The sequence below is a fragment of the Pipistrellus hanaki genome, assembly GCF_964339955.1.
Source record: "Pipistrellus hanaki genome assembly, chromosome: 6".
Taxonomy (NCBI): domain Eukaryota; kingdom Metazoa; phylum Chordata; class Mammalia; order Chiroptera; family Vespertilionidae; genus Pipistrellus; species Pipistrellus hanaki.
The window spans coordinates 45,599,830-45,671,918 of NC_140508.1; the positions used below are offsets into that span (position 1 = coordinate 45,599,830).

Sequence of the window (72,089 nt, forward strand, 5' to 3'; positions counted from 1 at the left end):
CGTCTTGGAAAATGATGGGGAGGTGATTTGTCTACTATAGGACCTATTGAAACTAGAGTGGCATGGGCCGTCAAATGGGATGTCCACTACTAACGGGCTAGATTTGGTAATCCCAAGGTTGGGGGAGAAGTCAAGGCTGGAGATAGAGTGGTAGGAACCATTCTTGTCTTTTTTATTTCTTCCTTCCCAGTCACTCATACATCATATTTCCATTTCCTTATTCTTGCTTATACATTCTATGACTAATTAACAGGGGAATAAATGAGCGATAATCTTTTCTCCCTCCTCCTCATTTTTATACCAGCCTAAATAAGGCTGTCATGATTTGAAGACAATGCAAATTCTTTTGTCCAACCCTGTGATAGAATGCACCACGAGCTTACCATTCTAATTTTTTCTTTGACATTTCCTTCCTAGTATAAATCAAGGGATCCTCCCAGTCATTTTAAATGGGACCAATTCTGAAGTCTGTGTATGAATCATGTGTATATTTAGTAGTGAGTGTGGATTGGTCTCCGGTCTTTTATCTACTCTTAATGTCAAAACAACCACAACCCAGAAATCTTTAAAAGGGTAAAAAGAAGTAATTGGCATATAGATTTCGAATGTATTCTATGACTATGTGGTTTTATGTTCACCTTAGTATGTTTCATGAAAGTTAACATTAAAATGTGTTACTTTAATGCATCATACAGTATTGGCAGAGAATATACTAGAGAAGAGAGTGACTGAATTAAGACTTGTTAAATTCTACAATAATCCACTTATCCACACATAATCCAAGAATAATAGAAAGGTGGATGATGCTCCCATTGTGGTTACGAGTCCAATGTTATATCATTAGACTCAGGAAGGAAATGTGTCACTGGAAGCATTGAGTTTCACCTGGAGTGTATGAAGGGTGAATTCATGATTCACAATGCATTCTGAAGTTGTTCTGAAAATGTCATTTCTCTTTGCATGCTTTTGGCATGACAAGTTTTAGAATGGCAATTGGTTTTTTTCAAGTGCTGACTCACAGAACACTGGGTATTTGTTCCCACAGTCTACTGACTGTGGCATCTATGTTGGGGTTATCACTTGGCAACAAGATAAATATCTGAGGTGTTAACACTCCCTAGCAAAGCTTGTTTCATGTGCAAACTTTCTCACACTCATGGCTGGCCCACGGCAATAGCTGAAAGTAGGAGAGGTTTGTTTTCTGTTTCCCTGGATTCTGGGACTGACCCTCTCTGGGGTGCACTCTCATTTAGAGCCTTATTCTTTTGCTTATCCTCTTCTCACATGCTGCAACTGCTTCCTGGACCACTCTGCCTCCACTCCATCAAAATCCTCTCTGCAAGAACTTAAATACATGTGTCATTTTCCCAGTCATTAACATACCAAGCTAATTATAAAAGACTAGAGGCCTATTGCACGAATTTGTGCACCAGTGGGGTCCCTTGGCCTGGCCTGTAGAATTGGGCCAAACTGGCTCTCTGTCATCCCCTGAGGGGTCCTGGATTTCAAGATGGTGCTGGCCAGGCCAAGGGACCCCACCAGTACACGATAGGGGGTGGGGATGGACATGGGAGGTTGGCCAGTTGGGGAGAGACAGAAGGAGAGCTCCAGGGCGTGTCCTGCCCATCTCGCTCAGTCCTGATCAGCTGGACCCCAGCAGCAAGCTAACCTACCAGTCATCTAGAGCATCTACCCCCTGGTGGTCATTGCATGTTATAATGAATGGTTGGGAAGCCTAGGCGTATCATTAGTATATTATGTTTTGATTGTTGAATGGATTACCGGATAATTGACACTTAGTATATTAAGTTTTTATTATAAAGGATGTTTATACTCTGATAAAGATATTTTGAAAAGTATATTAGTATTATGGAGGCTGTCTTAGTCAAAGAGACCCAAAATTCACACAATTGAGGTGACTACCATCACATACATTTGGTTCTGCTCAAAGCAACAGCTACTTAAATTTGTAGAGCAAACCATGCTACTTCAATACTATGGCTAATTAGCATTAGTGATTTTTGTTATATAAATAGTGTTTTAATATATTTAACTGAAAGTCATAAGATTATATGAAATTTTATGTCAAAACAAAAATTCCTTTTAGACCTACAATTACTGGTATGTCATGCTTTAGATAATTTCAGTGGTGACATTACTGCTGATGTACAGTAATACATTTTAAAAATTTGCATATTTGACATCTACCAGTAAATAGTATGTAAAGGGTAATTATGGAAGTACCCATGGTTTCTCATTCAAAGTGGAGATAGTAGAAATACGTTGCAATATGCTGAACATAAGTAAGTCATTTAGCAAACATTTAGTGAGCACTCATCATGGACCAAGAGCCTGTCCCAGTTATTGGGAAAGACTATTGTGGTTGTGAAACTCATGGCAGTTACCATCCAGAAGTGAGATAGACACTGAATAGTGAATTGTACAGGCTATTCACTCATAGTTGGATAGGAGTTTCAGAGAAAATGCACAGTGTATGCCATTTCCAAATTAGAATATTAAAACTTTATTCATAAAGTTCTTTTTAAATTTGGGGTATTATTTCTTCTTTATGCATGATTTATTATAGTGCTCCTGGGAAGAGAATAAATACCTAAATATAGTACTTAGATAAGCAATGCCTATTTATTATGGAAAATGTGGGAAATTTTTTGAAGTATAAAGAAAATAATGGTAACTATCTATAAAGTTACCACCTAGCGATAACCACTATTTACATTTTGATGTATTTCCTTCAAGTCATATTTCTGCACATATTTTATTTATATAGTTGAGACATACTGCATATATAATTTTATATCCTATTTTCTGCTTAAAATTACATTTTCCTAGAGGATAAGAAAATGAGAAGGTGAAAGACATTTAAAATATTTTTTTATTGATTTCAGAGAAGAAGGGAGAGGGAGAGAGAGATACATCAATGGTGATAGAGGATCATTGATAGGCTGCTTCCTGCAAACCCCCTAGTGGGGACCAATCTGGCAACCCAGGCATGTGTCCTGACTGGGAATTGAACAGTAACCTCCTAGTTCATAGGTTGATGCCTAACTACTGAACTGCGCTAGCTGGGCAGGTGAAAGACATTTTATTTTACTATTTTCAACTTCTTTAGAAGTTTCCCTAAAACTGTAGCATATACTATTTTAGGTCATTTAAGAGACCTTTATCTAGGGACTCTACAATAACTGGACTCTTTCTTCTAGTTGATTACTGATGAGTTATTGCAGTGATCTCCTAAGAGGTGTCTCAACCTTTGTTCCTCCTCTCCCAGACTTTCCAGATTTTTCTTCTTAAAACACTGTTTATAAGTTACTTCCCTTCTCCAGAGTTTGCAGTAGGTGGGTTTTGGATTAGATCTAAATTCAGTCTGAAATCACAGTGCCCCTGTAAGATATTATCTGTTCCTTTTCCTCTCTCTCCCTTATAATACTGGTTCTCCTCAGACAGCCACTCAATGATCTTTCCTTCCCACTTCTATAATTTCAGGGTCTTCTCCTTTCAATATTCATTTTACTTCACTTATCTCAACCCTTTTTGAGGTCCTAACGCACATTTCTCAATCTTTTCCCCTCTTTTCTATGGCACACACCATTGGTGCCACTTATTTGGGCTCCTAATCAAATATTGTCTTTTACAACTTTCTCCAATTGATTGCTATGCAAGAATTTTTTTCTTCTGCTGAACTCATAAAATTCTCTAATGGATACAGGAAGACAACTTCTACCTTTGGTCAACAACCCTCCCTCTGTCATACCAGATAACACTAGGGAGTACTTAATGTATGAAAGATAATATGTTAAGTACTTAATAGACATTATCTCATCTATTCTTCACAAAAGTCTGTGTCATTTAAGAATAATTTGGCTGCAGATGATAGAGGACCTAAGGTGTCTAACAATGTCTAGACAATACAAACTTATTATTTCTTATCTCATGTAATGAGAACAAAAACTGGGGGTGGGTGGTTTCCATTTTGGCTTAGGAGTTCTCTGATGTCAGGGCTCTGGTTTGGCATCTCTTCAAATACCTCCCCCTTCCTCTATTGTTGCAATATGGCTGTAGCATCTCCCAACATCACAACTCAGACAACCATGCTCAAGGTCAGGTAGGAAGAGAAGGAAAGATTCTCTTTGCATGTATATCTCTTATAGGAAAGGAAAATTTCCCCAAACATTCCCCAGCAGACTTCATCCACATATCATTAACCATACCAGATTATAAAGTCATCCCCTAGAACAGAAACTAGGTCCTCTTTTCTCAGTATCAAGAAATCTCATAATAATATTTAGACAAAATCAGGAGGAAGGATAGCAAATATAGATTGTTTTTGTATAGTCAATGAATGGTATCAGTCATATAGTATTTTAGAAAATTAAAGCTCAGAAATGTAGAGAAATCAGTGCAGGATCATATAACTAAAAAGCTGGGGAAAGGGGAAGAGATTTCAAATAAAATTTTCTGAGTCTCTCAGAGTCCACATCTTTGCTCATCACAGTTTAGGGCCCTTCTAACAAGCTTTAACACCTTATTCAATTCATCAAAAAACATTTAGTAAGTACCCATTGATGCTCAGCACTCTTCTTTCTGCTGAAAGGTACAGTTCTATGTAGCAGGAGTTCACTGAGGATTGTAGAAGTGAGGCTGGATTTTATGAAAGTTATGAGGTGCAAGATTAGGATCAGCAGGCAGATGGAATAATGACATTCCCTTTGAGAAGAAGAGCTAGAGTGAAGGAAGAAGATAGAAAAAGTAGAGCATGAAAAGTGAGTGAAACCAAGTTCTAGGCACATTCACAAAGTGTGGTTAAGAAACAGTTGAATAGATAGATCATATATATATTGCCAGTGGGGGCCCTCCAGGGGACTGAGATTGGTAAGGGAGAGAAACCTAGACCACCAAGCAATAGCAGAGAACTGACTGAGGACCAAGAGATATTAAAATTTGTAGGCAGCCATTGATTGTTCCTTTGGTCTAATGAAGGAACTGAATTCTTGAAAGATCATTGTTGGGGGTGGACTTCCAGCTCCTTTTCTTTTTGAACCTGAGATCTTCCATCAATTAAACACTCAAATACAGTCATGCATCATATAATAAATAACATTTGGTCAATGATGGACAGCATACACAATGTTGGTCCCATAAGATTATAAATGGAGCTAAAAATTCCCGTTATCTAGGGACATTGTAGCCATTGTAAAATAATTTCTCACATGTTTTATTGATGATGGTGTAAACAAGCCTACTGTGCTGCCAGTCATATAAAAGTATAGCACACACAGTTATGTACAATATACCTGATAATTGTATTAAACCACTATGTTACTGGTTTATGTACTGATTATGTTACTAGAAGCCAGGTTCACAAAATTTGTGCATGGGGCGGGGGGTCCCTCAGCCCAGCCTCTGCAGTTTCTCTAATCTGGGACCCCTTGGGGGATGTCCAACTGCCGGTTTAAGCCCCATCTAGCGTGGTACCTAAACCAGCAGTCGGGCATCCCTCTTGCAATTCAGGACTACTGGCTCCTAACCACTTATCTGCCTACCAGCTTGATTACTGCCTAACCACTCCCCTGCTGGCCTGATTGCCCCTAACCACCTTTGCCTCGATCCCCAACACTGTGGCTTTGTCCAGAAAGAAGTCAGACAGTAGGAAGATGTCTGGTCTCCAGGTTTAATTAGCATATTACCCTTTTATTAGTATAGATATTTTTATTGTTATTTTAAACTTTTATTCTTTATACTTAAAAAAAATGAAGTTTGGAATAAAACAGTGTGTTCTATAACATCGCAGCAGCCTTATACATCCCATTGTTCTTAATTATATTATTTTCTCTTCAGCTTGATTTAATCCCATGTTGTTTTGCATAGGTTTGTAGCATAGAAGTAATAGGCTATACCATATAATTGAGGTAGTAGGCTATACCACTTAGGTTTGTGTAGTGTAGTTTATGATATTTGCACAATGATGAAATCGCCTAAAGATGCATTTCTCAGAACTTACCTCCATCATTAAGAGGCACATGATTGTAATTTGGCTTTTGTTTGCCAGACAAAGTTTCTGAAGAACACACCTATGCCATTGTCCCTCTGACGATAATGAGGAGTTTGGGTTAAATAACCCCAGTGATTTTTAAAATTTTTTTAAACTATTTATTTATTCACTAGAGGCCCAATGCACAAAATCCGTGCAAGAGTAGATCATCCTTCCCCTGGTTGCCAGCACTGGCTTCCCTCTGGCAACCAGGACCTGGGCTTTCGTCTGGCCCCGGCTTCTTCCGGAAAGACATCCGGAGTGATGTCCAGTCTAATTAGCATATTAACCTTTTATTATTATAGATATTTTGACTCTATCTTATTGTTGACAGTATTTACAGATGTCCCCCAATTTCCCTTTCTCCCAACCCCTGTCCTACTCTGGCTTTCACCACACTGTTTTCTGTATCCATTGGTTATGCATATATGTATATGAGTTCTTTGATTAATCTCTTCCCGTACCCCCTCCCCCCCACCCCGCCTTCCTGTCTGAGATATGTCAGTCTGTTCTCCATGCTTCCCACTCACTTTTGACTGGAAACTCACACTAGCAAGATGAGGTAAGGATAAATCTGGCTCTATGGACCACAGCCAAACTAAGGACTCACAACGGACTCAAACCCACAGTCTTGGTTTCCCTGACACCTCAGATTGTCCACCCAGCTCTCCCTGCACAGGCATGGAGCTTCCCACACGAACTGCGAAGAAGCATGATGCCTTTACTTCTCTTCATCCTACCTCTTTTGGGACTTCTTGAACATAAAAGTAAAGAGAATAGAAGTGAATCCATCTTTACAATGTGTTGCAAACACTTTTCAATAAGCTCTAACAGCATGAATATCTTTGAACTCAAATTATATTTTCATGCATATCTTTTATTTATTTTTGTTCCTCAAATTCATTTGGTTGGGTCTAAAAAAAATCTCCCAATTTTCTCAATCAAGTTTTTAACGTCACAATTTCTAATCAACATCCATTATTTACCTAGAGATAAAAGTCAATTAAATTATACCACAGATTGTCACTATTCAATAGATACAATCTATGTTCTAAAAAGGTCAAATGAAAAGAGCTTTGGGTGTGGCTGGTGACAGGAGATTAGAGTGGAACCCAGAATTATTTAGGAAATTATAGCTTGAGAAAAATTTAAGATTTTAAAATAGAGAATTTTTGAGAAAGATAGTAGTTTTCTTATTCTTCCCACGACCAAAAGACCCTTAAAGGATTGCTAGGAGCAAAATAAAGGATTCTATTGCCTTTATGTATTGCAAAGAGTCCACAGGACACACCTGTGGAAAGTTAGAAGGGATATTGTTGAGCTTAGTTCTATCCTTAAATTCAGGTATAGAGCAGGGCCCTTTAAACTGAGGCTGACAGGCTTTAGCTAATGTTAACAGGCCATGAGTAGATACTGCCAAATTCATAAGTCTCTGTATGACGTCATCCTCCCAACAAATTTCTGAAATGATGCCTTAGCAAACAAGCTCTTTCTGAGTAAAATGTTGAATCATTCAAAGGATACTGATTAGAAAGAGAGAGAGAAAAAAATTGCTCTGTGGGAGGGGCCATGCTTTATAAAACCAGTCATCACCATGTCTGAATTCTAACAACTCTTGGAGGACCGTTTCCTGTCAGACAGCACCTCAGAGAATAGCAAGGTATTTCCATGACCATCTCTATGAACTCTGGTTTCATTGTTTCTCTTCTCTCATTCTAGTGTTACTAATATAATGAAATTTAAAATGTGGGATGTTTTCAGAGGATGAGTAAAAATTTAGCGGTGCTTTCTTATTTAGTTGTTTAATTGAAAATATTTTAGTGCAAGATTTGAAATACATTTATAGCCATTCAGCACTCCCAATAATGAATTCAGCAACAGAAGCTCTTTTGTAGCATGGCTATGATAGTTGTGTGTGTGTGTGTGTGTGTGTGTGTGTGTGTGTGTGTCTTGATCTTGAATCTCAGAAGCCAGCAAATGCCTATGTGACATTTAGTAAACCAAAATATACACTTAAGTTGTGATGTTAATTTTGTTGAGTAGGTTAGAATATGTATATTCTTTAATAGCTAGTGTTTTGACACTGAATTTAATAAGAATAGCTGTTAATTAAAGTATATTCACTTAAGCAATTGAAAGTAATTTATCAATTGTACATACATATTTAAAAAATTAAAAGATGACTGAGTTTTTAATCTAAAATAACCAGAAATTAAGTAGCTTTCTGGGTTAGGTCAGATCAATACCAGAATATATCTATTGAATTTCGTTCCATATTTGGTCAATTTAGTGAAAGGGGAAAATCTGCCAAACTTGTTGTTGAATTCACTGAAGTAATAGTGCAATAAATAATTTTGTGCTCTGAAAACAGGCAATTATTCACTATGGAAGTCATCAAATACCAGAAACTGTTTTTTATTTTGTTTGTGTGTGTGGCGGGCGGCGGGGAGAGGGGGCATTTGGTTTTTTTGAACAGGAAATTTCCTTGGAATTATTATTTTCTTTGTCCTTGAGGATTTTTGTGGTCAATTTCAAACTATTTGCATTGTGTAGTCACAAAATTTTTTGTTTTAAATGCCACAGCAAGTTCAAATCTAATATCCAGTGCCAACATGAAGAGGTTCTGTGGTAGTGTGGCACCTCCCGAGTTCTTCATGACCTGTGCCAAGTTTCAGTGGCACATTTGTCAACTTGTGTAGCAGGAACTGCCACAAACATCATGGGGCCCCGCCCGGCATGTGCTTTCCATCTTCTTTTCAAGTATAATAGTAAACATGAATTACGAGCATAGCACTTAGGAGCTAATGAAGTTGTATAACTTACTCTTGTTAAGAAATTCACAACAGGTGCTACCTGTTCTGGGAGATGATGCTATTTGATGTCACTTTGTGACTTTAATTTATATTGTCTTAGGCAGATTCCCACTCATATGTAAAATATGGAGTTGTCTGAGGGTCACGGACACTGTATATGTATGCCTTCAGAGATTTCTAAAACAATAAGCTTCTCAAGCCTTATGTAGGAAAAGCCCCCATCTTGCAATCAGAAGGCTGTGATTTAATTGAGGCTTCGAAACTGACTGGCTGTGCAATCTACATCTTTATATTTTCATCTGTATAACAGGAATTACTATGCTTTGCTGGGGACAAAATTATGAAAATTAAAAAAAAATGAAGAAATTCGGTAACTGCAATGTAGATATTAGATATAATTTTCATGTTAAATGCAGTTAATTGTACATTATTTTAACAATAAAATTTTAATTTTTTAAAAAATAGGTAAATGCATTGGGGATCATTTAATTTTGTCCTTATCTCTCCCCCCCCCCCCCATCTAAAATCCTAACTTGGCATTAATAGCCCTCTCTGATAGTTTCTCTTGATATTTAAATTTTGTTAGTGTCCAGGTGACCACCTATGCAGGTTTTTATAAAAAATTGGCTACATTTACTTTTCTGGTTTTGACAACTTATTTGTTTTTCTTTTCACATGGGATAAAGAAATATTTTTTTTTATTAATTATCAGTTCATTTCCAAAATATTGAGATATTTTACAAAAAAAATCTACCTAGTAAGATTATAAAGATACTTTAAAATCAGAAAACGGAAGAGGAAACACATTTCTGAGCCATTCAGATTAATCTAATCTCAGTGATGAAGCAAGAGAAAAAATATAGTAACTACCTTTTACTTGAAAAGCCTTTTAGGAGCATTACAAACTTACAAACTTCCTCTTTTTATTTCCTCTTTCTAGCATTTCTCAAGTGTGAAACTTGCCTAAACTCTTTTTAAAAAATATATTTTTATTGATTTTAGAGAGGAAGGGAGAGGGATAGTACAGCCTCTGAGAGAGAATCATTGATCAGCTGCCTCCTGCATGCCCCTACTGGGGATTGAGCCCACAACCCAGGCATATGTCCTTGGCTGGAATCAAACCTGGGACCTTTCAGTCCACAGGCTGATGCTCTCTCCACTGAGCCAAACTGGCTAGGGCCTTGCCTAAACTCTTACACTATGTAGAGTGAAGTAGAATAGCAACAGGTGAGGCAGTGTGGCACATTGGATAGAGTGGGTTTCTGAAACAGACCTAGGCTTGAATCCCTACATACACACTGTGTGACCTTATACAAGTTAATTAACCCCTCTGAGCATCAAGATGGAACCTATACTCTCAATGAAGATCATAGTATCTGCCTTATAGAGATCCCGTGAAGATAAAATGAGAAGAGGTGAGGGAGTTTCAGAGACAAGTTTTACTTAATTTACTATTTTGTCTCGATAACATACAATCAGGTGGTGTTTCAAATGAGAAATGTTGATACAAAGTGCAATCACCTTCTTAAAAAGAAATGTCCGTGACCCAAGTGTTCACATAAGACATCCATGGATGAGGCAGAGAAGCGAGTGCTGGCCCGGGTTGGGAAGCCCTGCTGAGTGAGCCTAGGTGAGAGCCGCAGGGCAGGCCTCAGCCTGTGGGCCTCCCAGCTCCTCCCCAGCTCTGGGAAACCACTTCCACAAGACAGTTTCCTGTGGAATAATGAGTGTCAGTGTTGTTCGGTATACATATATTTTGGTAATTGAAGGGTGTGTTATAAGCCATTATGAAAGCATAACATGCAGCCAGAGAGAAGACCATTGGCCAGTACCCACAGATATTCCCACACATCTGGGCGTGTCCAAGCATTTGGCTGCATGGGAAGGCTTTGGCCCTGGAAGGTGTGTCTGTCATTTTTCTTCTTCTTTTTAAAAAAAATATATTTTATTGACTTTTCGCAGAGATGGTTGATCTGGTGAGTGTGTGTGTGTGTGTGTGTGTGTGTGTGTGTGTGTGTGTGTGATATCCAGGATCATTCCTACAGTGCTACCTTCATCGAAAGTATAGGTTCCATCCTGATGCTCAGGGAGGTTAACTAACTTGTATAAGGTTACACAGTGTGTATGGCATTGACTTTGTTGCTAGCATGAGACGTGAGAGGAAAGGAGCCTTCCCAGCACTCCCAATAATGAACTCAGCATTGGAAGCTCTTTGTAGCAAGGCTGTGATAGTTGTGTCTGTGTGTGTGGTGTGTATTTGCAGGTGTATCATAGAGGTTGAGAGCATGACCCTGGAGGCCACCCATCTGACTTCAATTTCTAGTCAGGCGACATTGGTTACTTTTCTTATCTTTTCTGTGCAGGAGTTTCTTCCTTCCTAAAAGAGGAATTAGGGTTTCCTTGTAGGGTTTCAGTAAGTACAAAATGGCTAGTACAGGTAAAATATTTCGAACAGACTCTCTTTCATAGTAAGACTCAGTAAGTGCGATTTATTGTTATTGCTGTTATTATTATTATATGAAGTGTCACTACTCATCATTAGGACTGTTCACTACATCTCAGGATTGGCTGCAAAATTTGCAGCATCCAACACAAAAGGAAAATGTAGAGCCTATTGTTTAAACTTATTGAGAATTTCAAGATGGTAACATCACAGTTTTGCACGAAGCTTGGGGCCCATATGGCTGCATGGGTCACATGACCCTAATGCTGTCCCTGCTCTACTTCTTATTGTTTCATGAAGGCAGAACAGAGAGGAAGCCCCTACCCTGTGCAGAGTACAGCCTGTACTACACCTTTGATGACATCACCCAAAATGTTGTCTCATTTTTTAGAGCTGTGTTTTCTTCCTCACTTTCATTCTAGATTGAAACAATGGAAGACATTTATGTGGCAAACACAATTTTTGCCATCAATTTCTTCAAGCATCTGGCAAATACAAGCACCACCCAGAATCTCTTCTTCTCTCCATGGGGCATCTCATCCACCATGGTCATGGTCTACCTGGGTGCCAAAGGCAACACTGCAGACCAGATGGCAAAGGTAAGTTTCTGTTGAAGCTCCAAATAAGAACTGAATGGTTCCTGAACCAAAGTGTAGAATTGCTCTGAGTATGGGCTTGCAATATCCTGACAATCTCAAGGTCAGCAATCATCACCTGCTATTACAACATTAGTTCCTTAGATTCAAATCTACAAAATAGGCAAATCATGAACCACTGACTGTAGATAGCAGAAGGCAAATAGGAGTTTCTTCTATTGCAGGGCTGCAAGTGATGAATACTGATAACATCTTACATTATAATATTCTAATGTTTGAAAGTGTTCTGCATTCTTTGTGTTTGTTGCTTATTAATGGAATTAATTACTCCTAATAGTTTTAAGGGAGTGTCACAAAAGAAAAGAATGTCCCAGAGCAGTGGTCACTACACTCTTGGAGACACAAGGAGAGCAGTGTTGACTCATGTTATCAACCCCGTGAAATCATGTCAGCAAAATGATTGGGCTGGCCTGATGGTCAGTCTTCAAAATCAAGATGAACAGGATGTCCAGCAGCTGGTTTCCTTCCTGAGCAAATGGACTCAAGCTCAGCCAGGGGACCCTTTTACTGAGTCTAGGGCCTTAAAAATAGATTGGCTACTTCAATTGCACATTGCAATATTCCTATGGGATGAATTCAACACATTGAGAATTCACATGATCCTATTATCTCCTAGGTCAGTGACACAGACGAGATCATCCTATAATTAAAATTCTTTTACACACACATGTACATGAACATCAACATTGAATGCTCTGGTTTCTCACAGGCACATATTGTGCTTTCAGTCACACCAAAATGCCGCTGGCTGCTTTGGGGTTTCCCGTGAGAATTGCACCTGAGTGTGTATATATCCTTCCCAAGTACACGGTGACCCATTTAGAATGGACCTTGTTTGAAGGGTGAGAGTGTTGGCCAATGTCCTCGCAGGAGGAAAGGGATATAGCTGCATCCCGCCTATGTTTGTGGCAGTTAAAACATCAAGACTTACAACAAAACTCAATTTGCTCAACTCTGATGCCAGCAACATTTTGCAACCCTCCTTCCCCTTTATTTTCTTTGCCTTGAAAAAATAAAAACAGTAAACTGCACAACTTTAGAGCACATCAGGGTCTTAATTTTTTTAAAGTAAAGAAATCACTAGCACTCTGAGGCAATATATTTTGAGGGCATATGGTAAATAAAGTACTTTAAGTTATTAAAAATAAAGCCATTAATTTTGATACCAAAAGAAAATTAGCTTATGGGTTGCTCTGGGCACAAGACAGTTTCTCTGTACCTGGAAAGTGCTTAAGCACATGGAACTATGCCAAGATTTTAAATCATTTTTTTTGTTATTCTGCTGTATGTACAGGTTTTAAAATTCAAAAGCAAATTTGATTAATTTCCTACTTAAAGCAAGAGAAGAAGCTCTTTGGCTTGGAGGAAGGAGCACAAACTTTGGGAACAAGACTTATCTGTGTTTAAAATGGTGGCTTTGCCAGGGTTTATGAGGTGTATGAATGAAGGCATTGAAGGTCTCAGAGCCTAGAGACTAATGAGTAGTATATATATTAGTATAAAATACATCATACTGATTCCTGTGAGGGAAATTTAAGTTGACTGACACATATTACATATAAAAAGTATCTGTGCTTGTATCCCATATATTATACAATGATAGGGAACTAGACATCAGGCCACTAAGAGGTACCTGTTGGCAATGGTTTAAAAGTTAAGTAATTTATCAGGAAAATGTAATGCAATCATTCCTCTAATTTCAATTGTAGGTGCTTCAGTTTAACAGTATTGGAGTCCCTGAAGTGACCCCGATGACCCCAGAGAATGACACCAGCTGTGAGCTCATGCAGCAGATGCAGGTCACTTATCCTGATGCTATTTTGAAGGTATCTGACTCATTCATTCATATTTCTTTTGTACTTTATTTCTAAAATCTATTTGTCTTAAAGTCATGACATTAGACTAAGAAGGAACCTGGTACAGAACCTTTCCACTTCCAGAAAAAAGAAAAAAAAAAGACTCAGAATCCTTAAGTAACTATTCTAGCTAAGGTTTCACTGCTAAAAAAGGACAGAGCCAGAGCAGAATCCAAACTTCCTGACTTCTAGGCCAAGACTCTTTCTAAATTATGTCACACCACCCTGCCTCTAGTTGGGTTTGTGTAATTTATTCTAAAACTATGGTAGAGAGACTCCTAGGATACACAATGATGAAAGCAAACTTCCAGTGGAGAAAGGATAAGGAGTGACAAATAGTTGAGGAATAAAGAAGGTCAGGCTCAATGAGTTCATAAGAAGCCAGTGACCTTTATATATCCCCTGAATCTATCTATCTATCTATCTATCTATCTATCTATCTATCTATCTATCTATCATCTATCTACCTGTCTGTCTATCCATTCATCTATATATCTCAGGTAGTCTGATCTTTTTTCAGTACTCCAATCTTTAATTATCAGCTGTCCAGTTGAGTTATAGGAACGGACACAGATGTGTTCCTATTGGTAACTAACTTCCATAATTACACTCCTCAGAAAGGTTATGTGGCTGTATCTCCCATAGTTTTTTGGCTATTACAGAGGAAATTGTGGGCTAAAGGAGGTGGAGAGGGCCCGGATACTATAGAGATCCAGCTGGGTCTCTGGAGACAGCTGTCAGCCACATGTCCATCATGCTGTTTACAAACTATAGGTAAAGCTCTATGACACGTGACTGAATATTGCATTGTGAGTCCATCACCCGAAATCAAATAATCTCTTGTAAAGTAACATTTGTAAAGTAACACTTTAATATAAAAATTCTTTAGAGACTTTAAGGTTTACAAAACTATAGAAGGAGCCCCACTTTCTTCTAGGATGTTGCTTATTTCATGGTGAAATTCAATCTATGGGCAAAGTAATGGAACATACAGTAAAACATTATCTTATATGTTTTGTACCACATCCATATAAAAAGTATTTGCTCAGATATTCCTCTTAAGTGCCAGAAAAAGTGAATAACGCAGTATTTTATTATTATATAGAAAAAACACCATTGATTAAGAAATATCTTACTTAGCAGTCCGTTGTGTTCCTCCTAATATAAAGAGGATCTCTCCTTTCTGTTCAAGGTACAAGCTGAAAACACAATCCATTCCGGCTTCCATGCTCTCATCTCTGCTATCAATGAGACCAAGGGGGGTTACATATTGGAAAGTGCCAATAAGCTGTTTGGAGAGAAGACTGCACAATTCAGGGAGGTAAGTACAGCCTGTTGTTGAAATGCAGGGGCCTAAACCTGCCGTGAGGTCACTTTTAAAGCTGTTCTCTAGGATTCATGCTTGTAGGGAAAGTCAGAATTGCATAGGGCTCCCTAAGGCTCTCTAAGGCTCCCTAAGGCCTTGGCAGTGTCCCTGTGCTCTTCCTGTTGGTGCTTCTCTACCTGCTGAGAAAGTAGAGAAGTCAGGAGGAACACAACGGACTTCCAGAGTCACTATCTTCAAGGTCCACCTCCTTCTTATTTGCTGTCTATAATGTGAACAATGCAGGAGGACAAATAGTATTGGGACTGGAGTGTGGGGAAGGAGGTCCACTAAGTGCTTATAATCTGCACCATTTTCTTTTTTAGCAGCATCCCCCATAGTCAATCTCTACCCCCACTGCACCCCAACCTCAGGCCCTCCAGTCTTGACAGGAAGCCCATAATTCACAATTGCACCAAGGCTTGTTCAGCATATATTCTATGTAACCTCCTACACTTTTCTGCTTTAAAGGAATACATCAGACTCTCTAAGAAATATTACTCTACAGAACCCCAGGAAGTTGACTTCTTAGAATGTGCAGAAGGAGCCAGAAAAAAGATTAATTTCTGGGTCGAGACTCAAACAAAAGGTAAAACCAAGGAAACATTTTCTGTTCTTTCCACTTAGAAAATTGAATCTATTTTTTAAAACCATTCTTGAATTTAGTCCTAAATTCCTTAAAATTCATTCAACCCTAGTTATTTTGGTTAATGCAACCTTATTCTTATTTAGATTAGTGGATGTTTTAATTGAGGGCTAGTAATAGAAGACATGTGTTTAATACTCAAATAATTGGATTTTTTATATTACATTAGAATAGAATATGACAGATAGCAGATGTTTCCAAATATAGAAAACATCAGGATTGAAATAATTTTTGTGACACTCCATCCACTGTGGACAAAAAACGACCAAAAAAAAAAAAGGATTTTCTTAACTTCTTGGATTAAAACATCATTTCCAACAATAATTTTGTGTCTTGATTGCTTAGCTACCAAAACGGGGGGAAAAAGCACATGAACTAAGTGTTATAGAATTTAAAATATTTTTGTCTCTGTGAAAGTAGTTGATCTATTTATATAACTTCTCCATTTCCATTCTGGATTTTTAAACCACTGTTCAAACTGCTGCCACAAAGGGGATGGGAAAAGTGAAGATTAAAGAAGTGAAAGTAAAAATGAAGTGCAAAATTAAAGACACTTGAATGTTATGCTTTTTGAGAAAAGCATAAATTTTCTCTTTAAGCATTGTGCCAAAAGGCTGTAAATAAATATCAATTGTATTGCTAAAATGCCAAGGAGTAATTGGGGCTGATTGTTTTACCAAATTTTATAATAATTTGAGAGAATTTTCTGTTTTATTTCTTATGATCAAACACTAGTTTTGTCACATGCACCATAAAGTTAAATAAAACGTTAGTAGATTTCAATGGAAATCAAGAATTTTAATTGCCTGGGGAATGTATTGAGTGGAGATATTGAGCAGATATATTGAACTGGTCAGAATACAGTGACCTTTTTGTTAGTCTTTTTTCTGTCAGTAGGACTGGAGGGTGGAGGACAGTGGAGACAGAATCCTAACTAGCTTACCAATATTGTAGTTTTGAGAAGATTATTAATATCTCACACAATGGTGTTCTTTTGTGTAAAATGGCACTCATATTCACCCAATAGAGTAGTTGTGAGGATTAAATAAAATAATATTTTTATAATGCAGAGAAATATTCACTATAATGCGCTATTTCTTAAACTACTTTTAAAAAAGCTATCATGCTCAGATGTTTTCATTTCTGAGAACCTTCTCTAACTCACTCTGTTATTTCCTGCTCCTTTTTTGTCATAGTACTATGCATCATTTAGCTCTATTATATAATTTATCACACATTTTTTCAGAACTTACTTTGAATGTCATTCCATCAGGACATTCAGGACATTTCCTCCTTGCTCAGCTCATGAATCTGCATTACACTTTGTATAGGAAGAGTCTAAACTTCCAAAAAAAATTGTCTTGAGTGAATCAATGGGTCAGACCAGATCTAATAGGAGCACTATGTGACATAATGTTGAAAGACACTATTATCTCCCTTAAGAGACTATATTTCACTTCCAATGGAATTAAATAACTTAATGCAACTGTAAAATTTGAGAAAACAATATAAAAGGAAGTAAAAATATCCACTGAAAATTTGATAGTAATTCTAAAATTTAAATGCATTACTTCTTCATTTTCCCTTGAATTTTGAAAACCTTCTGAGGAATTTGCTCTAATTTTTACTTATGCTTTAAATAAATCAAGAGGAAAACTTGATCTTGAAGATCAATATCTCTGTAGAGTTTACCAAATGTGTCTTCTGAGTTAAATGACAACACAAAAGATTCAAGTAATTATAGCAATTTCACAGTTTTTGATCATGAGACCTAAACAGACATCTTTTTCTTTCTTTCTTTTTTTTCTTTGTAGGTCAAATTTCAAACTTGTTACCCAAAGGTTCTGTAGATTCAGACACTAGGATGGTCCTGGTGAATGCTATCTACTTCAAAGGAAAATGGAAAACTCCATTTGAGAAGAAATTAAGTGGACTTTATCCTTTCCGTGTGAACTCGGTATGAGACAACAAGACAGATTTTCCTAACATATATTGTAGGGTCTTAGACAAGACAGAGAAAGAATAAATATAGACCACTTGTTAATGCACTACATGATGTGCTAGTTATAACTTATGGACATTGGATAGTTGATTAACTCTTTCGAGCTACTGAATACCACTCAGTAATTTTATGAGGCCATATGAGAAATGATGAAAAACCATGGGCTTTATTCTTAAATCCTAGACTCGAATGTAGGCTCTAACACTTATTTATCTTCCATGCATTCCATTTTCTAATCAGCAAAACTTGGATAATAGTAATATCAAACTCCAAGGGTTATTGTAAAGATTCAATGAGGTTTAGCTGAGTTTTTAGCCTATAATAGGTACTAAACAAATGTTTTAGTATTATTATTATTGTCCATAATGGGTGTAGTCTTGAAAAAGGTAATAAAATTAGAATATTGTATGCAGGCAATTTATTTTGTTGATTTAAAAATATATTTGTAAATACTAAAGCAGAACCCATTCTCTTTTATGTTAAATTGTAAATCTCTTGATGTATTAGTATTAACTTTCATATTTTACTCTTTAATAACTTTAGACTCAGCGTAAATCTGTACAGATGATGTACTTGCATGAAAAACTGAACATTGGATACATAGAAGACCTAAAGGTTCAGATTCTAGAACTGCCATATGCTGGAGATGTCAGCATGTTCATATTGCTTCCAGATGGAATTGCTAATGTGTCTACTGGCTTAGAGTTGGTAAGCCATTCCAACTTTAGGTGTTTTAGACTTCTGGAACTAAACTTGCTTTTTATGATGAACATGTATACACTTAGAAAATTATGTGCAATTTTTTTTCATGAATATGTGAATTGGTTGATAGCAAGTGTGGCTTGTCTCAACTTTCATTCATTTTATGTCATACCTATTACCTTCTTGCAAAAACTTTACCAGTCTATTAAACTTTTATATCACCCACATTGTAGTAACGTCAAAGTCACTGATTTTTAACATTACACTTAGAAGTTGTTTTCCTTCTTTTCTAAGCACTCACTGTGTGTTTTTGTTTTTAATTTTTGGATTTGTAGCTGGAACGTGAACTAACTTATGACAATCTCAACAAGTGGATCAGCAAAGACACAATGGCAGAAGATGATGTTGAGGTGTATATCCCCCAGTTCAAATTAGAAGAGCGCTATGAACTCAAACCCATTCTGAGAAGCATGGGCATGAATGATGCCTTCGTCAAGGGCCAGGCCAACTTCTTAGGAATGTCAGAAGGAGAGGAACTGTTTCTCTCTGAAGTGTTTCACCAGGCCACTGTGGATGTCAATGAGGAGGGCACTGAAGCATCTGCTGGAACCGGGGCTATCATGTCAGGGAGAACCGGCCATGGAGGCCCACAATTTGTGGCCGATCATCCTTTCCTCTTCTTTATAATGCACAAAACAGCTAAAACCATTCTCTTTTTTGGCAGATTTGTCTCACCCTAAAAGTGGAAGTTTCTGTTTCTGTACAGAACTTTGTAGCATGAGGTATAAGCCTCAGAATTGCTGTAATTACAAAAAATGTAGGGACTTTTTCTATGTGTTTCTAAACAATTTCTACTACACACTAAATATAAGTACAGAACTAACCAGACAACTGTCAATCATAACATTGCAACCCTATTAATTGGTTTCCTAAATTGGGATGATGTTGAATTTAGTTCTCCCTTATTCTTTGTTTATTTTATAGCATTAAGTTTTATTGTATTATTTATTATTTTATATAATTTTATTATTGTTAGCTGTCTATTTAATGTAGCTGATACAGTTACAGAAAACAGGTGATCAGTTATGTTTCTTTCTAAGGAAGTACATTTATTGTTTTTGTGAGGAAGGATGAGTAGGTGTCTTTCCATCCTCTTCTATGATGAAAACCTAGAAAATTGCATTGAACAACAAGCAAATATATATTATGTACATTTGTAACATTATATATCACATAGATGTGACTGTCAATAACGTAAGATTACAAATACACAATAAATAAATATGTTTCCACACAATCATTTGCTTGTTGCTATTTTATTAGATCTTTGGATCATAAGACTTGTTATAGTTTGATTCCCAAGACAGAATAAAGGAGCCAAAGAGATAACCACCACATTTACACAGAGCCCCACTCTTGGGATTGAATGTAGTTGTGTGAAAAATGGTTTAGGGATGCCTTTTCAAGGCCGCAAAAGGTATAGCAATTCAGAGGAATAGTCAGCATTCTTTGGACACTGGTGTTTAAACCTCAAAAAATCGAGAATAAATGCCAAATCCAGTGGTTCATACATAGAATCAAGGTCACAGTTATTGATCTGATAGTTCAAAGGAGTTAAGATGGGTTGGTGGCAGAGCAGTAGTAGAAATACAAGAGACCTTTAAAAAATATTTTTATTGATTTCAGAGAGGAAAGGAGAGGGAGAGAGAGATAGACACATCAATGCTGAGAGAGAAAATTTGATCAGCTTCCTCCTGCACACCCCACACTGGGGATTGCCCCACATTGGGGATTGGGCCTGCAACCTGGGTTTATTGCCTAACTGAAAATTGGACTGTGATTTTGTGGTTCATAGGTTAATGCTCAACCACTGAGTCACACCAGTCAGGAGAGCTTCTTTTAATGGTGTTTGTTCCAAATAGCACTCAATACTTTTGAGTGGGTCAGAGGTAGAATTTAACATAATTTAAGACCTAGAAACTAAGACACCTAAAGTTTAGGGAGTCCGAACTGGCTTGAGAGTCTGCTTACAGAAGTGTGGCTGGATGCTGGAAATGTACCCCAGGCACATTTGATGGAAGGAAGGCAGGGGTGGATGACCCATGGAGCATGGTGGCTAGATAGGCCACTTCAGGACTGACTATATGCAGCTAAATCCCAGTTCTAACACTTTTGAGTTCTCTAACCATGGATGGCGAATGGTGTTTTGTTATGCTTCTTTTCTTTCAGCGTAAACTATAGAAAATAATTTTCTTATAAGGTTGCTATGATGGTTAAATGAATTCATGCATAATAAGCAATTAAAATAATTTTTGGCTCATACAGTATTTAAAAATACTAGTGATTATGATTATTATCTTTGTAAGTAATAAACTGTCTCTGGTTTTATTTACTTACTGTCAGCTGATCAAACAGAATCTCAGAAAATTATTCACTTAAATAATTTTTAAGGCTTGAATTGTGGTTTATTTTCTCTAAGACATTCTTGAAAATTAGAGGTTCTTACTTTGTGCATTCTCTCATTTACTTTTAGATTCATTTGTCTATGTACTTTCATAATTTATTCAGCAAGGCAATATGTTGTGAGTCTTAAGATAGCCATATTGCACGGTCATTATTGAATTAGGGTCTGAGTGTGGAATTCTAAGTTCAAAACACTTTTCAGTACTTTAGGGTATAATTTTATTATTTTCTGGCACTGAAGTTGCTGATGGGAAAGTTGAGGTCAAGATCATCCTTACTTCTTGTATTTCTAGTAATTTTCTTTTTGTTCTTGGCAATGCTCTTGAATTTTTGCTGCATTGAGTACTTTTTAAAATGGGTTTTAAAAATTAATCTTGGCCAAAACAGGTTTGGCTCAGTGGATAGAGCACTGGCCTGCGGACTGAAAGGTCCCGGGTTCGATTCCGGTCAAGGGCATGTACCTTGGTTGCAGGCACATTCCCAGTAGGGGGTGTGCAAGAGGCAGCTGATTGATGATTCTCCCTCGTCCATGTTTCTAACTCTCTATCCCTCTCTCTTCATCTCTGTGAAAACTCAATAAAATATATTAAAAAAAATAAAAATTAATCTTGTTCATCAGCAGCTTTATTCCTTTTGGAAATTTGTATCTTGCTTCAGTTCTGGCAAACTCTCAGCCATTGCTATGATCTGAATGTTTGTGTCCTCCCCACCCCCATACTATGTGGAAACTCTAACTCTCAATGTAATGGTATTTAGAGGTAGGGCATTTGGGAGTTAGGGTTAGGTTAGGTCATGAGGGTGAAGTCCTTATGATGTAATTGGTACCCTTATAAGGAGATGAAGAGAATAGAGCTTGCTATCTCCACCAGGTGAGGACACGGAGAGGAGACAGCTATCTGTGAACCAAGAAGATAGCCCTCACCAAGAACTCAACCATACCAGTGCCCTGATCTCCAGGCTCCAGAACAGTCAGAGAAACTCTTGTTTAAGCCTTCCAGTCAATGGTATTCTGTTATAGCAACACAAACTGAATAAGACAGTTATTAACTCCTCAATTGTCTCTGCCCCACTCCATCTACTTTCTTTTTCTGGACTCCTATTAGAATAATATTGATTTACTTGGAGTTCTTTTGCTTCTTTTCTTTATTTTATGTTTAGTTTTTGGTATAATGAACGAATTTATGTTGTCTAAAAATCAAATATAAAAAGACTAGAACAAAAACTCTCCCTCCCACTCCCCCTTCCTTATTCAATTAGATCCTCTTCCTCCATCCCCCTAATAATCTGTGCGCATTGCTAAATAAAGGGCAGGCCATAAATAAGAACAATAAACTAATAAAATCATGCAAATAATATTACATTGTTAACTTAGGATACTAACACTTCTTCTCCCACCCTCTAAACAGGCATCAGAATAGTGCACAACCATGTTGTTTTTTTAATATAGGTAATCTATTTGTAAGAAATTTAATCAAGGGGTAAGTGAGAAAGGAATCTGGTGAAGGTTTTGGGGGAAAATAAGTAAAACTTAGCCTGTGACTTTAAAGAGATGGAACAATTTCTTGGCTGTTTCAGCCACATCTACTCTGATACATTTAATGGGTGAAAACTGAAGTGTCTTCATGCTGTACCGAGAGGCAGCGCCAGTCGCTCACTGGTGGGCTACTGTCTGTCACGATGGACAGTCCCTCTATCTAGGGCCTCCATATGATACTTGCAGCTACGAGTAGTCTGGAGGCATCCATGGATAATAATATCTGCTCAGCACACGGCAGGCAGGCATCACAGAACTTCCTACCACAACTCACACTCCCTAGTGAAATCTAGAGGAACATTCTGCTCTAGGTTCCACACCAGCCTTCAAATACCAAACTCTGAGCCAGTTTACCAGAACGTATGTGTGCCCCTAGGCAGGGAAAAATAAAAACCGCATGCAGAAAAATGTGCCAAGTCCGTTATAAATAAGCTCTTCCTTTCCTTTCATCCCTTTTGGATTGTTCCTCCATTCCCACCGCTCCCTTCACTGTCTTCTGCATTCCCCCAAGCTATGCAGCTGTGATAGAAAACAAAACAAAACTGTAGCCTATTGTTTCCAATAACTATGGTGGAGAAGTGAGGGGGACATTTATAAGGAGAAACAAAAGAGAACTAGAAACTGATGAAGCAACACCAGTAACTGATCCAGACCCCTTGTGCCTGGGGCACGGAGATGGACATCCCACTCATCGTGGTTATTCTCGGTTTTCTACACCAACGTAAGTGGGAAGAGGTACTTTCACAGTAAATACTTCACCAGTTACATTTTCATTTTATTGTCCATTGATATCCCACTAATTTGATTCTTCCTTTCTTTCTTCCTTTCTTTCTTCCTTCCTTCCTTCCTTCCTTCCTTCCTTCCTTCCTTCCTTCCTTCCTTCCTTCCTTCCTTCCTTCCTTTCCTTTCTTTCTTTCTTTCTTTCTTTCTTTCTTTCTTTCTTTCTTTCTTTCTTTCTTTCTTTCTTTCTTTCTTTCTTTCTTTCTCTTTTTTCTTAAGAAGAAGCACTCTAATTACTTCCATTTGGCAGATTAGAGAAGAGATTAAATAAAGAAACTGTGAGTTACAGTTTGTCAGAATTCAGGTCTCCACATGTGGACAGACATGGAAAATGTGAGTAATTAAAGAATGCAGGCAAAACCTTGCTCATCAGTTTCTCTGTCTTTTGATTTGAGCTTCTGGCCATGATGAACCGGAAAGGAAGAGTGTAAGGGCTTATGAAAGTGAATCAAAAGGGTGGGGCTAAGAAGAGGGAGGTGTAACCATTTATTTTTTTTTTAAGTTCCTACAGTTAAAAGTTACTTAACTCAGCCACAATTTCTTACTTTAGGAACAAATTTCCACTTCTGCTCCAGGGGAAGAAAACAAGGTATTGTAAATACTTCTTTGTTTAAAAATGTTTATTTATGTTTTCCTTCTTTGTTGAAGTGCCTAGCTCAATAGCAAATGATCAAGAGCCCCAGAAACAGAAATAGTAAATAGAGCTCCATTTAGCTGGAATTCTGTGCAAATCAGAGAGATTTAATCCCAAACTGGTTCAACGTTTCTACTGGAAAGACGGCTAAGGGGGAGAGAGCATTCATTTTCAAAGAAAGCTAGAAAAATAGTTTTTTCAGGATTGTGAAACTATGAATGGAGTTTTGTTTTTTGTGTTTTTTTTTTTTTTTTTTTTTTTTCAGTCACATTTCTGGATTTGCTACTTCTGTATCTATCATCCTAGGCAGAGAAATAGAACCTTCTCAGAATAATTCAGCCCAAATCATTCACTTGGCAACATGAATTTGATCTTAGTCATTAATTTGTGGGACTAATGGCTTGACTCTCTACACTCCTGTCTTGGCCACCATACCATGAGCCATTAACTTTCTTCTCTTTCATCAAATAATATAAATCCCTTCCCAACTCCCAACCTTATAGTAGGTGCTCATAAAACACCCCAAGCTATTACTTCCTTGGGAAAACAGCATTGGGTGGACATAGATGTGCTGGGTGGCGAAGAGATGTCATCTTCTGATATGCTCAATTCCATGAAGTAGATGAAACCATCGTCAGGATCATGAGGAAGTCAAGGGACTTTTGACCTCCTCTTGTGGAAAAGGGCATGGGACTCCTTCCCATGCCATCTTCCTCCTCATCATTCCTCTTTTTACCCTCCTTTTGTCCATCTTCTTTCATAACCTGATTCCTTGATTTACTATTAAAATCTTAGCGACAATGAAATATAATGACAAAAGCAAGTGTATTCAGAAGCCAGAAAATGGGATTGTAGTGATAACTCTGCTATGAGATAGCTGTACCTGCTGTTCAGCCCATTTAATCTCTCTGGGCCTTAGTTTCCTAGCTGATAAAATGAGATAATTGAATTAGAGGGATTCTGAAATTCTTCCCAATTCTGATATGCAAGAGTATGTGAATTTACAATGAGACATTTTGATGAAAGACATAATCATTTTCTTATTTTCATAGTTCTCTAGATTATCCTCTAAGCCCCTTTACAAATTGAGCAAAAGAGCATTTCATTCTGAAAAAGGCACACTAGGCTTCTGATTTAGAGATTTATAGTATTCTCTAAAAAAAAAAAAAAAAAAAATGTACAACTTTATATGGACAAACTATTTCCTGTAAAATTGCATCATGAAATTTCACATTCTTCAGAAAACACTTTCCACTGTTGGGTTAAACTTTACTAATGACTGACTTAGCACTTCTGTAAATTTCTGTGAAAAAAATATTTTTCTGTTGTATATGAGCTAACATATATGGGCTACATCTGATATATTAATAATGATATTAATGGGAGAATTCATGAAGTGGGAGATAACTGAATATTAGCTTTCCACAAGAAATTAGCTCTTTCATTGGAGAGAATTATTGTTTGTAGGAATTTGTTGTAAGACACTAAATTCTAGAATAATTATAATAGTTAAAAAGATAAAAATCCCAGACCTAAGATAGTATTTTCTCTTCTACCTTCATGGTGAGTATGATTTGGTTAAACATTTTCCATATAAATGTAATGCATGAGTTCTAAAAAGATAAAGTAATATATAGGCAGCAAAGAAAGCATTATCTGAATAAATATCATCCTAAAGGAAAGATAGAAGTTATTTCCAAGATAACATTGAATCTGATAAGAAACAAAATACTCACAGGAAAATTCCTAATGTCTTATGAAGGTGTAGCATTACTATAAATCTAAACTTGTTTTTCCCTTTAATCAATAATGTCAGCCTATGATTAGCATCAGCCTCTGGAATATGTAGGAAATGGAACTAGGACATGAGTTAGAGTTTGGGAAGATATTGTATTTTGTTAAGTACAAGACTGTGGCTAGAAGTAATTTCAATGGTATCACTTAATCCTAGTTGTGATGAAACCAAGGCTTTGCCTACACATGCCTCTCCCTTGATTCAACTATTTGACTAGGGAGAACTGGCTTTTCTCAGGTTCTCATTCTAGTTTCCTTCGAGTGTCAGGTAGTATCAGTGGAAGACTCAGTTCTAGGTAATATTTTAGGAGGTTTCACACTCAGGTATTTGATTTATTTCTAGTCATTTAACAAGGTTGAGAAATTATTTGACTATAAAGTGACAGTAAATTAAACTGCTATTTTTAAAAATACAGACCCGGTTAGAAAAGACTTAAATTCAAATGTTAGAGTAACTAAAAGTGATATTTAGAAGTTCAATATTATATCAAAGGGGGAGAGAGAGAGAAATCCTGAGTTCCTTTGTTTAAGAAGACCAGTTTCAGAAGGTCATGAGTCAGTGAGAATAAAGAGGGGGGTGGGGGGGGGTGGGGGGGGAATAAATAAAGAAAGAAAGAAAAAAAGATAAAAAAAAATTAAAAAAATCTTAGTTTCTCTACTTCTCTACAAGCATTTCCCATTAAATTGTGCATGATTTCAAGTTTAAGTAGCTAAAAAAAAAAAAAAAAGGTAGCTAGAACCCAACAATGAACATGATGAACAAAGTATTTCTATGAATCCATTTTGTGCAAAGTGCGATTACTAGCTGTGGGATGTATTAAGTAGCATAAGAAAATTTCTCTCTGGAGGAACTTACCCTGGAGTTGGAAAGACAGAAATAGAACTAGCAGCGTGACAAATGTCAAGTACATGGCCAGAGCTATGTTATGAAACCTGGTGGCAGACATGCTCCTGTTCACCCCAAAGGTCAAGTAAAGCTTTCAGGAAAAAGGAGGTACTTGTACAGAGATTGGATTTCAATGGAATAAAGGAGTAAAAAAGGCATTCTAGGAAACAGAAATAATATATATAAAGTGATAAGTAAGGTTAATAAATAAAAATATGGGTGAAAGTGGGTGAGAAAAAGTACAAAGTTGAAGAGATGCATCTATATTCCTCATTTTCTGTGCAGTCAGTAGTAGTGTAGTATAATGAAAAGAGGCACTGGCTGAGAGGGGGACCTGGTTCCATTGCCAATTTTATTGTGACTGTCTCATCAAGGAGCTGCTGACACACCAGAACTGTTCTCTGATGTACATCAGCACTGCAATTTGAGACAATTTTCTTAAACACCTTGGACTTCAGTTTTCCAATGTGTAAAATAATAATGTTGGACTAATATGTTTTTAATGTCTATAAGTCCATTTAGGTCTTATGAATACAAATTGGATAATATATATTTGTGTCATTTCACTGAAGTAGAGTAAAAAGGTAACATATAACCCAACAAATTGTTTTATAAAAATAAAATGGATGAAAAGAATTATTAAGATTATTAACATGGTCTCTTTCTGCTTTTTTTTTTTTAGATTTTCCCAATGGATTCTCTGACAAAATCAATCAATCAATTTGCCCTGGAATTCAGCAAAAAGCTAGCTGAATCTGCTGAGGGTAAAAATATTTTCTTTTCTCCTTGGGGCATCTCAACCTCCTTAGCCATGGTGTATTTGGGCACCAGATGTACCACAGCATCCCAAATAGCCCAGGTGAGTGGCAAAGCTTAGTCACCCTCTCTTGCCTTAAAATAAAATGCTTTATTTACCTTTTATCTTCATTTTTCTCCCAAATTCCAGATAGATCACATTTTATAAACATAGCCTCCAAAACAAAAGATGCACTTTAAAAAGTTTTCTATCCTAGCTGGCATGGTTCAGTGGTTGAGCATTGACCTAGGAGTCAGAAAATCAAAGTTCGATTTTTTGTCAGGGCATATGCCTGGGGGGTTGTGGGGCTTGGTTCCCAGTGCAGGGCGTGCAGGAGGCACCTGATCAATGTTTCTCTCTCTCTCTCTCTCTCTCTCTCTCTCTCTCTCTCTCTCTCTCTCTCTCTCTCTCTCTCTCTCTCTCTCTCTCTCTCTCTCTCTCCCTCCCTCCCTCCCTCCCTCTCTCCCTCTCTCCCTCTCTTCCTCTCTGAAATAAATAAACATATATTTTAAAAAGTTTTATAGACCATAAAAAGAAGTCTGGGAAAGGAAGTTGATTTTCTAGGAAAACCATTTAAGAACCTGTGTTCTCTAGCAAAATCATACACAGAGATGATGAGTTTATCAAGTTTGGTTCAACACCAAGAATTATTTTATTTGGATTATCAAGACATTTCAAGAAGTAATGGCTCACACATTAAATAGTAGAATTAGTATGTTTTGAATTTCAGAAGGATTTTCTTGAAAACACAAATAGAAAAGTCAAGTGAATTATGTTCTTTGTACCTTGGTCGTTTCTTTTTTCAATCCCTATTTGTCTTGATGAATCTAAAAAGCCTATTTGGAGCATGAAAATGCAAAACAAATTGCTGATTTGGTATAAGCATCTTCAAAACACAGTGTATCTATGTATATGCATAGATAAATAACACAATAAAATAGCCACATACATGTGTATGCATGCATATGTAAACTTATACATATATGTGTGTGCATTTTAAATAAAAATAAACAAAAAAGAATAAATTCAGCCCTAAATCATACAACAATGGAAAGACCAAATGACAGAATTTTCACCCAAAAAGGTGTCTTCTGTGCCAAGCATGGACATGGGTACAGCCCGTAATTCTGGGTAAGACGGGCAGAATATATATTCTGTGAGTTTAGGTTTAGGCTATCAACTTTATTCTTGTAGTTCACAAGATACATGTGGTTTAAAACAGCAACAACCAGAATCGTGGTTAATAATTAATTATCAGAGGTTTAACCGAATTTCACTTTGGGTCTGTTTCATATAAATATATTGCCCTTGTGTTATTTCATATCCATTTAAACTTTAACAGCTTTAGTTTGCACCCCTTTTCTCTATGGCAAATGGTCCCTGTGCTGTTACTGTGCGACAGCAGGAGCTTTGGTCAGACTTTGTTCCTCATTGTGAGCTGGGTCAGGATGTGGGAGATGGACTTATCGCCTTGTTTTTTTTACAGTTGTACAATTCAGGGGAAACAAGGGTGCCCACATCCTTCCTATTAACCTGCAAATAAAACTCTGGGGTGTAAATAAAGAATGCATCCATATGTCAAGAGGTGATAGACAATGGGAACAAAAGCACTGTCCTTGGAAAAACAACAATTAAAACCCCTGCATTTTCCAGATAATTGTGTGGTGACTTTTGTTTAAATTGCTAATTGGACTCAGTGGAACACCTAGCCTTCTTTTCAAAGCAACCATACATAAAAATGAAACTTGGAAAACAAGAGAACCTCTATGGGAATTTCCAACATCAACCTAAATGTCCTATATAAATATTAAAATAAAGAGCAACTAAAATTAGACTTTTAAAAAATTTATTTAAAAGCAACTCTTTTTAAAAAATAATTATTGGTTTTAGAGAGGAAGGGAGATGGAGAGAGAGATAGAAACATCAGTGATGACAGAGAATCATTGATAAGCTGCCTCTGCATGCTCCACGCTGGGGATTGAGCTCACAACCTGGGCATGTGCCCTGACTGGGAATTGAACTGTGACCTCCTGGTTCATAGGTCCACACTCAACCACTGAGCTATGCTGGATGGGCTAAAAGCAACTCTTGACTTACTATACTAGTTCAGCTGACTACTGTTCAATCAAATCAGAACCCCCTTGGTTTATTAATTATATGTTCTGTGGCAACGTATTTATCAAGATCTGTTTGATTATTTCTCTGCAAAGTGCACTCACATACTGTCTTTTTATTTAAATTACAGGTGCTTCAATTTAACAGAGATAAGGACAACAAATCTTTTCCTGAAGGTGAAAAGAAAAGGAAAACGGTATATTTTGTATTTTAATATCCATTTGCTGATAAGGGGGAGACCACTTTTAGCACCTGCATGATAATGGTTAATTTAATCAAACTTTACTGGGTAAATATTCTTAGAAACATACGTTAAATTTTTTTTCATAATACAAAATGTCTACACTCTTTGGAAGGGTTATCTTTTTTAACCTTATCTCTTCTCCTCTTTTGCTTCCCTTTCAAAACTGTTCTACTTTCAAAATTATTTCTGCTTTTGCAAAATAACTTATGCCCTCAATCATTTTTATGTTTTTGCCCTGATAACATTAGAGAAAACATTTATCTATTTTATAATTAATTTCATCTTTTTGTCCACAATACACCAAATTATTTCATTTAGTTGTTGTTTGTTCTTATATATACAATTCTTGTTCATTGTTTTTATTTGAGTAATCCCTTTTCTTTTAAAGGACTTCACCTTGGGGAAGGTTGAAGAAATACACTCCGATTTCCAGACACTCATCTCTGAAATCAACAATCCCAGTAATGCCTATATACTTAAAACAGCCAATGGGATATATGCAGAAAAAACATACCCATTTCTCAATGTAAGTGCAAATATGTTATTTAAAGCTGATGAGAAAAAAAGAGCTATGTGAGTTCAATCAATGAACTCTGTACATTTCTTTAGGGATCCCAGGGACAATTTTAAGGTGGTCAGCATTTCTGGTAAACAATCATGTAGACCAGTCAATAAGTGTCTACTTGTAAAGAAAACCAATAATAGGTCTCAAACCAGATCTACTTATCAGATCTTTATCCAAAGTAGTAATATATAAATGTGATTTATATAATCTGTGTGTCAGAATTTGTTTCATGGGAAATGGAATAAAATCTGTAGAGTATGAACATAGGGTAAATCTGAAGGAGCAGAGGGCGATGTTGGCCACAGGAATATGCCTGGAAAGTGTGTAATGGAGAGCAAAGCTGACATTGGAATCAGACAAGTCATTTTCCATCATGACTTTAGAGATTTTGGAAGATTCTTAACATGAGATAATATCAACTTTGCCCCTTCTTGAGTGCTTGGAATCCCATGGAGCAGGCCAAGACTTCATCCTTAGTTCAGACTCAAGGGCTTTTCAGAGGGATCTACCCAGGAGCCAGGACAAGCATTTACTTATCTCATATTTGTCCATTATATCTTTGGCACATTTTAGAAAGGAGCAGGAGAATAGAGGGGTCCAGTGGGCAAAGAGGAAGGACATTGGGCAAGGTGGAGGGATAGCAATAGAGTCAATAAACCTATCTTGAGATTTCAAGCTGTAATGTCAGAGCTGTGGGTGGCAGACCTTCCTTCTATACCTGAAGTTTTGCAAGGCTAGTCAGTGCCCAGCAAAATTTAAAGAAGAGGAGTGTAGTCTTTGACCAATACAGGAGTGGGAAAGAAAGAAGGGAGCAGTGTGAGTGATAACCTAAATAGACTTGATTTCTCAGTTTTGGGAAAACCATACAAAAGGAAATTTTACCTGTATCTTTCAGAAATATTTAGAAGACATGAAAGCATACTTTGGTGCAGAGCCACAGCCTGTGAACTTTTTGGGAGCTTCTGACCAAATCAGAAAGGAGATCAACTCTTGGGTTGAAAGCCAGACTGAAGGTAAGCTGTCACCAAAGTGCCTGTCTGCGTGCTCTCTCTAAGCATTGGTTTAAAAAAAATTTTTTTTTTTTTATTGATTTCAGATCTTAAGGGAGAGAGAGAAATAGATAGAAACACCTCACACTGGGGATGGAGCCTACAACCTAGGCATGTGCCTTTGAGTGGAATCAAAATGGGGACCATTCAGTCCAGGGGCTCTATCCACTGAGCTAAATGGGCTAGGGCCAAGCATTGTTTATTGCTACACTGTCCACAGTGCTTTTGAAATTAACTCTGCCTCCCCTGAAGGATCCCATGCATAATAGCTCTAGTTTTAGCTTTAAGTAAATAACATATAAAAGGCCCACTCATAGTTGTTACTCAGAATATTAATGTTCATTGGAATGAATTGAGGAAATTGGCAGCCCTAAATTCTCAGTTTCTTTTTCATGTAACTAGTGACTCAAAAGCCATGGTGAGGCAAGAGTAACCATTATATTGAACTCATTCCTGATTTGGAGTCATCCAAAAGTTGATTCTTTTAGAATTAGAATTAGCTAGCATTTACTGGGTACTTGCACCATTCCAGTTTACAAGAGGACCAAATAGGACTGTAGAAGGAAAACTCTTTGTAATACACAACTCAAATTCTACATGGTAGAGGTGGAAGAATGGTAAAGGGTAGAAGAATAGAAAGAGGCTGAACTAGTTCTCTGGTCTTAAATTTTTAGCCCAACTGCTGGTATATTGTCTGGAAGACAGTTGGGAACCCTACAGATAGGGAGGCGAGGAGCAAATAATAATCTGCTACCTTTTCACCCAGCAAAGCCTTTCAGACCTAAGAGGAGACTTGTCATCAGATGCTACATAGCTTGGTCCTTGTCATGCTTCCCAGTGTAGATTAACACACTCCAGGGGCATGATAACTGTCTAGATGACAAAACTGTCCTAGAAATCTTCCTGTAATGACAAATGTGCCATAAATCTGCATTGCCCAATTTGATATGGTCACATGTTCTATCCACAGGTGATCAGAGATGATTTGAAATGTGGCTAACTCAACAGAGGAACTGAATTGTTTAACTTTGGTTCATTTTAATGAATTTAATTTAAATTTAAGTAGACTTTTGTGTCTGGTGGTTACCATATTCAACAACACAGATGCTATGCTTTAGAAGAACTGAATAAATACTTTAAATTATGGTGTAAAGAGTAAACTTCAGATTATGGTCACTATATGGTCACAATACAGAATGGGCACACTTTGAAAAATCCTCTGTTGTCATTGCACTCATCAAGTGAGAGGTCCCCAAAATTATGTCCACCCTGGACATGGTCAGAATCTTTTAAGTCCCTGTTTCTCTAATTTCTTGTCTACATTCCTCCCGCTGGCTCTGTGGACTTTATTTCTTAGAAGTGGAACCTTCCAATGAGGAAGAAAGTTGAACTTTTTCTGAATGTTATTTTACACATTGGACACAAATGGGGGCTATTCAACATCAATTTAAGTAAAGAATTGATCAGCTGTTCAGGAACTTTGAATTTGTCTCATTCTTATGGAGACAATGCTAGGAACTCTTAGGCATGCCTAAGTTCTAGCTGAACCACTTGAAAGAAGCTTCTTTCCTTAGCCCTTCAAATAGGTCTTTTTCCAAATAGCCGCATGGATTACTGGGACACAGGGCTTTTCAGAGTCAAATTCTCAAAGATAATACCAGTCATTTGTTGGTACAATTTTTTTTTTCTAATTTGTTTTCTTTATAGTCTATAAGCTCCTAAAATGTGAGGGATTGGAGAAAGTTATTGTGTGCATATTTGTGATCTCAAAATCGATCACACACTTGGCAAATTGGACCCTCTAGTGTCACATTAATATATGCCCAGCAGGATTTACCAGTAACCTGAATATCGGTGAAGCCAATGTCCTTCCCATTACCTAGAGCTACCAAGGATGCGTGCAATGAGCAAGCCAGTAGATAGCACTTTAACTCTGAAGAGGATAGCACAACATTTCTTAGAAGAGTCAGTTTGCTCTGCATTGCTTTGAAGTTGCCTGTAAGTACATTTTGTACGCCCTTTGTCAAATAAACTAGCAACACGGATGTGGATTCAAGAGGCTATGCTCCTTGAAAACCTATGAACCCTGAGAACAGGGCAATGAAACTTAAGTCAACTACCGTGAGATCAACCTGTGTAAACCACAGTCCTCGGTATGCTATCTATTTGCATCTACCCCTCTACAAATGAAAGAATAATTTATTTGGTATGACACAGAGATTTAAAAAAACTTTCTGTGCAAAAAACCATATTCAAAAAACGACACATGACTCCCAGGTTAAGTCATCAAATTTCCCCCCCCCCCAAATTAAGTTTAATATACTGTCTTTAATCAGATGGAAAAACAAATATGAAAGTTTCAGAAAATTTTTACATCAGCATTGAAAAACAAATTTATATTTAATTTTTAAAACCTAAAAGTCTGTTTTGTGGGAGAGGTGTGTTTGTTTTATTTTGTTTTGAGTAGACATGTTCAAGCTACACCTCGGATCTAGTGGAATCTCTAAAAGTGCTGCCCTTAGAACCTTTAAATAAAGCTGCACAGTGTTTGGGAGATGCCCCTGTGAAAACTGTAGCGGTTGAGGCGTATGTTGGAGCCCATAGCAAAGGCTCACAAGAGCCAGTTTGCATCTCTTCAGGGATTAGGACTTGACGTATCTTTTTTGAAGGATACAAACCCACAATGGTAGTGTTCTAAAAAAATCCTTAACCTAAATATTATCTTAGAAGAAACATTAGACAAATTTGAACTGAGAATTAATGGACATTCTTTAAAAAAAATTTTTTTTTATTGATTTCATAGAGGAAAAGAAAGATAGAAACATCAACTATAAGAGGGAATCATTGATTGGTTGCCTCCTGCACGCCCCCTACTGGGAACCGAGCTCACAATCTGGGCATGTGCCCTTGACTGGAATCGAACCTGGTACCTTTGAGTCTTCAAGGTAGAGACTCTGTACACTGAGCCAAACCGGCTAGGGCTGATGGTCATTCTTACACAACTTTTTAAAAACTGTCAAGGTCACAGACGACAAGCATTGACTGAGAAACTCTCCCAGATTAGAGAGAACTAACAACTAAGAGGAAATAACAACTAAACATAGCTTAAGATCTTGGATCGATTTCTAGTCCAGAAAAATAAGTTATTGGAACAACTGATAAAATTTAAATAAGATCTGTTTATAGTATTCTACCAAAGCTAACTTCCTTGTCTGTCCAGTGTGGCTCAGTGGTTGAGCATCAACCTATGAACCAGGAAGCTTCAGTTTGATTCCCAGTCAGGGCACATGCCTGGGTTGAGGACTCAATCCCTGGGAAGGGGCATGCAGGAGGCAGCTGACCTATGATTCTTTCTCATCATTGATGTTTCTATCTCTCTCACCCTTCCTCTCTGAAATCAATAGAAAAAAAAATTTTTAAGATGACTTTCTGGTTTGGAATATAATATTTCATAATCATCATTTTTGTAAGTGTGGTATTTCATCAAGATTTAATTATACCATTTGAAATCTGTCCTTTTTCTTTTGTAGGAAAAATCCAGAATCTCCTACCTGATGATGCTGTAGATTCTGCAACCAGAATGGTCCTGGTGAATGCCCTTTACTTTAAAGGAACCTGGGAACATCAATTCTTAGTCCAAGACACCACAGAAAAGCCTTTCAGAATAAACAAGGTAGGAATCATTTAATAATCAGTATGGATTTTCACTTGGCATTGTAAAGGAAATCCTATTTTAAATTCACTCCTCTTTTTAAATATATGTTCTTATAAAATATGATTCTTACTAGGGCACAGATGGCTAAAGTGAGCGTTCCCAGTTTCATCCCACCTTGAAAGTTCCTTTTATCTAAAAATAGACTAGTCACATATTTTATCACATATGATGCTACCCAGTTGAAGACATATTTACAGAAAGCAAAGTCTGAATAACTTTATTTAGTATTTAACAGGGGACCACCAAATTGGCCCATCCCCCAGACTCCTGGGGACCAATGATGATAAAGAAGGAAGGATTTGGTGAAACACCTCCTCAGTGACTTTGCTACTTATTTTCTATAGACTACAAGCAAACCAGTGCAAATGATGTCGATGAAAAAAAAGCTTCCCGTTTTTCACATAGAAAAGCCACAAGCAATCGGCCTTCAACTCTACTATGAGAGCCGGGCCCTCAGCCTGTTCATACTGCTGCCAGAAGACATCAGTGGGCTGGATCAGGTAAGACATCATCTGTCTGACACGAGGATGATTCTGGTGTTTACCTCCATGTAACATGGCCTCTCTGTCTCCTAAATTGTAGAGGAAGGCAACCAATACCATTTCAGGTTTACAAAACTCTGTAGGGATGATATGGCTATTTCTTAGAAAGTGTTAGTAATTGATAGACAGCTGTAGCCTGGGATAGTCCCAGAAACAGCAACACGAATAACAGATACAGATATTCTTTGTCAGTCAAAAAGTTGTGTGGATTGATCATTCAGGTCTTCTCCCTTTGGCAGGACCTACCTAATTGGAAATTATTATTATTATTATTATTATTATTATTATTATTATTATTTTGTTAATCTTCACCTGAGAGTATTTTTCCATTGATATTTTTAAGAGGGAGAGTGGAAACCTCCCTATTTTACCTTGTAAGAAGAGTCACATTCTTACAAGATAAGCCTTTCTAAGAGTGCTGGCTCCTAAGGGAGGGACCGAGAGAGGGAAACATCGATATAGGAGAGACACATCCATTGGTTGCCTCCTGCATGTGTTCTGACTAGGCCTGGGGATTGAGCCTGCAACTAAGGTTACAAGCCCTTGACCAGAATCATACCCAAGACCCTTCAGTCCATGGTCCGAGGTTCTATCCACTGAGTGAAACTGACTAGTGTGGCAGATTAATTTTTTAATCACCAGCATTAAAGTCACATTAGATGTATATTTTAAAACAGTAAATTTACTCCCAAAAATTGTAAACACATTTTTATCATGTAAACACTCTTCAGGAGAAATAGTCTATATAAGTACCATTGTCAAGTATTATTTATTTATCAGCCAAATTTCTATTAAGCTTGACATAATTTTGATCAGATGAGATGCCTGAGCAGTTTGCATGTCTAAATTGAACATTGATTTCTCTGCAGCAAGTGACCTGTCATTCTCTGTACAGTGCCTAATTTTTTTTATGTGTGCTAGATTTTTTATACTTAGACCTTTTCAGGGTCCTACTAGTATGTAGAGAAGATTTTTTCAATGTATCATAAAATTTTTGAAACTGGAGAGGATGGTAAAAATAAGACCACATGTGGACACTAAACCGTGAAAGTCACATTCTTACAAGATAAGCCTTTCTTCCTAAGGGTGCAGGTTCTTGAACTTAGGATATTGTCACATTATTAATGTACTAGAGGCCAGGTGCACAAAATTCATTCACTGGGGGGTATCCCTCCAGCCTGTACTCTCTCCAATCTGGGACATCCCTCTCACAGTATGGGATTGCTGGGTCCTAACATCTCGCCTGCCTATCTGCCTGATTGCCCCTAACTACTTCTGCATGCCAGCCTGATCACACCCTAACCACTCCCCTGCAAGCCGGATTAACACCTAACTGCTCCCCTGTTGGCCTGATTGCCCCCAATTGCACTCCCCTGCTGGCCTGGTTGCCCCCAACTGCCCTCCTTTGCTGGTCAATTTGGTTATGATTGGTCAGTTTCTATGCCAGTCAGTGTCAAAAGCTCTGCCTTTTAGGCAGCTGTTGGCTCCCCACAATTGTCCCAGATTTGGTTCTGACTGGTTGGTTTCTATTCCAGTCAGTGTCTCTGGGACTATCAATGGGGCCTAATTAGAAAGGCAAGGCTGATCAGCAGCCCTGGTGGAGGCCTGATGAGAAATGGAGGTTCAGCTGCTGGCCAGGCCTGGAAAGAAAGAGAGAGGCAAGTGCTGATCAACAGATGCCACAGAGGCTACATATCAGACCCTGCTTCTCTCTTCAGGCCTCTCTCCGGGCCCGAGTCGCAACTTCCTCTGCAGTCAGTGCTGGGTCACTGCACCTGTAGCTGCAGCAGTCAGTGGTGGGTTGTCAGAGCAACCCAGCACTGACTGCAGGACTGACTTCCAGTTGGTGAAGCCTTCGGTCATTGTGGATGTGATGGACCCAAGGTTTTTATATATTAGGATGTCATTTATAAGTATGTCATTGACAGCAAAACTTGGGTCTAGAAAACTCACAAAGTAGCAAAAGCGCATACTTTGAAACAAACAGGTTATTAAAAAAAGCCTCAAAAACTGTTTTTCTCCACATACACATATGTATATATATCCATACATATATATTTATATATTATTTATATATATTACACATATATATTATTGATTTTTTACAGAGAGGAAGGTAGAGTTGGAGAGATAGAGAGTTAGAAACATCGATGAGAGAGAAACATCAATCAGCTGCCTCCTGCACACCCCCCACTGGGGATGTGCCTGCAACCAAGGTATATACCCTTGACCGGAATCAAACCTGGGACCCTTCAGTCTTCAGGTAAACGCTCTATCCACTGAACCAAACCGGTTCGGCTATATTTATTATTTTAAAATTTATAACATAAAGAGTAGAAAAAGCACCCTCAAAATCACTATAAAAATAGACATTGCTCAGGGATAGATGGTGATGGAAGAAGACTTGACTTGGGGTGGTGAACACACAATACAATATACAGATGATGTATTATAGAATTGTATACCTGAAACCTATGTAAGTTTATTAACCAATGTTTCTAATAAGTTTTTAAAGATTTGGGGATTTTCCTATCTTTTTTGTTTTGTTTTGTTTTTTCTTTCTTTCTCTGCATTGTTTATGGTTATTAAATTCATACTATTGTGATTATGGACATCTTATTCTATCTTGGATTTTATTTTAAAAAAATTGTCTCCCATCTTAATAAAATGAATGTTTTTTGTGCTCTGACATACAACTTGTCCTATAGTATATGTTTTGTGTAGATAACATGTAAATTACATCTTATTTTATGTATCTGAGTGCATTTTTCATCTTGTGCATATTATCACAGAAGTACTTTCATTTTGAATCAAGATAGAATTCTCTTACATCCTGAGAACCATCAATCTGCAGAACAAAGATTCTGTAGGTCAACCATGTGAAGGATGTGGTGACCCAAACAATTTCCATACGTGTGTGTTTTGTTACCCTGGGTAATGGGAGTAATCATAATCCATCAATAATATAGAGACCTCACTCAACCCATATTTCCCACTCCACTTTGGAATGACTGACTTTTTCCTCCCTTATTCCACACCTGCAGCTGGAAAAGGCTGTCACCTATGAAAAGCTGAGTGAGTGGACCAGTGCAGATATGATGGAGATGTATGATGTGAAGCTGCACCTTCCCAAGTTCAAGCTGGAAGAGTCTTATGATCTCAAGTCAGCCCTAAGCAGCATGGGGATGAGCGATGCCTTCAGCCAGAGCAGGGCTGATTTCTCTGGAATGTCCCCAGGGAAAAACCTATTTCTGTCCAATGTTTTCCACAAGTCCTTTGTGGAAATAAATGAAGAAGGTACTGAGGCTGCAGCTGGTAGTGGGAGTGAGGTGGGTTTTCGAATCAGACTCCCATCCATTGAATTCAGTGCAGACCACCCATTCCTCTTCTTCATCAGGCACAACAAAACCAATAGTATTCTCTTTTATGGGAGATTCTGCTCCCCCTAAGCCTGCTTCCTTTTCATCAAACAAGACGATGTGATAAATACATTATAAGATGGAAAAACAATTATGCTAAAAACTAGTTTGCAGTCTAGATATTTTTCACATTTGAATAGTAGCAAATAAATCTTGAAATAATGCATGCTAGTGATAATGTCATATCTTTATGGCTAGAAAGAATGGCAAATTTTATTTCTTCCACTAGACATTTTTTAAAATGTGGCCTTTACTTACATTTCCGAACTACTGTTACGCAACTAAATGCCTTATAGTTCTTGAGCTGTCTGGTCATGGTATTACCACTTATGTTTCACATGGATAATTTAATGAAGAAAAATCTTTATAAAGACAATATATTGATAAACAAGAATGTTTTGACAAGTATAATTTTGATAGTTCATAAATTACCCCTGGAAAATTAAATTTGCCTTTTCTGTTATCTATTTAAAAATACGATGTTGACATTAATGGCAAAGCTAGTGAAAGCTAAATGAAATTTGGGAATTTACTTAACAGCAATGCACCAATGTTGGCTTCTTAGTTTTCACAGATATGTCTTGGTCATATTAGATAATAGTGTCACTGGAAAAGGAGCAAGCTCTGAGCAGGATCGGCCTGTAATGCATGGGTTCTTGACTTTGTGCAGGATAGATTTCACAGTACCAGACCAAGTAATTTTTAGGATATGATTATTAAAGCTGGGAATATGAAACAAAAGGAGGTCTCAGGGGAGAAGTAGCAACAGGATAGAGCCCAGGTGAGTGATTCGGCTCTATAGAAACTGCTTATTGGTAGTCTCACCAGCTGTTATTCTAACTTTAGACATTAACTATATCACTCTAGATTGCTTGTTTAACTTTATTTTACAATTGGAAGAGTGGATCAGACCTGAACATTATTATATAAATTAGTACAAGAAAATGTATTAAACAAATGACTATGCCTTAGCTACAAAGATGGAAAATTTTAATATTTATGATATTTTATCATCTCTTTATGAAACATTTCACATTAAGTCACAGTGAAAGAAATCACTTGTGGAAATTTTGCTGCCTGGCATTTTGCTTCCATCGGCCAGCTGTAGATTGCCTACACCTTCCTGTAATGGCAGACAGCTTCTGTGAGCTAGTTCTGACCTCGGGCAAATTTCTTTGCCACTGGCAGACAGCACATTTCTGTGTCAGCCATACCTTCAAAGAAGTCTGAATCTCAGCCCCGGGGCATTAAGCTGCCTGTAGGTAAAGGTACTTCTTGTCTGTGAATGAGAAATCAACTATTTTTTAAAAAAATGTGATCATTTTAAGAACATCTATTTGTGTATTTTTCCATCAGTAGATGATTTTATTACTAAAATAATATGAAAACTCTCATATATTTGCATTTAAACTTGGAAACACAATTCCAAAACTTCATAAAAATCCTCCAAACAGAAAACATTTGGTGGGCTTCAAACTGTAAAAATGTTTAAAACACAAGGTTTAGAAAAATTATCTTGCAGAAAGAACTGATTTTCAAGAGGATGAACGGTTTTTTACCAGTGAGATTTCAACTAGAAATATTTGCACAATTAGTATATGGATTGAAAAAAAAATAAAGTGTCAAGATTTAGTAAGTAGAACCAAAGATACTTTTATTCCATTTAAATCAACCCATTTCTCCAGCAGCCTTTCTTCCTGACAGCCATCAATGATGCAAGTTTAGAAATAAACTGAACTTAAAACCAGGCCTTCAAATTAACTCTATTTCAAAGCCTTAAACTAAAAACAAACAAACATTTAATTACACTGGTCTCATTAAATTTTTGTAAGCAGAAAAAAAGTGTATTTCTAATAAAATTTTTATTTCTTATTCGTTTTAATTTCTGTTGATGTGTTTTATGGTGTCCGTCATAGATTAATAGTTAACATGTTAGTACACATAAGTTCACATAGGTACTGGGGATGTATGCTCAACAATTGTTTTGATGGGGTACCCTACGCAGTTTGGAAACAAGTGGCTTTAGGGACCATTTTTCACGTCTGGGTTTTGCTTTTGGTTAATTTTCAAAAGCAAGTTCCTGGGTCCAAACTTTCCTTGCATACACACACTGAGCAGGAATTCTGCGCATACTAACACAGGAAAAGGAACAATCCCCCACTGGGTGAAGGACAGGACACCAGGCTCCTCCGCCAACCCTCTGCACTGGCGCCTGGGCGGAGGGTGAGCTCCGAGCTCAGGCTCCTCCCAGGCTCCAGCCTGGGGATGCGGAGTCACAGGGCTCAGCCGGTGTATGCGGACTGTGGTGAGTCATCGTCGGAAGCAAATCAGAGCGAACGGGAAGCATCCTGCAAGTTGGATTAGTAGCTGCGGAAGCAGGAGCAGCAGCCGCGGCAGGAACTTCCCAGGTACCGGGGCTGGGAGGTGCTGGGGCCTCAGGTTCCCACGAGGACCCCTCTGGCCTGGAGCTCCGGCGCGGGGCAGGGAGGAAGAAGGGAGGGAGGGAGAAAGAAGGAAGGGAGGCAGGCAGATGGCAGACGCTAGAGGAGGAAGGGGTGGAGAAGATTAGGGGGGAGGTGGCGAGGGGTAACCCCGCGGGATTGTTAATGGACCGGGGTCTCCGTGGTCCCCGCCGCGCCCCTGGCTCCGCCGCGCAGTCCGGTGCGTTACCGCGCGGTGCGTGTCCGCCTGGGCCGGGGGCGTGGGACCCAAGCGCTCCAGCGGTGCCTGGGTCAGGGGGGTCCCCGGGTGGGAGGGACCCTGCGTTGCTCTTTGCCGGTGGAGGGGGAGTAGCAGGTGACCCAGCAGGGTGGGCGGGGACATTGGGAGGTGAGTGGGAGGAGCCCCAGGGCGCAGCCGGAAAGCTGGGTGCTAATTGCACCCTGGCCTGGATTTTCTGTGCCTCCTGGGGCAAGTTCCGGGCGAGCCACCTCCCTCCCGCGCCAATGCCTGTCCCGTGATTGTCCTTCTGCGATCCAGCTTGTTTGTCTCTCTCCTTCCCCTTTTTCCCCTCCCTCCCCCTCTGATTTCTTCCTTCCTCCCTCCTTCCTTTCTTTTTCTATTTTTCTTCCATTCTTTGTCCATTTTTCCTTTCGTTCATCTGTTCTTCATGGGCTTCGCTCTCTCAGCTTGAGAAGGTGCGCCCTCACCTGTTTCTTCGCAGCAGCCACAGTACTTAGTGGAATGGAGACCCCACTCCCAGCCGCTCAGCCCTGTAGCTCCAGCCCCAGCTCCCTCTCCTTGCTGAGGCTGCTTCTGGCCCACATGGCCTCTAAGTTCACTATCTGCCTGCCCCCTCCTCCCGCCTGCCTCTCAGCTTCACTCCCCTAGACCCGCCTCCCCTCCACAGGCTCCCAGATCTCCCAGCATGTCCCCGATTGCCTCTTACTACCTGCAAATATTGGACCTTCTCCAGAACTAGGTGACATTCTTGTCTTCCGCCTCCACTGTACCTTTTGAGTAATATCCCATTTGCCTAGACTCTTCTGGAATCAGGATGCTGTGGTTCCCAAGCTCTCCCTCTAGGACTACTTCTCGCCTTATGTCACCTGCTGACTTTGGCAAACGCCCTGGCTGTCACAGTTCTGTTCTGTTTGTGCGGTGTGTTCCACACACGTCACCTGGAATGTCCACCTTCCCCATTCCGTGCCGGCTCCTCATATAAACTGCCTGGGGTTCCAGGCCCCTCCTCAGCACAATTAGTTAGCCTTCTATTAGAAGATATACTGAGGCACATTAAAAATTCTCAGTTTATTTGAGCAAAAAAGATCAGTTCGAGCCTGGCAGCATCCAATCTAGCAGATATAAGGGAGCTCCAAGGAGCTGTAGCAAAGGAAAGGCTTTTGTAGGCAGAAGGGACCAGGACAAGGAACCTAGACAGGCCAAAGGCCGGCTGGTTATTGCAGTTACTTTCCTTTAGGGCCAGCAGGGGTCTCTCAAGCAGATGACCTAACTAGTGCTGACCAGGTGATCCCTGATCCACTGTTTTAAGATTCCATTTCTGGGAGAGCGAAACTGTAATTAGGTCTTGGTTTGGTGAGGTGGGCCTTTGCATAAGTGACTCCACTTTGGGTGTCTTGACTTTTAAGAAGCTTCATTGAAATCCTTGACTCCTGCCACTCCCTGCCCTGATGTGATCAGTCCCCCAGCAGGGCAGTTTCATCTTCGACTCTAGTGCGTGAGCGTCCACTGTATTCAGCTGTACGGATCAATGGCAGTACAGCTGGGTCCCCAGCCTTTTGTTCATGCTACAGGGAGAGCCATAGTATTTCTCTAAAGTTCCAATATATTCCTGTAAAGCATTTGTGTACAAACCATGCATGGCTTTCCAGCCCATAGCTCAGGTTCAGACTTCTAAACCTGGTACAAGGGGCCCATCCTGTCTCACCACACGCTGCCTCTGTGAGGACACCACTCCCTGGCCACACGCAAATATGTCCCCCTGCTACATTCTTTGCACCTGCCAATCCCACAGCCACAGCCTTAAAATTCACCTCCCTCCTTTCACCAGCTTACAGAAACTGTTGCCCCACCTTGTAGGGCCAGCTCACCGCTCATCTTCACCACGGGGGGTGCTACCGTAAATTCATTCTGCTGTTCTGTGGTCTTCCATGGCTCCTTGTAAATCCTCCTGTTGTAGGGCCCGCGTTTATGTCTTTGTGTCTACCATAGGGAGGGAGGTCGCAGTAGGGAATTACGGCATTTATTGTTCATTTCCTTCCCCAAGCACATATAAGGAAAGGTCTGCCTGCTCTTTGAACAGATTCACTTTGGGATGTGTGTATGAGGAAGGGGATGGAGCAGGGCGTTGGCAGATGTTCAGAGCTCCCAGGAAGAGGAAGATGACACACACTTGGTACCAGAAAGCTTGCTTTAGCGGCTGACTCGGCCACTCTTACTATGAGACCTTACTGTGAGTCCTGACCTTGTCTGTTCACCTGCGAAGGGAAAACTAGTTTCATGCCAACTCATTTTATTGACTGGAAATCACATTGTCATGTTTTTATGACACAGTTGAATTGTGGTACTGGTACCCAAAGGTGCTATTTTGTTTTATATCAAAATTAATTCATTTTTAGACTCATTGGGCAAGGTTCATTTTGTGTAAAGTTCCAATCCTTTAACAACTTTAGTGTACAGATGAGATTAGGAGTCTGTAGGTCTCGGAGAGTGTCCAAGCCTCTGCAGAAGTCCCGTTGCTAAAGGTGGGATCAGTTATGAGCTCTGGTATTTACTTGGTGTAAACCAGTATATTAGTTATCTATCAATGCTGTAAAACCTTACCATAAATTTGGTGCTTGAAAGCAACAAAAAATTATTATCAGGCAGTTCTGGAAGTCCAAAATAAGTCTTCGGAGTTACTGTTTTGTTTTATTTTTCTGCAGGCCCAAGGAAAGAATAAGTTTCCTTGCCTTTTGCAGCCCTTAAAGGCTGCCTGCATCCCTTGGTTCCTGGGTTCTCAGCATTCTGACTTTTGCATCCATCATCACCTCTCTGACTTTGATCCTCCTGCCTTCCTCTTGTAAGGACCTGGTGATTATAGTGAGCCCACGTGGATTATCCAGTAGACTCTCCCCATCGCTTTATTCCTAATTCAGTGGCATCGGCAAAGTCCCCCATGCCACATAAGATAATGTAGTCACGGGTTGGGGAATTCAATGTGAATGTCTTTGGGGGTAGAGTTATTCTGCCGACCACATCCGGTGTCAGAGGGTTTGGCTGATGTGCTTCTGTGTTGTGTTTTTATGACACAGTTGAATAGTGGCACTGGTACCCAATGGTGTTCATTTGTTTTAATATTGAAATTAATTCCTTTTCAGATTCATTGGGCAAGATCCATTTTGGTATCATCCATCAACAGACCTTCCCTCGGTATCAACAGACCTTCCCTGATGGATGACTTTGGGGAAGCAAATGGCAGTTTTGCCATCACCTTATTAAAAATGTTGGGTGAAGAATACAACTCACAGAATGTGTTCTTTTCTCCCCTGAGCATCTCCTCTGCCCTGGCCATGGTCTTCATGGGGGCCAAAGGAGACACTGCAGCCCAGATGTCCCAGGTAGGTGTGCTGCCACAATGGAAGAACAATGCATGGTTTTCTCTGTTTCTGCAGGGCTGGTCTTTTCATATCTGTTCCAGCTGATGAAAGTCAAGGTGGCTGGTAGGTGGGAAGGGGGACACTTGCAGATGGACAAAGGGCAGATATAGGTAGAGCAGGGAAATTATATAGGACAGGGAATCTCCTCTTAGTGTTTATGGGAGAAATCAAGTCTTAGGGTTATTTTCTGTAGATAAAGCATCAGTATGATACAGCAAAATTTTATCTTTGAGAATTAAAGTAAATTATAATTTTGTGTCATAAGAAGGCCAAAAATTTAAGCTTTATTATATTTTAACTTTTGCTAACACATTTCAAATGGAAATGTTGCTATGTAAATGAACTTTTTGTCAAACAAGTTATTTCTAATGTATGATTGTGCACAAGTGGAGGAAGAATGCACATAGAAGTGGACTTTTATTATCCAGAGTCACTTAGAATATATGATCTGACTGATCTGATGTGGGTTCTGTATGACCTCAGCTACACTGAAGTAGAGGATAATACCTTAGGGAAGGAGTCCTTAACCTCTTTGTGTCTTAGTTTCTTTAATCGTCTTGTGAAAGGGACCCAGAATACTGCTTATGGTCATCACTTTGCCAGTCACATCAGGGTGTACAGAAGCGTATCCACTGTCTGAATCTCTGTGGTTGTTTCATCCAGTTCACAGGAAGACTGAGGCTTTGGGCTGGGGTTGTTAGTTGATACAGGAACAACCTGAATTCTCACTCTGGTTTGACATTTAAATCACAGTCTGGGCAGGAGAACTTCTGTAAAATTGCTGGTGAGACATTTCCATGTTTATTTCTGCTCATTCTTGAAGTTTTCCCAGATCAGGCTAGATCCATTCCAGCCACCTATTTGTTGTGTTCTGTCTCTTTCAAGAGTTTTCACATCCTGCCTTCCTGGCCCTAGGGGGTCGGGGAGGATGTGAGTAGGGGCGGGGCGGGGTTTGCAGTGGAGGAAGGAGGCAGTTTTGGTGGTTATAACTGAGAGGTACTGCTGCCACCTAGTGGGTGGAGGCCAGAAATGCTGCAGCATATCAGGCATGTATGGACAGCCCCACCAACAAAGAAACTGGTCCAAAATGTCAGAAGTCCAAGGTAGAGAAACCCCGCGCTGACTGGTGAAAGCAAACTCATTTCGAGATAGGATCCGCTGTGATTTTCAGCACGGAGCTTTGTTTGGAGGAGCAAAATGACAATGTTAAATGTGTGTGCTTTCTCTCACCAGGCACTTTGTTTGAACAAGGCTGGTGATGTCCACCAAGGTTTCCAGGCACTTCTCTCGGATGTTAACAGATCTGACACCCAGTACTTGCTCAGAACTGCCAACAGACTCTTTGGAGAAAAGACGTGCGATTTCCTCCCAGTACGTAGTACTCACACATTTTATTTATTTATTTATTTATTTATTTATTTATTTATTTATTATTTTTAATCCTCACCTGAAGACATGCTTTTGTTGCTTTTAGAGAGAAAGAAAGAAGAGGGAGGGAGACAGAGAGAGAGAAAAACATTGATGTGAGAGTGAAACATCAATAGATAGCATCCGCACAAGCCCTGATTGGTGATTGTACTTGAAACCTGGGTATGTGCCCTGACCAGGAATGGAACCTGTGACCTTTATGTGTACTGGACAAAGCTCCAACCAACTGAGCCACATGGGCCAGGGCAGTAGTACTCACACATTGATTAAAAAGATATTGAAAATAAAATGAAACTTAGGAGGAACTGAGATAAAGTATAACTCTACTGCCTTCAACATTTGCTTAGAATTTATACCTCTGTAATTATAATTTTGAGTTTTTTGATAGCTTCTGAATTATGTTCTTTTTAAATTGCTTCTGGTATATCCCTCCTGAACTTTAATTTCAATATGTCCATCCTCTGACACACAGACTCTTTCCCTCTAGATCTGAGTAGTTGTTATTGATTGCAGTGTACAATTTCAGGGTTCCCTTGTCCAGTGAAAGAAAGCCTGCCACAATTCAGTAAATAAGTTCCAAAAAATGATGCTACGTAATATACAGAGAGATGCTATCTTGAGATAAATGAGCCTGGCCATCTTATTGGCTGGCAGTTCCCAAGATTCTTCAGTAGGGCTCACATCCCTACTGGTGGGTGCTAGCTACCCTGTGGAGATTGCCTGCACTGGGCATAAAAAATCATTGGAGATGATTCTGGATCTTTTAGCTGGCTAGGTCTTCTAGGATAAGCATGATTCCAGGAATCTACTGGTTAAACAATGTTCATTTTGAACATCAGCCTAATCTTTGAATATTGTAATTGGGGAATATTGGGGACACAACGAACCACCTGCCACCTTTCTCAGTTGCTGGGCTCTTCTCTCCACATCTTCTTTCTTCTGTAGAAGCTAAACTATTTGAGAACAGGAGATGGGCGGAGGATAGGCACCAGTTGCCAGGCACATTATATCTGAGACCAAGTTTTTATGAGGTGAGTTATTGTTGGGTTTTAATATATTGGGTAGAAGGCCTTCCTGATTTATTTTACCTCACATTTCAAAGGTCATCTGCTGCTGCTTGTTTTTCCCCTCTAATCCCTTACACACACACACACACACACACACACACACACACACATACACCCCAGTCACATTCCACTCCTAGGAGACCTATAAGATTTCTTGATAATCTAGTTCTGCCATGGAGCCTCCCAATCACTCCACAGAGATGTTTCAGACCCTGGGGCTGGTGTCAGTGATGCAAAAATGATAAAGAAAGTTAGAGTGCTTAATTGGGGGAGGGAGACAGAAAAATCAACCAGAAAGTCAGTACACAGTTTAAGTGATTGATGGACATTCATGATGGGCTCTTCGGTGCATGCATGCCACCCTCCATGTTCTCAAGACATCTTGTAACTATCTGTGTGTACGTCATCTCTCTCACAGGCTGGGAGCCACCTCCGGTCTCATGCCATGTCTTCACCCTGGTGTCCATCACCCCGTGGGTGGTCTGCGCATTTTTGATAATTGCATGAATGAGTTAATGTGCAGGATGAGCTGTGCAAGCAGTTAGGCTAGAAACATGTTCAGAAAAAACAGATGTGTTCCCACTGTGGGGACTTTTGTTGCATGGGGCCGGACTCGGTGTTTTGTGCTTGCAGGACTTTAAGGAATCCTGCCAGAAGTTCTATCAGGCGGAGTTGGAGGAGCTGTCCTTTGCTAAAGACACTGAGGAATGCAGGAAGCACATCAACGACTGGGTGGCAGAAAAGACTGAAGGTGAGAGATTTCATTTCAGTGGACTTGGGAAGCTGGGAAGGAACAGGAGGTGAGAGGGCCTGGACTGTGACCTCCAGTGTCACTATTGGCACCCTGTAACCTGTGTGTGTGTGAGTGTGTTTGCTGTGATTTCAGGCCAGCATGCAGTTCTGTGATTTTTTTTTTTTTTTTTTGGGGGGGGGCCTTGCAGGTCTTTTCTGATTGTAATTAACAATCAGATCTTAGAGTGGTGATTACAAATAAAAACTTAAACCAGGTGTAGGGGTCTCAGATGATGCCTCCCCCTCTCCCCCCGGACTCTATTAGAAAATACCAGAATAATGCATCCTGATGGGGGTCCTGTTTGTTTACTATCTGGGGGAGCCTTGCCCCACTCTGAGGGTGGGATAACACTCGATTTAGGTGGCAGCTGAGATAGGGCCGCCTTTCACGTGATCTCCCTATGGTAATGGTACAGCTCGGGTTTCGTCCGTGGCCTGCTCCTTCTTTGCCATGAAGCTGTGGCTAAGTTTGCTTTTAGAGGGTGACATTTTCTGAGTCTGTTCCAGATTCAGGAACCACAGCCTATGCGGAGTCTGCAAAGTCCCCTGTCCAAACCATGTTCAGTCTCAGCAGAAATAGTTCCGCTAGTTCCTGAACTTTAATTTCAATATGTCCACATGCCCACCCAGCACTCATCACTCCATTCATTCAATCTTTGTGGCATCTCAGGTAGCAGCAACGATCATGATTATACTGAAAGCCCATAGCATAATGACTGTTGCAAGGAAAGAGCCTTTTATGTTTTCTTAGGTGTTATGTGTGGTGGTCTCTTCGTCCCCGTAGTTGGAATAGCTGTAAGTCACTAGCGAAGCCAGAAGCTTTGTACCTCACCTTCCTTCACCTGTTGCATCCCCTCCACAGCTGTTCACACCTTTCCTTCCATCAGGCTGACCATCCCACATGTTTTCCAGAATATTAGAGCTGGAGGGACTTTGGGGATCACCTTGTCCCCACTTTCATTGAATGACAAGTTGGGCTTCTTCGTTGCATCCCCCTAATTCCTTTGTTTGTTTCACCCTATTCAGAAAGCCTGCCTTCTCCCACGATCAGGCTGCATTTCCCATTCTTTGGAAGGCTCTCCTCCCCTCAGCTAAGAATTATCTGGCCTAAAATGTCAACAGTGGCATGGTTGAGAAATTATGGTGCCAAGGTTGAGTGGCTTATCGTTCAAATCAAGTCTCTTGGATTATTTTCTCAGCCCAGTCACTTGCCATCTAGTGACCTTAGCAAAAAAATCAGGCAAATGCTCTGAACCTGAATTTCTGCATCTGTCAGTTGAGGGCAAAATGATAGTGGACCGGCCTCTTTCAGGATTGCTGCTGAAGGACAGACAGTACTCTGCGTGGGTGCCCTGCCCGAAGCATCATCGTCCTGAGTCATCAGGCAGCCTAAAAGACAGGATTCCAGCCTGGCTGTGAACCAAGCCTCAGTGTTCTATGTCAAAGGGATTTTTGTAAAAGAATGTTTATTCTCCCATAAATAAAAATAAACTTCTCTCCTGCTCTTTACAGGTAAGATTTCGGAGATTTTGGGTGTTGGCACCGTTGATCCACTGACCAAACTGGTTCTGGTGAATGCGATCTACTTCAAAGGCAGGTGGAAGGAGCAGTTCGACAGGAAGCACACAAGGGGAATGCCCTTCAAAGTCAACCAGGTAGGGACAGCGACTTCAGATACATGCTATTTTCTGAAAGTGGCACACTGGGAATGGTTGTGAATGGGAAAAAAAAGTCAATCGTTTATTTCACACTATTTTGATTGTTGACCCATTTCTGAATGTATTTCATGCCTCCTATATATGTTATTGGAAAAGGGAGGAGAAAAATGAAAATGGTTTTTCTATTGATAGTTTCCTTTTTTCAGTCCTTGTTCAAATTGACCTTCTATCCCTGGTCACATTCTTGCGATGGAAAGAAAATTTCTTCTGAGCCTTGGAGTTATGCTTGTACTGTACTATCACTGCCTGTATTTACTTAGACACCTCTTTAGTGTCATGGAAAACTGTGCCTATTTATTGCCTTAGAATCCATGGCTATGCAGTTCTAAGCACAAGGAAAATGTTGTTAACAGATGTTAAGGCTGAATGTTTATTTTTAATTTTGGGAGGATCTTTTAAAAATAAAAATTGTATATTTTAAAGGTGTTCAAGATTATGATTTAATATGTATAGTGAAAAGCTAACTAACATATTTCTCCACATACTTACCTTCTTGTGTGTGTAATGAGAGCCCTGAAATTTACTCTGTTAGCAATTATCCAGTATTTAATACAGTTTTATTTATTTACTTACTTATTTATTTATTTATTAATATATTTTATTGATATTTTACAGAGAGGAAGGGAGAGAGATAGAGAGCTAGAAACGTCAATGAGAGAGAAACATCGGCCAGCTGCCTCTTGCACACCCCCTACTGGGGATGTGCCCGCAACCAATGTATATGCCCTTGACCGGAATCGAACCTGGGACCTTTCAGTCCACAGACCGACGCTCTACCACTGAGCCAAACCGGTTTTGGCTTAATTCAGTTTTATTAACTGTAGTCATCATGTTGTACATTAGGTATCCAGGCTTATAAGTCTAACATTAAAAATACATCTCTCCATTTCTTTTTGAGTATGATAATGGCTGGTGCCAATAGCTGAAATTTCACCTCCATTAGCTTTACAATAGCATTTTGCACAAAGATTTAAAAATCTAGAGTATATTTGATACAAGCTTTAAAAATGGTGGACTCTATACATCTTGTTGAGGTTCTCCCTTAAAGAAATCAAAGCTGTACAATCAATGGTATAATTGAGCAACTTTTCAGAATGAAAGCCTAACTTCCTTTGGCCTATACATCTTCTATAACCTGATCCTTCAGCCCAAAGACATGAATATTAGTTCATTCTCCTCTAAACTTAGAAAAATAATTTTTAATTATAAGGTCTCTGGGAGTGCTTCTTTATGCATTTTCTCAAAAAAGAAAACCTAAACTCCTTCCAAAAATAATGAGAGAGTTTTATGTCTGTCCATATTTTCCAGTTTATTCTCTTATCTGGTTATAATTGATCTGGCTGGGACATGCGCATATTGTACTCAATACTAATATGTAATAATGAGGATTTTTTTTTATCTATCAGCATAAATGCACAGAAATAATCGTTCTCTTATATGTACCTAGGGGTTCTGTGAATTAGATATATTTTTAGTGAACTGTGCTCCTTTTTCAATAACCTGATTTTAATTTCATGTTTTCATTAGGAAAAAAAGACAGTGCAGATGATGTTTAAGCATGACAAATTTAAAATGGGCTGCGTGGAGGAGGTGCAAAGCCAGGTCCTGGAGCTGCCCTATGCGGGGGAGGAGCTGAGCATGGTCATTCTGCTGCCTGATGAAGGCATGGATCTTGCAGTGGTAAGTCCGGGACAGTGAGTGTGTGGATACAGCCTTAGCTCCTTTCTTCAAGGGCGCCCATCAGATGGCATTTTTAATTAGGGGTTATTACACAGAGTACTGGATGAACACTATGGCATGTCTTTGGTGGGGGTGTATAAGCATGTCTGTCGAGTATATATCTAGGAATGGAATTGCCGGTAAGGACAAATGTTGAAGCTAAGGAAAGTTCCAAGAATTTAAGATAACTATTCATTGTTCTTTATTCTGAAGAGAGAGGCTCGTTGAGGGCTCAGTAACTATTGAATGGAAGTACTAGAAAAGGACAGGATTGATCTGGGCAGAGTTCCTCAAACATTTGTGTGCGTACAAATCTCCTGGGGATCTCGTTACAATGAAGATTTGACTAGAGGCTATGGCCTGAGAATTTTTTGCATTTCTAACAAGATTCCAGGTGATACAGCTGCTATTATTGGTCATGGATTGCGTTTTGAGTAACAAGTGTACAGGAGAGCAGTGTATCTTAGACAGGAGCAGAGAGCCCTCTTCCCATGACAGAAAAGGAACAGAACTCAGGAGGAAGGTAAATTTGGAAGATGGATGATACAGGACCATCAATGTGCTGGCTGTCTGGATCCCTCATTTATAAACCCTCATTTATAATGTTTGCTGATTTCATGCAAATACTCCACTTTGGCTAAGTTTAGGTTACCAAGAGTTTAACAATTGACTGTTGCCAGATATACAAGCTGGCTCCTCCAGCACACCAATGCACAGGATGTTGAGGGTGGGGTCTGCCTGATTATTAAAATATATTAAGTATATTAAAAATATTTGAAATTAATTTGGTATAGAGGGTTTTAAAAAACATCTCCCATTGTCTTAGGTGTTTTCTAGTTGTTTTATACTTGGTTCCTCAAAACAGGGAAAAGATAAGAATTTGAGGGGAAATCTTGGTGTATTTGGTGTAGGGACAATCTCTGTAGATTGTCTTGGATCAGAACTCAGCATCTAGTTGCATGTTATCGGGGATGGGATAAAAGAGGTTTACACCAGGATATTGTCATCTAGATTTTTGGATCTGAATCTTCATTATTTCAGGTGGAAAAGGCACTTACATATGAGAAGTTCAGAACTTGGACGGATCCAGAAAACATGAGTGAGATTAAAGTTCAAGTTTTCCTTCCCCGGTTAAAACTGGAGGAGAGCTATGACTTGGAGTCTTTTCTTCGAAGTTTAGGAATGACTGATGCTTTTGAGGAAACCAAGGCAGACTTTTCTGGAATGTCAACTAAGAAGAATGTGCCCGTGTCCAAGGTTGCACACAAGTGCTTTGTAGAGGTCAATGAGGAAGGCACAGAGGCGGCTGGAGCCACTGCCGTCATCAGGAATTCCAGGAGCATCAGAATAGAGCCAAAATTCTGTGCAGACCACCCATTCCTTTTCTTCATCAGGCACCACAAAACCAACAGCATCTTGTTCTGCGGCAGGTTCTCTTCTCCATAAAGAGATGCCATTGCTCACAGGTGCTCCTTTCCCTTCTGCCAACCTTGCCTTGATTCAGATTCTGTAGGATCAAATTGGTGCATGTGGTGGCATGAATGCCAAAATAAAGTGTTTGCACCTAGGATGTCTGCGAATGTCTTTACTGAATATTCCACGGCTGCTGAGAATAATTGAGACTTCAAATGGGTGGAGTTTGGGAAGGAGAAGGGTATGCTTGTTCTGGAATGTTTGGGGAGCTCTTCCCTCTCGAAGACTCTGCCCTCACCTACCTGCCGTAAGATGGCCAGGAGTCCTCGAAGCCTGTGCCCATTGTGGGCATCTTTAGGAACATGTCAAGGATTGACAAATCAGCCCTCCACATGCTCTTCCATTCTGCAACAATCTTAAAGATCATTGAGGTGCCCACCACCACTGTCAGGCTCAGCTGGAGATGCCAGTATCCAGGCCCCTTGCACACAAGGCCAGGGGTGGATGCTACAATGAACGTTAGCCACTCATTTCTCATAACAGCTGGGACAGAGTGTCTCCCGGGCAGTATCCCACAGACAGCCTTGCATGTCCCACATCACACATAGTCCCTTAGGCAAATCACTCCTTCAAATCTTTTTTTGTCTTAAACCTGATATGAGTGCAGAGGCTCAGCAGGGAGCTTCAGGACTGAGTTTGGAGCCAAATCTCTGAAACATGCCCAGTCCTCCATTTCCCTTGCTTCTGAAATACACACAACCAGGAAGGAACCCACATCAAGCACTTCTTGGAAGCAATGACCCTCTAAGTTAACCACATGTAGTCAGACATGGCTCAAGCACCCCGCTTTGCTGAGGAAGCAGATCTCCCTACATCATTTTTTTCAGATTGAAAAAAAACACACACTTTTTTTTTTTTTTTTTTTTTTTTTTTGTGTGTGTGTGTGTGTGTGTATAATGGCAACACTTTGGAAACTATAGAAAAGTATACAAAGAAAATTAGTCACTCGAAGTTCCACTACCCATCAATCACTATTGTGGGTTTTTTGTGGGTTTTTTTTTAGTCTGGATTAATGCTTTAATCACTATTGTTAACAATGATAATATCCTTCCTTGTTCTATATATGTAAATAGAAGTTTATAAACATTTTAGCACAAGTTAATCATGGCATTCTGTAGCTAATTTCTTCCCTTACAACTATCTGCTTTTGATTTGCAGTAACATATTATAGTATTTTCTGCTCCCATACATATTGTTCTTTCTATGCCCTTAATGGAGTTCTATTTGTCCTTGAACAAACTGCCTTTAAAAAAAAAAATTAGGTAGGCTTTGTAGTATGTCTTAGTTATTTATATCTGAAATAGAGAAATGCTGTTGATTTTTATAGTTTGATCTTAGATGTCCTTGGCTTCCTTATAAATCTTAACGGGCCTCATCTATTTTCTTTTTAATTGTGTTTTATCAGATATTTTAAATTGTTTACTTTTTATTACTATTATCTTCTTTTGTTTTCTTATTTAAAATGTCTTTTGTATCTGGCTGATGTAACTTAGTAGTTAAGTATTGACCCATACACCGAGAGGTCACTGGTACAATTCCCAGTCAGGGCACATGTCCAAGTTGTGGGCTCATTCCCCAGTAGGGGGTCCCACAGGAGGCAACCAGTTGATGTTTCTCTCTCATCAATGTTTCTATCTCTCCCTTTCCCTTCCTCTCTCTCAAAATCAATAAAAATATAAAAAATAAAATGTCTGTTGCAACAGTTCTGTTTCAAATGTTTAGGTTGGTCAATTTCTTTCTTTTTTTATTGTTGACACTGTTACAGATATCCCACATTCTCCCTTCCCAGCCCCTACTCCCATTTTGCTCACCTCAGTCAATTTATTTTATAGTGTTTTTCTTCCTCAAATATCCAGTTTTTGGTCTGTGGGTTCAAGTGCCTTGGGTTATCAGATATGATCTGCTGATAGGGGATGAGTAAGGCTTCAAAGTCAAACCTTTTTTTATTTTTTATTTTTTTTTTAGTGACAGTCCTACCCAGTTTGATGACACATTTTCTGTCAGTCCACCAGGAAAATCTCATGGTCAGGATTGAACAGTAATACTCAAATGATGCGAAATTCACACCTGTTAACTTCAACTCCTCCTCCTACTAGGCTTTTAAATTGTACCAATATAATCTCAAGGATCTAATACAGATGATATAGTCTATTGATTTAGAGTTTTGTTCTGAAGGAACAAGGCCAGCAAGGCAGGAACTTAAAACATCTGGCCCAGCCTATCTTCTCTGTAGGCAGCAGGTGTCTCCCTTTCCAAATGGCAGCTGTGCACTGCTTGAGCACGACGAGTCCAAGCACCGTTCTGCTTCCCATGGATGGCTTGGCTGTCTCGCTGCTTGTTGAGTCTTATCTTATTTTTACTATTTGTTTGATTGATTAGTTCTCTTGTTTCTCTCCTGCCTTTAATTTCTCTAGAGCTGAGTTTTGGAAAAAGAGTCAAACTCCTGCTTTGTGGCATCTTTGCAGGAAATAGAATCATCTTTTTAATGATGTTTGTGCTGATATGTCAAAGTAAAAAAAAAAACAAAACAAAAACCATATTTTACCACATACTCATAAACCATTAATAAATTTGAATTACTCTTTAAAAATATAAATTATATTTTATAGTCTCTAGATTAAAAAAAAAAGCTTGCAAATACAAAATCTTGGCAAAGATCAGAAGCAATTCTCATGTAAGGTTGAAGGAAGCAGAAATTGGTAAAACCACTTAGAAAAGGAATCCTGCATGACTTAGTAATGTTAAGCATTTGTATATACTATGTCCAGATATTCCACTCCTGGCTAGAAACCCAAGAAAAACTCTATGTTCAAGAAGCATGCAAAATAATGCTCATAGCAACATTGTTCATCATAGCAAGGAAAAATATAGAAATATAGGAAAAACACTGAATTATTAAAATGAATAAATCATGTTGTACTCATGCAGTGGAAAGAATCAGGGTCATTGCCTTGCTCAGCTCTGGGGCACCATTCACATAGTCTGCACATTTCATACAGAACATAATGTTACTGGCCTCTTCTGGAGTTTGTACAAATTTGTGCAGAATACCATATATTAGGCAAAATAAATTTACCATAGCTACCACCATAAAACACAATGCCAACCAAAAATAACAAGTATCTGTTGCATTTGCATAATGTTAAACAGTAGGCAAACTGATTATATATATATTAAACTAACAGAGGAAAGAACAAAGAAATTCATGCAAAACATAGAATAATATTAAATCCAGGAAAGAATGTGATTAGCTAGGTCAGCAGGGAGCTTTAAAATTATTCATGATTCTGTTTCTTAAACTGGGTAGTGGATATTAGATATTTATTCAATCTATTATTACATTTTAAGTTTATATATGTAAATTCATTGCACTATATATATGGTGCAGTTAACAATGAAAAGAAATTCAATAAAAGAATGGATAAGTCATGGTATGATATGATGTGGTGAGAACTACAATCAGTTAAGATAGAAAAAATCAAATATTGCAAATTTAATAATCAAACTAAATGTAACTTTCCTGCTAAAAGACAGAAAAACCTTTTAGATTGGAGGTGAAAAACAGTATTTTGCCAAATGTGATTTCAATTAGCATTTCTCAAACAAAGTGACACAAAATATGTACGTGAACTGGTAGGTAAAAATGTATTAGGCAAATTTAAAAGGACAGCAGTAGTCAAGTTATTAATAATATCAGAACAAGTAGACTTTAAGGAAATTAATAAAAATAGAGAAATGCTATTATTTGATATACAAAAGGGCATGATTCATAGGAAAGGTAAATTTTTCAATACTGGACAGAAGAATATAGAAAAAATAAATCATAAAAGTTGGATGAAAAGTTCAATATTACACTGTACTTTACACTAACACCCATTTTTGTACACCTTTATACCTTTGAAATTAAGATATGTCTTGATGTAACTTTTATGTCCCATACATGCTTACATTTAGTCATAGGTGCCTATAATTTTTTCCCACTTTAAGTTATCATTGGTGATATATGTATTGAGTATAGTTGTCATTATTTTAAGATTATATTATTATTTGACATTGAGAAAATTATTGTGAATGTCAAAAATTATTGAAGTGAAATTGATGTGGAATTTGATATTAGAGAAGCAAACACTTTATATTTTGGAGGAATCAGTGCATTTTTCTATTTTCTTGCAAAACAGTGACCATGATTTATAGGTGCTAAGAACAGACAAGCAGCAAAAGTTGTGCTAAATAAAGGATGACCGATCACATACCAACAGCAGAATCTGCAGAAAGGGTATTAGCTGCTAGAAAGAAAATCCCAGAGACAATAGTGCTGTGTTTGCTCCTGTTTGATGGTGTTTAGTGATATCCACATAGCAAAGCTTTTGATGGCACAATCAATACACAGTGTTGTGATGGAAAACATGAACATCCATAGTTTATGCCCCATGATGATGAAAAAGACTCAGACTCTAAATATGTTCTAAGGTTATTTTGAATTATATATTGCAAATATTTAATTTTATTTATGAACAAGAATAAGGTATATTAAAATATATAAGTACATAAAAGAACACTACATACATATACAATAGAATAAAAATTTAAGTGAGAGTATCATATCATAATTTAATTGACAGAGCTTTCATTTCCTTAGTGGTACATGAAATAATAATGCATTTCAGAGCTGAGGTCATTTTAGAATTGATGAAATGGGGTATAGTTTATTGGGTTATTTCTTCTCTTACTATCCTATAGTCTAGAATGCATGTGCATTGAGTGTTGGACCCTACAACTCAACTTTTTTCTATTTTCCCTTCTTGAATTTTAAAATATTTCTTGAGCTTTTTCTCCTAGTTCCTCTATTGATTTGGAAGGCAATAATGCGGCTTTTTTTTTTTTTTTTTGCCTTTTGATTGTTCCTTCTTTCATATCAATGTGTGTGTTTGTCTATGTGTATGTAAGCATGTGTAATAACTTCTAGAATTAGCTAAAGATATTAATTAAGGTTTTTCATGTTCTTACCTAATTCGTTTCTTCCAGATCAACTTTGCTGAGTGTCAATATTTGTCCTTCTGTAGTAAACCAATGAATAAAGGGTTTTACATTGAGGAAAATTACATTTAAATTTGGAATTTCTAAAGATTATTTGGACTACTATATGGGGAAAAAATAAAGGGATCAAAAATAGGAACAAGGAGTCCAATTGGAAGATGATTTAATAGACTTGACAAGAGATGAGGCCTATTCACACTGGATTGGTAGAGAAATATATGTAGGAAAGGGAATGTGGTGGAGTAATTTATTAAAGGAGAAATCAGAGGTCCAAGTGTTGGACAGAAAGTGTCAACATACATATGGTGTTGGTGCAGAGAAGTAAAGTTATTGAAGGTTTGGGATGAGCAAAGGAATGGAAGGAGAAGTGTTTCCTGCAATAAGAAATAGCTGAAGGGGTTAAGGAGTAAGAGTTTTTACGTGGGATGGGGGCCAAGAGTCCCATCTTGAACTTGTTAACATTGAGATTCCACCATTTTATTTCATGAAGACTGCTTCATATTTAGGTTTGGAGTTCAGAAGACTGTTTCAGCTGGAGGAGAGGCCATGGGAGAAGCTAGGAAAGCAGGAGACCTGGGAAGAGGGAGTGCATTGAGTCCGTGGAACATCCTTCTTTATGCCAGTCATCTCAGTCTTGCCATATAGACTCTTCTCCTTGATGATGTCATCCCATTTCAAAAATAACACATCTTGATTTTTGCTGCATATCCAGTGTGCTAGATTCTGCAGACCTTTCTCTATTTGTGTTTCTTAGTATTTTTCATGCTGCTTCTTTCCCTTTGATCTGAAGTCATTTTGCTCTATATGCTCCATGCTTTTTTTTTTTATGTTTTTCTCACATATTTAAAAAAATGTACAATCTGTTATCTGAAAAGCAGATTAAGTTACAGAGCTTCAAATCCTTGACAAGTTTCTAAAAAGTAAATTGTCCAAAGGCCTCACCTATTGACTGATCTTCAGGACCTCTCATACTGAGCAGTGTTTAAAGTTTTTTATTTTTTTACTTTTTAGGTTTTCTATCTTTCCTTTGATTCATAATACTTAATTCTGTGGGCTTCAGTTTCTAGGATGCAGTCTCTCTCTCTCTATTTTTTTTCCCCTCAAGGTTTTTTTGGGATTTACAGTATGAGGGGGTGGTAGTCTAAGGTAGTGATGTGCCTTCCAGCAAGTCTATGTGAGCAGAACACAGAATGGATCAAAGACAAGATAAATATAAGGCCGCAGCATCTGGTGACCTTGAACTTCAGTAGCTAGGCAAAGGTAAGTTTGCAGGTTGAGGACTTCAGAAATTGGCTCCGTGGAAGCAGAGAAGGCAGTTGCTAACAATTCAGAAGTCACTAACTAGTTATATGACCTTGAACAAGTAACTTAAAGTCCTTTGGGTTCAGCATCTCCTCCTTTGTAACATTAAAGGATTTGTCCAGATGATCCCTAAGTGGCTTCCAGCTCTGACGTTCTCTAACAAATGTGCAGCACGAGGCTATTTGAGGCCACACGCTTTACTTTCTACCTTCTGAGTTTTCATTTTGTTACAAGCTTTTGTTATTTCAAAGATGATTTTTTGTTGTTAGAAATCTAAGTATGCTCTCATGTGCTTGTTATATCGATAACCTTTTTCATTTCAGTTCAAGACTTTGATGACAGTTGCCAGGGAGAGCATTGCCAAATAAAATCATGTTTTCTGTTCTAACATTTGTCTCATCTTCATCTTTTGTCAGCGGGAATATTGCTATTTGTCATTTCAACATTTTTCAGTGACACTTCTTCCCTCACTCAGGGCCTTTGAAGATTTTCTCATCAGAATTAAGGCTTCTGCTAATAGTTCTCTGGGCTGCTGCTTGTGCCCCAGAAAGAGGTTTAGGCAAACCTGCTTGTGCTAACCAAGGTCTCTGGGCAATCTCCTCTCCTCCTGATAAGGAGAGCCAGAATCCAATTAGGGTACCACAATTTGGAGTAAACAACTCCCTTAAGGCTTGGTGGCTCCTGTAGCCTTCCTGCTGCTAACTGGAATTGGCTAATTTATATTCCAGACCCTCCATGCCTCTTCCCCAGGAGAGGCCTGGGAGCCCTGGGTTTGGGGGAGAGGGGGTAGCTGACCTGGCTATCCCTTCCTGAGAAGCATAGCTGGTGAAACACCATAAAGCCCTTCAGCCGGGAGAGGCCTCGCTTATCCAGTGGGTCAGAGAGCTTTCCTGAAGGCACACAAAGAAAGCGTTCAAGTGGAATCAGGGCACAACGCAGGTGTGTCTTCTGAGAAACAGGTTTGAACCCAGGTTTTCTTTTCTAGCTTGAAATCAAGATTGTTTTAGTTGAGATCAGGTTTGTTCTAGAAAGCTCAGAATCTCTGATACTTCTGTTTTCAGGGGCGGTGGAAGGATGATTTCCGTATGTTTAGGTAGACACCAGAGAGAAACGCCAATGGTGATGAGTGGAAGGGTGAAACATTGTTATTGCTAAGACTGACAAGAGATGGAGACTGGTTTGTTGGAAAGTCACAGTTTTGGTATTTGAATGGGAAGGGATTTTTGAATAATCTAAATACCACTCTTTTTTTATGATATCTAAGACCTATAAAGCTTGTATGGATTACACAGAACCCTGCCTTACACATTTTGTAAGTTTATTAACTATTTTGACTGAGTGTTCTGGAGCACAAATCTTGTTGGTGGCAGTCCTGAATGATGGGTGTGGAAGAAGGGAGGTATGAGATTACTGGCACTTGTACATAATATTTCAGCTGTGGTGAACGGGGTTCTTTGATAAATATCCCACATGGCTTCGTGTCCTCATGCCCATGGGAATCAGTTAAAAGGTGGCCTACACTCTGTTTCTTTTTATCATATGGAGCATCTTGCAACCTGGAAAACTCAAGTGGTTCCAGATAAATGTAAGACAAGAGGTGCCCAGCTATCAGAATGTGATCACAGATCCACTGTCTGGCCTTCCCTCATACAGATGAGGTCAGGTTTCCCATTTTAGAGATGGAGGAACAACATATTAATGAGAGATTAATGGGCTGCAAATAGTAAACCTAATAGTCAGCAAAGGAGGATTTAACCTTTTGGGTTGAACCTCCCATTGGTACTTCTCATGATTAGAAGGTCCCTCTGTAGAATGCTGACTCCACACTGTTCAACACCTGCCTCCCCCTTATTTCTAAAAGGACAAGCAAAATTACTTATGCTCATTTACGTACTAATCATGGTTGTCTCAATGGAATTTCTTATTAGACTCTGAGCCTGCGCTGGAGACAAAATTTGTGTTATGGAAGCATTGGTTGTAATTATAATTTTACAAATTCCACCCACTTAGGGCTAGATCACAGATAGGCTGGTCACAGTAACCATTCTCCCACGTTATAATTTCTCTCAGATGTTTAAAAACCAGACTAAAAACATTTCTAACATGATACCACTTGATGTCGCTGTTAGCCTGTCGGCCAAACAATGATTTCCTTTCAGTGTGTATATATATTCTAGACAAATGACAACTTGTTTATTTTAAAGAAATACTTTTGGGCTAAGCTGAAATAGATCTATCAGAATTCAACTAAATGTCTTGCTTTTAAATATTATTTTTCAAAACATTGGGTTTATTTCAGTAGACATATTTCTGAACAAATAGATCTATAATTAAGAATAAAAAGCCTTGGTTATTGCATCCAAGTCTTCTCAGTGTTTTGAGCAGAAATAAAAGGACCAGAAGGAAATTCTTAAAAATTCTGTCAAGGCCAAATCAATGCAAAGTGAGTTGGAATATTTAGAGTTGTTTTTTTCCAACTAGTAATTTGGTTATTAGTACTGTTCTAGTTTTTATGATGCTGAAGTTGTAAGCATGTGGTCCACTGAGGTGAGTAGAAAAAAAATTGATTGAGTACTTATCATGTGGATATATTTTGTTAAGTGTTTAACATTTTAAAAGTCTAATCATCATCATTATGGCCATTTTAATTCTTTAATATTATGCAGTTAACAAAGCACTTATCTTAATGACTCCCATGAAGCAGAGGGAAAATGTCAAAAAATACGCAGGGAAACTAGAAACAAAGAAGAGAAAGGAGAAACATCCATGAGTAATACTCCCTATTATTATGGATTTATAAAAGTGTACCAAAGCTTATTAGACATCTTGATATTTGACTGCACATTGCTCCTAAATTCATCATATTTCTTCATGGTTAAAAAAAATACATATTAATAATGAAGACAAAAAGAAAAACTGTCTTCAGTTTTTCAATTACAAGGATTATAACCTTTATTTTAGAGTAAATACCAGCTGGGTGAAAAATCCAGGCCAGCCAACATACATGAAAGTCACCTACATCATGATTACCAAATCTTTATGTTAGTACTGATTTTGCCTTGAGGTCTAGACCTGTATAGCAAACGTCCTAGTCTTTGAGAATGTTTGAAGGTATTTCAAACTCAGCATATTTCAAAGTAAAGACATTTTCATCCCTGTATCTGCTGTACCCCAACCAGCCCCCATTTCATTTGCCCCCTGGGATTCCAGGGGCACCATCATTCACCCCATTCTTCAAGCCAGAAAGCCTAGAAGTCATCCTGGACTTCCCTATTCTCCTGTCTCTTATAGCCAGTCACTCATGTCTTCCTGTCTGTCCTCTGGATACTGATATCTCTGACAATTTGTCTTCATCTCTCCATACCCTTGGCCAATAACCTAGTTCAAGTTCTCATCATCTCTTTCACAGAATAGGACTATTTCCTAACTCTTGCCCCAGTTTCTCCTCTACTCTGTCCTCCAGATTATTGACAGAACCAGCCAAGAAAATCTAATCAAGTCACACTTGTGTTCAGAATTTCCCAGTATCTAACCATTAACTACAGGATAAAAATCAGAAAGCCTTAGCATCTGCTCCATGTGTAATATTATAGTATCTGCCAAGATTTATGCTATGGCCATATTGAACTACCAGAAAGTGCTCAAGGAAATTTGAATTTAAGTGTGACGTGATGGAGAATAGACTTGGACCCCAACCCTGCCGATTGCTACAACACCACTGAAACTTTATTTTTTGGGGAAGTCTGGAAATTTGAGTTGGGCTAAAAAATCCTCAAAAATGAATGATTATGTAAATTTTAATGCATGTGAAAAGATTTGGGAGTATTAGGATTTGTTAGTTTATACATACATTTTGAATTAGTCATCTAAGCCACTTCACTATGCAGAGATGAATCCTCTGTCTAGAGTCTGAGGTATGGCAAGAGGATGCTGTAGGTACCCTGGACTTTTTTCTCAAGGCAGCTTAGGGCCATTGCTGGAAGGAAATCTGTGTATTGGCTGCCATAGGTAGCTGTATAACCTTGGTTAAGTTATTCTACTTCAGTTTCTCCCAAGCAAAGTTTAAATAGCAACATTAACCTACCCCCGACAGGCATGTTAATAAATACATTTCCCCCCAAAGTCCAATGTACGGATTTTTATTAGTCATAGGGCTACGATAATAGTTAATTGTCTTTAGTTCTCCTTGTTATTTACTGCTCACTCAAGCAAAAGATGCCACTGAAGGGACTGAGGGGGAAAAGTTGCAAAGATGCTGATATGCCAAATAAGTTGCCAAGGTAATAAAAAATGCAATCAAGACTGCAGAAGACCTTCTGATTTTCATCCCAAGTAATCATTAGAGATTCTATTGCAAACTAATTTTCTTATCTCTTATCTCCAAGTCAGCTCCTATGCCAAGGACTTAAGGACTCAATTTATCATCTCCCTTAACAGGTACCTTGGCTTCCAGTGTGCCTTGGCTCTGGACCTACCCAAATGATTTAAAGAAAAATTGATTCTGACTCACAGTATATATGCTCTGAGTTTTAAATGCAAATGCATAAATGCTGAAGTAATAGACGATGCAACACTTACACTGTAGATATACAACTTTTGCTCTCCCAAGCTCCTCTTTTGAATGACAAATATTGTCTTTAGAATCAAACAAAATGTATCAAGTATTCTTTCTTTCTCTCTTCTCTTATCAGAATATGAGAAGAAAAAGGTAAGACAAAGGAAATACAGCATGAAGAGTCTCTAGAACATCAAATATTGAAGCATCTTACCCAGGTTTTTATGTAGGTTACTGTCTATTTCAACAATATGGAGGTAATTTCCCCAAACCTGCCACAGTCTGACTCCTCTCAAGGCTGGGCACTGGGTGCATGAAGTTAAGTCTGGACACAGCCATTGCCTTTGCCAGTAATTGCAGAGTTGAGGAGAGGACAGCTCCCAGCAGGCCCTGGGCATGGTTCTAGTGAATAATTCATCAGGATGGCCACTGGCTGGGGAATATCTTTCTTCCACTGATTACTTGCTTTTTATCCACACATTTATCTTCATTAAAGACTTTGTTTCCTCTCAAATACTTGTCCCTAATTTTTTCCACTTAAAGCTATTTATTTTCTCTCCTGGCTTTGAGTTTTTAGATACACTCTTTTTTCTTTCTCTTTCTTTCTATTTTTTTTAACCAATACCAGTATTAACCACAAATTCCCAATGCAATGAAAGTTTAAATCCTCAGATTACTTTCACTATTGAGATTTAACCAAATGTCACAATATTGGGTCTTGACATCATTACTATAGGGTACAGACTAATGGAAATTAGACTCCAATAACTATTCTGACTCTTCACTAGGGATTTCTTTTATGTGAAGATAATGATCAGTCTTTCCTTGCCAAGGGCAGGTTTCAAAGTACAAAGCTAAACTTCTAAACAAATCAATTCAAAGTAATTTTTCAAGTGAATGTTTGATTTTTTTATATTCCAAATTTATAAAACTATATATGTTCTTAGTCAATGTAAATTTTATTTTCCTTCTCTCTGCAAGTTAGTTGTATTGAGGGGGGAAAAATTAATGATTTTTTTTTACATTGTGTGTTTTTTAAACAATTATAAGCTCATGATTATTATGATTCTGTTGCCATGATATTTTTATCATATACTGCATTCTAACCTTATGATTTTATTAATGACTAATATAATTCATGAAAAAATTGCCCCTGGCAATTTCTGAGTTCATTCTTTCTGATCTTTTCTTGAAGCTGGACACCATGCTGCCAGTATCTGATCCCCTATAAGAGTTTTGAAATACCATTTTAAGTTAATTAAGTTTCTTGACTAATTTCCTTAATAGCCTAGGGCATTTAGATCTATTGCTTAATATATGTCCATTTTCCCCCTCAATTTTCTCAGTTATCCTTTGTAAATAACAATTTTTATACAGTCTTCATTAGTTTCTAATTGTTCAAACTTATTTTCTTCATTACACCTGCTAACAACAATTTTAAAAAGAATTCATTTTTTTCCTGCAATTTGAGAACTGATGTTCTTTGCTTATTACAGGATTTGCATTATTCTAGTATATATTGCTTTTGGTTTGGGGAATAGCTAAAAAAAATCCTTTGTGTATTTTTAGCATATTCCTTGAAAACTAAAATTAGCGTTTTGAGAAAAAAAAGTTTTTTTCTTCATTATGAGTTATACTAGAGGCCTGATGCATGAAGATTCATGTAAGAATGGGCCTTCCTTCCCTGGCTGCCGGCACTGCCTTCGCTCCAGTCAGGAGCTGCCTTTCTGCCTTCCCATGCTGCCCAGATGCCCGGAGCAGCTGGAGTGGTACGAAACACCTGCGTCATCGCCATGATTTGGTGGTGGGCATTGTGAAGGTATGGACAATTTGCATCTTACTCTTTGATTAGTGTAGATAATAACATTTCATCTAAATCTTATTAAAAAAAACTTTCAACAGTTTTAGTTACTGAAGCTCATAACTCACTCAGCCTTTGTTTTTAACACATCTTATTGCCAGTCAGACCAGAATGCTCTATGCTCACATCCACACTAGGAGATTTTCTTACCACCTACCTCAGAAAATCCTAAGTAATAGCATTTTAATTCTTTAAAGGTGACTTAGGCAATTATTGTTGTGATGGAAGGTTTTTAGTCTTTTGTATTTAACATTTATTTCACCTGTAGCTTTTGTCTCTATCTTAATATTTGCATCCAAATGTTAAAAATCAGATGTTTTAGCCCTAGCAGGTTTTGCTCAGGGGTTAAAGTATCAGCCCTCAGACTGAAGGGTCATGGGTTCAATTCCAGTCAAGGGCATGTACCTTGGTTGCAGGTTGGATCCCTGGACCCCTAGCGCCATTTGTGGGAGGCAACCAATCAACATGTCTCTCTCTGTCAATGTTTCTGTCTGTCTCTCTTTCTCCCTTCCTTCCACTTTCTATAAATCTATAGGGGAAAATCCTCTGGTGAAGATTAACAGCAACAACAAAAATCAAATGTTTTAAATTTAATAAATATATCCACAAAACTGTGTTTTTACCCCCTCTCCTCTTATCAGTTTGTACACTACAGCAGGCAGAGTCTGAATACAAAAGTCTGACTTTCACATATGAAGTAACAGTCTCCAGAAAACCCTATTAAGTCTGAGTGTAGTCAATAAGGTTTACAACATTGCTAAAAATGATGTCATACCTCAGAAGTTTAAAAACAGAACACACCATTATAAGACAAAAAGTGTCCTTTCAACTATGTTAATTTCTATCATTCAGAAACTATGCAAAAAACTGCTCTTCTTTCCACTTCCAATTTCAAGTGTAGCTTCCTTCCCTCAATCATGGGACTCCAGAGTCCCTCCCTTTTGGCTGCAAGTCAAATGCAGGTCTCACCTGGTGCCTTTGTCAGAACGCCCCGGCCCCCTCCATTTCTATTTTCACCCCTGATTCAAGCTTGTCCTCCTTGCTCATGCCGCCTCCTTCTCCCCTCCCACCAGTTCCCTGGGCTCCCTCCTGTTTCTTCCTCGTGTTCTTACTCCCACAGCCCCTCTGGCAGGCGGATGTCCAACCTTCCATCTGGATGAGCAGATTCTGCTTCCCTCACAGTTTCTCTCAGAATTGACAGTTTCACTGAACACAAACAAAAAACCCAAACTAAAACCAAAACAAATAAATAAAACACTCTCTAGCTTTCTCTGTCATCCACTCAACAGCTGCTGGAGACTCAACATTTTGATGTGATTGAAAAGCTTCAAATCCCAATTCTTTAGGTTGACACAGTCCCCAGGACACGTAGTAAGAATCCTGAGGGCACAGGAGGCTGTCAGACTGAGGTCGGCTGCTTTGAGGGTGTCACTCTGTCCCCTTCGATGTCACCTGTTGGTCTACTCTTGTCATTCTGTTATTTCTGTGGAGCTGCTGAAGCTACTAGGTGGAGAGTGATGGTCAGTTCTTCTCACAGGTTTTCAGATGGACTCTCATTTTTCTTCCTTAATTTCTTGTGTCTGTTCCCAGCGAAGTGTCTTTTTTTTCATTCTCCTGACACCTTTCAGAGCCCTTAGGATGGGTTGGTCTATGCTGGTGTGACATCTAAAATGGCTGGTTACTACCTGGCTTCCAGATCGACATTCCCACCTTGCTTCCAAATTTTGGAACGAGAAACCCTGGCTGAGACTTTGCAATCATGTGCGACACATCAGAAGCATTTCATCTGGGCCCAGAAAATCTAGGTGGGTAGGAGGGTGTCCTCACTCAAGAGCATGGAGGTTTCACTCTTCTGATCAAGGTAGTGAAACTTGGCCCTTCGGGTCTCAGTGCTTCTCACATGGAGTCAGAGTGATTTGGAGTGAGGCCAGCCCTCCTCCGACAGTGTGGAAGGACTGCATTGTCTGTGAAAATGTGAATCCCCACTTGATGGTAAATAGCATGCCTAGGGTAGCTTACAGAGAAAACTTTTGGATTTCTATTAATATCTCAGAGTGTTTGGCAGATGCATTATTTCCATAGATACCACAGATAGAAAGTGGGTTAGGTACTCTTTCATGCACACACTGGATGCTAATGCTGTTCTAAAACAGGGAAGAACAGTTTGTGATGAAGGAAAAAACAAGTACAGGATGCAGGGACTAATGCTGGGAGGATCCAGTGTATAGTGGAATAGAGAAATAATCTCCATAGAAAATATAACCTGCTCTGGGTGTTACAGGAAAACCCAACTTATTTTGAAAACATGATGTCTTGGAGAAACATAGAATCAGACTGAAATTAAGATGTGTGGTGGTCAACTGGGAGCTACTGGAAAGGGAGTTATTTTGACTGCCCATCACCTCCGAACCTTCCTCCACCCATACGCTTACCCCACCTTGTGGCCAGGGAATTTTAACATTCAGTGAGAGGAATCAGAATGACCTCTTGAAACCAATAAAGGTGCTCCTGCATAAGTGCACTCCCTCCTTCTCTCCATATTCCTAGGGAAGGTTTACCTCTTCATACAAAATGGGACCCATAGACAAATTATATGTAACCCAGTCACCCTGATACTTTGGCCACACCCCAAAGAATGGCTGTGTGTTTAAGCCAAGGCTAGCAAGATTCTAGAACCCTTTGGCGCTGGGTCATGCCCATGTTGGCATGGAGTGAAAATATTGGAGCATCACACTGAGGACGAAGGATCATTCTCTCTCTCTAGCATCTCGAGAAACTCTCTTTATGCCAGAAATTTAGTGAGCTGTAGCACCTGAAACTAACAGCCACAGGTGTTGGCGATGGCTATAATTGAGGAGCACATGAGCCTGCAGCATTGAGCATGCTTTTTACTTTATCTCATTCAGAGGCACCAATCAAACCGACCCTTTGCATTTAAAGAAACCCAGGGAAAGTGCCCATTGTCTAGGAAGAAAAAGAAGACGTTATTACAAAGTGGGAACTGGACTTCAGAAATGTTTAATCAAAGTAGCAAATGGGTGACAATTTATTGTACTGCTCAAGACATTTGAGGGAGTAAATCATTAAAATAATTTCTTCCTAATAGTAGCTTTCTTCTTGTGTGCTACTTGCCAAAACAAAAACAAAAACAAAAACAAAACAAAAAAACAACAACACACACACAAACAAACATCGTATTATGTTATGAAATAATATGTGAGGCTTTATTTCAATACTATGTGCTAGGAAATTCACATATCTTTGCACTGAATCTGTCTTACCAAAATCTTTATTAAGGTAGATAATTGAATGAAGTTGATAAGTTAGTTCTTTTTATAAACGAATAACAAAATGCGCTCTGGCAAAAAGGAACATTTATAGCTTCAGTCATTCAGTTGGTTTCATCAGAGTTCAGTTTTTCTCCATTTCTGGGCTCTGCCTTCAATTGGGTAGCCTTCATTCTTTGATTTCATATGGTGGTCATATATTTCTAGGCTCATATATTTCCCTATTGAAGTCCACAGATGCAAGAACTCAATTCTTTTCTAATAGTCTAGGGAGATATTGTTTCTGAGGGAGATATTGTTTCCCTCAGAAAATTCACAGTACTTCAGGCATGATTCCCACCCATCACTGCTATGTAAAATGCACAAATTGGATAGTAGTATCAAGAAAAGTGGGAGTTACTAAAAATACAAGATTCAGCATTTTCCTGACAACCATATGTCTTCTTCACTCAGTCAGAATTACTCAGGTGCCTGACTTTTCAATTTGGTATCACAGCAGCTCATAGGTAAGAGGGAAAAGATAAAAGAAAAATAACTTTACAAGTGTACTAAAACACGCAACTAAACTAACTGGCGCAGGGGTGAGAAAGAAGGTGAAGCTAAAATCCTGTATCTAGGGCCTCAGCCCTGAAGCTAGTATCTCTGGACTCAGTGGTCCCAGCCCTGTTTGCTCTGCCTCAGGCTGGGGGTGAGCAAGCTTTTGGAAACTTCTCTTCCAGCTCAACACATCTGTCTGCTTGAGGGACCCAGGTCCTGGGGAAGTGGCTCTGACAGGCTCTTCTTACCTGCCTCAGTATTAGGAGCATGGTCGTGATGCTGGGAAGCCATGAGCTTGTTGCCCCAGGAGGAGCCCTGCTTTGTGGCTTTGATCACCTACGAGGCAGCCTTGATAATAGTAGCCTTTTATTTGATTGTTCATTAGAAATTGAGATGCATTTATGAATAGGCAACTTTCACTGCAGGTGAGTGATGGGAACAGATGGACCACACAGAAATGAAAATTTATCTTTCATGTGACTGTCTTTAGCCATTAAGTACAAAGAGAACAGTAGAGAAAGAGCACATTGGGGAGAACCAGGCTGTGCTTTCTCTCTCTACTGGACCTCTCTCACAGGCTGGAGGACATGCTGACTGCAGGGGCTGCCTTGCTTACTGATTTCTGTCCCAACCTGTAGAAAGAGGTGTCAAGTGTGGGGACTCTGTGGACTGCAGGGGGTAGCACAGTCCTAGGGAACTGTCAGGCAATGCTGATTTGCTCTATGACATTGAATAAAACCCATGTCCCCTCAGGGTCTGTGTATATATTGCTAAAGCACCTCCCAGCTCTGAAATCTTATGAGTCTTTTGAACTGGATCTCAATGTCTCTTCATCATTATCACCACTGTCATGTTTTGGGCATTGTATTCAACCTTTCCATACATGATCTCATTTTTTCCACACTTCAACCTTCCCGAGTCTATACGATGATTATCATTTCACATATTTGGATACTCTATCCCAGAGAAGTTACATGACTTGCTCTATGATTCAGCTAGAAAGAGGCAGAGCCAGGGATAAGAGCCAAGATTTCTTTCATTCTAAAATCCATGGTGCCTGCCTAGAGGAAGTAAATTTCTCTGCCAATAATGGATTTTTAAAAATCCATGTATTAATTTATGACAATCTTCCAGTCAATGTTATCTAAAATCACATACAGATTATTATGTTATTGAACTAGGTATACTTTTCTCTTTTAACAATACCAGTTAGCCTATCTATAAAAGGAGAATAATGATACTGTTTGCAGCATAATTTGATGAGATAAGTTAAATTAGATGAAGTAAGAAGTGTGTGGAAACTAGCTGACACATTGCTGGCACTAAACAACTCACAGTTCTTTTCTCCCTTCTTGATTCAACATGGGTAAATCCTAAGAAAGCAGCCATCCCTTTGATGTTGCTGTACTAAGCAATTTCAGTTGGGTTTCTGATAATCATTTATTACGACTTGTGAATGAAATGACATAAGACTGGTAACAAATTCAGTGTGAAATCAAATATGGCCTAGACATAGCTCTCAAATAAACTACAGATAATATTTTGAAAGATTATATTTATTCACTGAAAGCCTGAAGGACACAACTAGAATGTGAAAGGAAGACAGATATGTCAATAAAAGTAACAACTTTCCAACAATTTAAAATGGTCAAAGAATGAACAAACAGCCTCAGAAGAGAGTAAGTTTCCTATCATCTTAAATCACAGGTTAGAAAGAGGTCCTTTGTTGGGTGAGGTTGCACCTGAAGACCTTCAATAGCAAAGATTCTGTGCTTCAGAGAGCCTGTGAATCTGCTAATATTTAATAGAAGTTATGGAGGAGTCATAGACCTTACATTGCATTTCTCATTTTTTCACTCATTTAGGTGTGTATGTGTGTGTACACCAGGCCCTCGCCTAAGCACCAGGGATATAAGATAAATAAGATATATCCATTCTTCATGATGAGCTGATAATCTAACAAATGAGCAATACATATAAAATAGAAAATGCAATATAATTTGACTGATGCAATATTAGAAAACTGTATAAGGTATCATGGAATGCACTAGTGGAGTTAATCAATGCTTTCTCTTTTTTGGTTTAATCGCTTATTTTCTTTGATAGTTTGGCCTAATCTTTGTGCTTGAACTTTTTAATTCAGTCACTT

General features: G+C 38.7%; 3 protein-coding genes across 4 annotated transcripts; all 3 read left to right on the forward strand.

Annotated features, from left to right (window-relative positions):
• Window positions 1-7,664: 7,664 nt before the first annotated feature.
• Window positions 7,665-19,816, forward strand: SERPINB2 (serpin family B member 2). Its single transcript, XM_084887300.1, has 8 exons — window positions 7,665-7,709; window positions 11,728-11,904; window positions 13,671-13,787; window positions 15,010-15,138; window positions 15,652-15,769; window positions 17,641-17,783; window positions 18,372-18,536; window positions 18,866-19,816. The coding sequence occupies exons 2-8, from the start codon at window positions 11,737-11,739 to the stop codon at window positions 19,268-19,270; spliced, it is 1,245 nt and encodes a 414-aa protein (XP_084743426.1). The 5' UTR covers window positions 7,665-7,709; window positions 11,728-11,736; the 3' UTR covers window positions 19,271-19,816.
• Window positions 19,817-23,818: 4,002 nt separating this feature from the next.
• Window positions 23,819-41,062, forward strand: SERPINB10 (serpin family B member 10). The gene is made up of 8 exons (XM_084887288.1): window positions 23,819-23,896; window positions 27,304-27,480; window positions 29,663-29,728; window positions 30,165-30,302; window positions 31,237-31,354; window positions 34,921-35,063; window positions 35,450-35,605; window positions 38,692-41,062. Exons 2-8 carry the CDS (start codon window positions 27,313-27,315, stop codon window positions 39,094-39,096), a joined length of 1,194 nt encoding a protein of 397 aa, XP_084743414.1. The 5' UTR covers window positions 23,819-23,896; window positions 27,304-27,312; the 3' UTR covers window positions 39,097-41,062.
• Window positions 41,063-41,361: 299 nt separating this feature from the next.
• On the forward strand, window positions 41,362-55,073 carry SERPINB8 (serpin family B member 8). 2 transcript variants are annotated; one of them, XM_084887291.1, is made up of 8 exons: window positions 41,362-41,474; window positions 44,886-45,125; window positions 46,398-46,535; window positions 47,538-47,623; window positions 48,293-48,410; window positions 49,964-50,106; window positions 51,697-51,849; window positions 52,930-55,035. In XM_084887291.1, the coding sequence occupies exons 6-8, from the start codon at window positions 50,086-50,088 to the stop codon at window positions 53,332-53,334; spliced, it is 579 nt and encodes a 192-aa protein (XP_084743417.1). In that variant the 5' UTR covers window positions 41,362-41,474; window positions 44,886-45,125; window positions 46,398-46,535; window positions 47,538-47,623; window positions 48,293-48,410; window positions 49,964-50,085; the 3' UTR covers window positions 53,335-55,035. The 2 variants fall into 2 exon arrangements, with proteins under 2 accessions (XP_084743417.1, XP_084743416.1); XM_084887290.1 differs by lacking the exon at window positions 47,538-47,623 and having other exon boundaries at window positions 52,930-55,073.
• Window positions 55,074-72,089: the final 17,016 nt, after the last annotated feature.

Coding starts and splice junctions, on each gene's coding strand:
- SERPINB2 (XM_084887300.1), top strand. CDS start 11,737: ATGGAAGACATTTATGTGGCAAACACAATTTTTGCCATCAATTTCTTC. Junction 13,788..15,009: donor ATCCTGATGCTATTTTGAAG/GTATCTGACTCA, acceptor TTTCTGTTCAAG/GTACAAGCTGAAAACACAAT. Junction 15,139..15,651: donor AGACTGCACAATTCAGGGAG/GTAAGTACAGCC, acceptor TCTGCTTTAAAG/GAATACATCAGACTCTCTAA.
- SERPINB10 (XM_084887288.1), top strand. CDS start 27,313: ATGGATTCTCTGACAAAATCAATCAATCAATTTGCCCTGGAATTCAGC. Junction 30,303..31,236: donor AAACATACCCATTTCTCAAT/GTAAGTGCAAAT, acceptor TGTATCTTTCAG/AAATATTTAGAAGACATGAA. Junction 35,606..38,691: donor ACATCAGTGGGCTGGATCAG/GTAAGACATCAT, acceptor CCACACCTGCAG/CTGGAAAAGGCTGTCACCTA.
- SERPINB8 (XM_084887290.1), top strand. CDS start 44,958: ATGGATGACTTTGGGGAAGCAAATGGCAGTTTTGCCATCACCTTATTA. Junction 46,536..48,292: donor AGACGTGCGATTTCCTCCCA/GTACGTAGTACT, acceptor TTGTGCTTGCAG/GACTTTAAGGAATCCTGCCA. Junction 50,107..51,696: donor TGCCCTTCAAAGTCAACCAG/GTAGGGACAGCG, acceptor TGTTTTCATTAG/GAAAAAAAGACAGTGCAGAT.